Source organism: Pelophylax lessonae (genome assembly GCF_965119305.1).
Source record: "Pelophylax lessonae genome assembly, chromosome: 2".
In the NCBI taxonomy this organism is placed as follows: Eukaryota; Metazoa; Chordata; class Amphibia; order Anura; family Ranidae; genus Pelophylax; species Pelophylax lessonae.
This window is the reverse complement of record NC_138769.1, coordinates 332,660,397-332,732,485: the sequence shown is the minus strand read 5'-3', so window position 1 is coordinate 332,732,485 and position 72,089 is coordinate 332,660,397. Positions and strand designations below refer to the sequence as shown.

Genomic DNA, 72,089 nt, shown 5'->3' with positions numbered 1-72,089 from the left:
CAAAAGGAGATCAATGAGCATGAAAATTACATTCACTGATCTTCTAGCTTGCCATTCTGACATTATCTTGTAAATAAAAGAGATGGAGGCCATTCTTTCTGAATAGGAGCTGAAAGTGAGACATTGAGGGGGAGATTTTTATGTTGTTGAAATTCCCAGGCTGCTATGTAGCCACCTGAATCAATTCAGAAGGAATGCCATGGCTGAAAATTAAAATGCTGTATGCTTGTTTTAACTCCTTGGATATCTATAATGTATTTTAAATACAGTATATATCATCAAACAGGCAGAATCGCAGTGTTTATAATATACCCTTGGCAGTTAGGAATAGATTAGTAGTACATGACTAATGTTTAAAAACCAACTAAGGAATTTAAAATAAGTCTCACACAAATTGAATGTGTCTTTATTGAAATCTATAAAATATTTTACCTTTTCTAGTTTCAGATTTTTGGAGATCTGGTACAAGCCTAAGATTGTGGTGAATATGGGTAAAATAGCCTTCTTCCTGCAGTTAATGATCTTCCCCTAATGCATTAATGCACTGCAGCATAAAATAATTATTTATGGCACCTATCAGGGAAGACATAGGCATTGATTTAGTAAAGGATTACATTTAACACTTATAAGCTGATCTGTTTTTACATTTATATATCGGTTTACTATCTATCTATCTATCTATCTATCTATCTATCTATCTATCTATCTATCTATCTATCTATCTGTCTGTCTGTCTGTCTGTCTGTCTGTCTGTCTGTCTGTCTGTCTGTCTGTCTGTCTGTCTGTCTGTCTATCTATCTATCTATCTATCTATCTATCTATCTATCTATCTATCTTTCTGTCTGTCTGTCTGTCTGTCTGTCTGTCTGTCTGTCTGTCTGTCTGTCTATCTATCTATCTATCTATCTATCTATCTATCTATCTATCTATCTATCTATCTATCTATCTATCTATCTATCTATCTATCTATCTGTCTGTCTGTCTATCTATCTATCTATCTATCTATCTATCTATCTATCTATCTATCTATCTATCTATCTATCTATCTATCTATCTATCTATCTATCTATCTGTCTATCTGTCTGTCTGTCTGTCTGTCTGTCTGTCTGTCTGTCTGTCTGTCTATCTATCTATCTATCTATCTATCTATCTATCTATCTATCTATCTATCTATCTATCTATCTATCTATCTATCTGTCTATCTGTCTATCTGTCTGTCTGTCTGTCTGTCTGTCTGTCTGTCTGTCTGTCTATCTATCTATCTATCTATCTATCTATCTATCTATCTATCTATCTATCTATCTGTCTATCTGTCTGTCTGTCTGTCTGTCTGTCTGTCTGTCTGTCTGTCTGTCTGTCTGTCTATCTATCTATCTATCTATCTATCTATCTATCTGTCTGTCTGTCTGTCTGTCTGTCTGTCTGTCTGTCTGTCTGTCTGTCTGTCTGTCTGTCTGTCTGTCTGTCTGTCTGTCTGTCTATCTATCTATCTATCTATCTATCTATCTATCTATCTATCTATCTATCTGTCTGTCTGTCTATCTGTCTATCTATCTATCTGTCTGTCTGTCTGTCTGTCTGTCTATCTATCTATCTATCTATCTATCTATCTATCTATCTATCTATCTATCTATCTATCTATCTATCTATCTATCTATCTATCTATCTATCTATCTATCTATCTATCTATCTCATCAGTGATGTAGGGGATGAAACTACAGCATGTGGCAGGTGACATAGGTATCTGAAACTCCTGGAAGAGTTGAATACCAAAAAGTTTGGCAGAGGCTGCTTCGCCCACCAGAGAGGTCTCCTTCAGCACAGTGGCTTAGTGGTTAGCCCCTGTACCTTGTATAAATTTGAGTTAGACTGGCAATAGATTATGCAATTTTATTTTGTTCATCCACAGGTTGAAGGTAAGAAAATTGCTCAATCCCCCATTAACACAGTCAGTGCTGATGGGTGGCTCTCCTGCTGCTCTATTATATTCTGACAGTTTCCTTGCCTATCAGAATACAATGATCACTGCCGGCGGCTATAGCTGCCAGCAGTGATTGCACAAAAAAAAAAAAAAAAAACGACAGGCTAGTTGTACTGAAGTGGATGGATAGTCCATTTCAGTACAACCAGCCTACCTATAGATGAATCAAAATTTGGCCAGTTCAGCAGGAATTTAAATCAATCTATGGCCAGCTTTAGGGACTTTGGATTGTAAGCTCTTTGAGGGCAGGGAATGATGTGAATGTAGAATATATTGTATACTGTATATATAACTTTTGTCGGCACTATATAAGTACCTCAAATAAATATAATAAACAGTTTAATGCAAATGCATATATACAACAGTTCAATATAACATGTTTCTCCTTATGCCATAACCTTAAGCAGCCCATACACGGAGCAAATTTCTTTCCTGCAACCACTGGCTGTGCTGACAGGGGAATCCCTCATGAGCCATTGTATTCTCTCGGCGGGGGAAGCTGTCCCCACTGGGAGAAGACAGTATTATTGCTAGCAGTATACTAGCTGCTAGCAATAATTAAATGCAAAATCCGGCAGGCTGGTTGTACCCAAGTTGATTGATAGATCAACTTGGTACATTCAGCCTGCCCATACATGGTTTGAATCTTGGCCAGTTCCTGCTGAACTGGCCAAGCTTCGAACCATCTATGTCTGGCCTTACTAAAACATTTTCACAGGTTTCTTTTTGTTTAAGGATTATTATCTGTAGTTTTATATGACATTTTTTAAATCCAAATGCACAGTATGTCAATGTAGATGTCATAGACAAAGCAAGTGAGGCACTTTGTTTAGATCGTCACCAGCAGGGGATGTTTCCTCTCAAAAAAGAAGTCTCATCATTTGACACAGCTTTTAAGCATACTTCAAATTCTCCTCTGTGGTCTCCTGAATAGCCCCAGTGAAGTGCCTAACATATGCTACCAAAATTTCCTGTAGTCTGGTGAATTGCTCCTCTCTGACTTTTTATTGTGAATGCACAATGTGTTTTTAAGTTGTATTTATGTACCATGCAAAGAGTAACAAAGCCATAAAGGTGTTATCAGCATGAGGCCCTCTGAACTGACTTTATAGAGAGTAGAACTCTTCCGTCTCCCATAGAGTTCATTACACAGAGACTAGGACGTTGGTGAGAAATAAGTGAGAGGCAGTAATATGTCTGCCTATGTATTGTTTATACATCATAAATGACACTATTAAAGATTTACTACACTTTGTACACACTTCTTGCAAATAAGTATGCAAGCAGCAAAATTCTCTAAGGATGTTCGTATATAATCTATGCATAAAATGTGTAATCAATCACCAGACTAAAATATTTTAGAGCCTCAACACTTTCCAATTACAGTAGTTGTTTTAAGGTCTGTAAAATGTTGTGGTATCTGACAAAAGTCTGTCATACAGAGATGTGCCATGCTAATTAACTGAAAATATACAGTATAGGAGAACTGTCAGTAACCATAAAGGTATCTTTTGATATAAAATCTAAACCTGAGAACACAGAACACAAATGTAATATATACTGCAGTTTACCAGCCCTTAGAAGTGGTGACTAAAGCCTCGTACACACGTACCGATCGAAATATTCGGCCGACGACCGATCGGCCGATTGTAGGCTTGTTAGTATGATGCTTCCGACAGCCGACAGCGCATTTTCGGCCGAACAGAATCTGTCGTGCAGACTTTAAAATATTTGTTGGCCGTCACCAGAACGGCCGATTGTTCGCCAGTCAGTACAGATTTCGGCCGACAGACAGCAGATTAGCAACTGGGCATGCTCAGAAAAGAAAAAAGACAAGGAAAGTTAACCATCACATGACATCACTTCTGCAGTCGGCTGTTGTTGGCCGAAAAAATTCGTGTGCAGTCTTTTGCAGTTTTCAACAGACACGACAGCCCTGAACAAAAGACGGCCGATCGTTCGGCCGACGATCAGTACGTGTGTACGGGGCTTTACTCACTGTAGTGTATGAATGGAGGAGCAGAATTGTCAGTCTAGAAAAGGAAGTGTGTTATGACTACAAAACACCTCCCTCTTTCATTTCCTTCGTAGCAAAGGGGAAATGTTTTGTAGATCGCAGAGGTGAACTGGGCAGCACTGATTACACTCCATGAGAAAACAATGCGAGTGCGCAGGACACAGGACAGCACTTACGGAAGTAAGAAGTATAAGTATAGAAGTAAGTATAGAAGGATCGCAGGCGCTCTGTGATCATTTTAGAGAGAAGAACGGTCAGCTGTGTTTACAACAGCTGACCGTCCTTCTCTCAGTGGGGAGCGATCGGCATCCGCGTTGTCTAGTCCCTGATCCCCAGCACCACGCGCGCAACCGATGTAGGGCTACGTTGTTTCGTGCAGCCTAGCCAGCTTGCCGCAGTAAATATGGGGTGGGCGGTTGGCAGGTGGTTAAACAAAAAAAGAATAGTGTCCTGGAGAGTCGGCTATGAGATACTGCCACTTGACATTGCAGGAGGTTTTGGCTGCTCATTCTTAACCACTTAAGCTCCGGAAGATTTTACCCCCTTCCTGACCAGGGGGAATTTTGTTTTTCGGCACTGCGTGACTTTAACTGACAATTGCGCGGTCGTGCTGTACCCAAATGAAATTGACGTCCTTTTGTTCCCACAAACAGAGCTTTCTTTTGGTGGTATTTGATCACCTGTGCGATTTTTTGATCATGCGCTATAAACAAAAAAAGAGCGACAATTTTGCAAAAATAACAATATTTTTCACATTTTTTTATATGAAATTCCCCCCAAAAAATGTAAAAATCTAAATTTTTTAACATTTTAGGCCAATTTGTTTTCTGCTACATATGTTTGGTAAAAAAAATTGCAATAAGCGTATATTGATTGGTTTGCGCAAAAGTTATTGCGTTTACTAACTAAGGGAAAGATTTTTGTCATTTTTATTGTTTTTTTTTAACGAGTAATGGCGGTGATCTGCGATTTTTTTTGCTGGACTGCGACATTGCGGCAGACAGATCGGACCCTTGACTGAAATTTTTGACACTTTTAGGGGTACCAGTGACATTACTACAGTAATCAGTGCTATACATATGCACTGTTACTGTAAAAATGACACTGGCAGGGAAGGGGTTAACTTTATAAGAGAAGGAGGGGTTAAGTGTGTCCCTAGGGGCATGATTCTTACTGTTGTGGGATGTGGCTTTTCATGTAACAGCAGAGTTCTACGATCCTACATAGCAGGACCGTATGGTCTCTGCTGTTACACAGGGGAGAATGACAGGCGACTTTGTTTACATTAGCCGCCTGCCTTTCTCCCTCTGTAACGGACGATTGCGAGTGACCGACGGACATCGGGTCCGCCGGTCACACGCGTGGGGATCACAGTGAGCGAGCAGGTGCGGGAGCGCGCCTCCGGCGGTGTGCACTCGCCCTCTATTGGCTCGCAGGCGAGTGATGTACCCATACGTCACTTTGCCTGCACGGGGCTGACCGCCGCAGTTTATGTACTTGCGGCGGTCGGCAAGCGGCTAAAGCAGAACTTTACTCTCTTAATTAACATTGACTATTATTAATCCTTATGCTGCTAGCATAAGTAAATAGATAGGAAAGTATATTATATTTATTTGTTTAAAACTTTTTTTTTTTTTACATTTATTTTGTTATAGGCAAATTATATCATATATCCCAGGAGTATTCAGGAGGGGAGAAGGGGTTTTCTCAACTAAGCACACCCTCCTGCCTGCCTGCATGAGCTAAGAGCAGATGGATTCCTGGAAGTAAATGCTGCATGAAACTGCCCTTACTCAAGATGGCCATAGCCAGAATTGCCAGGGGAGTTTTTAAGAAAAAAAATAAAGCATGGTAACAAGAATGGATTTGCTTGAAAATATTAAAAATGAATTAAATAGCATTTTTTGGTTTGTGATGCTCAGATGTAGTGTAGTTCAGCCTTGGGGTACTTGTGCTACCTGGTTCTCTACCAATACATATTTCCAGTCTTGGCTAGAAGATGCTAGAAGAGAAGTATGAAGACGTTTAATTTTGCATATATTGGTTATCACTTATTTACAGTGGTTATCAAACCTCAGACATAAAAACTGAACAATGCATATTCTTCTATAGTGTGTACTTGCCTCAATCCAAAACACTAAGTGTAATTTCTCTCGCTGTCTCCTTTCTTTGCTATTTGTATTTGTATGAGTCACTTCTCTCCCTATGAGTAGACTCCAGACAATCTCGAGTGACAGACCTGCCCCTCTCCAGCACACAGCACGTGCTTGGCAGCCTCAGCTGTCCATGTTTCTCTGTGAGACTTTTTGTGTGTGTCTGTGGGGAGGGGGTTTATTTTTCCTCCATTCAGGTCTCAGATTATACCCAGCTCCCTGAGCATATAGCATATAGCAGAGCAGGCATCAGCCAAACTGACAGCATCTGCCTGGATGGACTAAATGCGGCCTGGCTGGTCCAAGCCAGGAAGGTGTCCATATAGAGCGAGGAGCCATAAGCTTTTCCTACTCATCTAGAACCTTTTCCTATCGCTAGTACTGTCCCTGACAGACAGGTAACCTGTCCCTACACTGTCCACACGCAAATGCGCACCAGTCTTAAATAGACTCTGCCACGCCTAACATAGCCACCAGAGTCACATGGGCAAGCAGGATCCAATTGTATCACTGCCCAGTGACTCAGGTAACCATAGAGGAACCATGTTCCTCCAGACTTCCTTTCCCTGTGCATTGCTGCTGCGGTTGAGCGCCACCTGCAGTGGAGACAACAGACTGCACCTGCCTACACCGAGGTAATACTACAGGTGATAAAAACATAAAAAAAACTGCATAATGCTAATATTAGACTACAGCATATGTGATTTTTTCCCATAGTTCCAGTTAATATGATTGTTACTTTTATGATTTCTCATTCCATTAGTGGAAAATAACTAAATTCTCTCATCCATTATGCCCAAGTCCATCCTTACTTATATTCACTGGGAACCTAGAATTCCTAGAAAATGAAAACAAAGCATTATTTCATCAGCTAGTTAGCATATAAAACATTTCCCCAGGGGAACACTATAGTTTGCTATGAATGGACCATTATTTTGCTTCAAAACTTTGTCAAAACTCTTAAGTTTCCCTTGATTCAAGATTTGCTCTTGATAAAATTTTATTGTGAAAAAAAAAAAAAAAGTTTCCGCAGGAGATAAATTTATGGACTCTGAAATACTATGAATCGGTGAATTCCTCTCCTGTGACTGACCACTTACAATGAAGAAGGGGATGCCAAAATTAGTGTCACTTTAATGCTAAGCACCTGGCATTGATGCCTGCGCCCTGTCTAGTTATAATAATGGACTCTTCCCTTAAAGAACATGTAAGCTATATTGCAAACATTTCTTATAAGGTTTAACATGCCGTTTCAAAAATCATGTTCAGTTTTTTTTCAACCAACTGCTTTATTAAATAATGCCTAGTAATTCTGCTATGCTTGACTGTAGGAAAGACACACTTGTCTTTGTACTCCTCACCTGGTTGCTGCCATACACGCTTGACACATCTGAACCAAATAAGTTGATCTTGGTCTCATCAGACTACAGGACATGGTTCCAGTAATTTATGTCCTTCATCTGCTTGTCTTCAGCAAACTTTTTGCAGGCTTTCTTGTGCATCATCTTTGGAAAAAGCTTCCTTCTGGAACGACAGCCATGCTGACCAATTTGATGCAGTATGTGGCATAGAGGCTGAGCACTGACAGGCTGACCCTCCACCCCTTCAACCTCTGCAGCAATACTGGCAGCACTCATACATCTATTTCCCAAAGACAACTTCTGGATATAATGCTGAGCACGTGCACTCAACTTCTTTGGTCAACCATGGTGAGGCCTGTTTTGAGTGGAACCTGTCCTGCTAAACCGCTGTATGGTCTTGGCCAATATGCTGCAGCTAAGTTTGAGGGTCTTGGCAATCTTCTTATAGCCTAGACCATCTTTATGTAGAGCAACGATTCTTTTTTTCAGATCCTCTGAGAGTTCTTTGCCATGGGGTGCCATGTTGAACTTCCAGTGACCAGTATGAGAGAGTAAGAGCGATAACACCAAATTTAACACACCTGCTCCCCATTCACACCTGAGACCTTGTAGCACTAACCAGTCACATGACACTGGGGAGGGAAAATGGCTAATTGGGCCCCATTTGGACATTTTCACTTAGGGGTGTACTCACTTTTGTTGCCAGTGGTTAAGACAATAATGGCTGCGTGTTAAGTTATTTTAGGGGGATAGCAAATTTACACTGTTATACAAGCTGTACAATCACTACTTTACATTGTAGCAAAGTGTCATTTCTTCAGTGTTGTCACATGAAAAGGTATAATAAAATATTTACAAAAATGTGAGGGGTGTACTCACTTTTGTGAGACATTGTACATGTAACGTGTATGGACATACACGTGTACGGGAAAACATATGTATGGGCATACATGTGTTTATATGACTAAGCATATACAGGCATACATGTGTTTATATGACTAAACATATACAGACAGGGCTGCTGATAAGGCAGTAAAACTGGTCCTCTTGTACTGGGCCCAGGCCTCATTAGCTAAACAGGGGGGGGGGGGGGGGCAGGGCAGCTTTATTGTTAATTTCTGCCTCAATTAATAAATTGATTTTACTAGATTACACCCCGTCCCTACCCTGGGCCCCATCATGTCTACAGAGGGGCCTAGGAGGTGGGAGCAGAGAAGGGACTTTTATTTTTCATTTTCAGGGAGTAGGAAGATAAAGTCAGTGCCGCTGTTCTGATGCACCTGGTGGGGGGGGGGGTAGAGGCGGTTTTGGGGGGCCAGTCAGGAACGCGTACGGGGCCCCCATTATTTCTAACAGCAGCCCTGTATATGGGCATACATGTGTTTATATGCGTAAGCATGTAAAACACACTCCCTCTGATGCAGATGTTTGGATTTTGTGTTATGGATCAAAACGCATTGGGTACGTATGCATCTGTGTGAATGGTTCCATTAAAAACAATGCAACTTTGTTCAGATCTATAATTAAAGAAACGCTTATATATGCGCTCTTTCGGCTGTGTGAATGAGACGTTAAAGCGGATGTTCACCAGGTACTTGTCCACATTGTAAAAAAAATTGTCTTGTCGATTCCACGAGAAGTTCTCCATCCCCTGCCCATAACTTCCTGGGACACAACACAGGTCCCAGTAGGGACCGTGCAGCTCATGCATGCGTAGTGGGAAGCTGGCTGTGAAGCTGCAAGCAATCACAGCAGGCTTCCTACAGTTAACATGCCAGGTCCCAGACTAAAAGACCAGTGAATAACTGGCCCTGGTGAGGACGGCGTTGGATCCTTGGACAAGTAGATGTCCTTTCATTAGAAGTCAGCAGCTACAGTATTTGTAGCTGCTGACTTTTCATTTTTTTTTTTCAAACAGACTGAAGAACCGCTTTAATTGTCTTTTGATGGTGACCCTGGTAAAATTTTTTATCATTGTGGTCAGTTGAGCATCAGAATTTCTGTTTAGTCTATGAGAAGATTTTACAGTCATAAACACTTTGGTAACAGAAAAAAAAAGAAACTTTAATTCTTATGTTTCTAATGCAAACACTTTGATAGTTGTGACTCAGTTTTGAGCAGGATATAATATTTACAGATTTTTGGTATCCCATTAAAAAAATTGATGCTTCCCATTAAAAAAAAGTATTCTGCCAAGTCAAAATCTGAAGAGGGAAAATTAATTTTATGGGTAATGTTAATTACACTAAGAAAACATTTCCTCAATATTCAGCTTGATCGTTTTTAGAATAAATCAATTCATTGTCGTGGTTGCTACGGGCAACAATTATTTTTTCCTTATACTGTTATTTGTGTATTTGTGTATGACAGCACACTGAATAAAACATCTTTTCCCCATAACTGCAGAATGTGTTGGAAACTGTTCCTAGGTTAAGGCTCAGTCATTTGGACCTGTTCTATGCATTTGAGGCCCATAAACACAGACCCTTAGGCTTGTACAATGTCCAAATGCTACTTTACATAAACAAACATGGATGAATATTCAGTGTACAGGCAGGCCTGGTTTCATACTCCTGATACTCAGCAGAGAACCTTTCTATGTGATATATATTAGTCGAATAAATCATAAAGGCTTTTCCCTAAAGAAGTATTAAACTCAAAAGCAAACTTTTCTTATAATCATTCTTACCTATTCTTAGATTTGATGGTTGCAGTAGTTTTGTTTTTTTAGGCTTTCTTTCTTCTATTTTCATCTGCTGATTCAGTCAGTAAGTCTGTTGTTTTTCAACAGAACAAGCCCTCCTGCAAATGTAGTACAAACCCAATTCCAAAAAAGTTGGGACACTGTACAAATTGTGAGTAAAAAAGGAATGGACTAATTTACAAATCTCATAAACTTATATTTTAGTCACAATATAATATAGATAACATATCAAATGTTGAAAGTGAGACATTTTGAAATGTCATGCCAAATATTGTCTCATTTTGGATTTCATGAGAGCTACACATTCCAAAAAAGTTGGGACGGGTAGCAATAAAAGGCCGGAAAAGTTAAATGTACATATACAGTATGGAAGAGCTTGAGGACCAATTTGCAACTCATTAGGTCAATTGGCAACATGATTGGGTATAAAAAGAGCCTCTCAGAGTGGCAGTGTTTCTCAGAAGTCAAGATGGGCAGAGGATCACCAATTCCCCCAATGCTATGGCGAAAAATAGTGGAGCAATATCAGAAAGGAGTTTCTGAGAGAAAAATTGCAAAGAGTTTGAAGTTCTCATCATCTACAGTGCATAATATCATCCAAAGATTCAGAGAATCTGGAACAATCTCTGTGCGGGTCAAGGCCGGAAAATCATACTGGATGCCCGTGATCTTCGGGCCCTTAGACGGCACTGCATCACATACAGGAATGCTACTGTAATGGAAATCACAACATGGGCTCAGGAATACTTCCAGAAAACATTTTCGGTGAACACAATCCACCGTGCCATTTGCCGTTGCCGGCTAAAACTCTATAGGCCAAAAAAAGAAGCCATATCTAAACATTATCCAGAAGCGCAGGCCTTTTTTCATTTCAAATGGACTTTGGCAAAGTGGAAAACTGTTCTGTGGTCAGACAAATCAAAATTTTAAGTTATTTTTGGAAAACTGGGACGCCATGTCATCCGGACTAAATAGGACAAGGGCAACCCAAGTTGTTATCAGTGCTCAGTTCAGAAGCCTGCATCTCTGATAGTATAGGGTTGCATGAGTGCATGTGGCATGGGCAGCTTACACATCTGGAAAGGCACCATCAATGCTGAAAGGTATATCCAAGTTCTAGAACAACATATGCTCCCATACAGACGTCGTCACGTCACGGATGGGAGCATATGTCGTCACGTCACAGACGTTTTCCAACATGACAATGCCAGACCACATAGTGCATCAATTACAACATCATGGCTGCGTAGAAGAAGGATTCGGGTACTGAAATGGCCAGCCTGCAGTCCAGATCTTTCACCCATAGAAAGCATTTGGCACATCATAAAGAGGAAGATGCGAGAAAGAAGACCTAAGACAGTTGAGCAACTAGAACCCTGTATTAGACAAGAATGGGACAACATTCCTATTCCTAAACTTGAGCAACTTGTCTCCTCAGTCCCAGACGTTTGCAGACTCTTATAAAAAGAAGAGGGGATGCCACACAGTGGTAAACATGGCCTTGTCCCAACCTTTTTGAGGTGTGTTGATGCCATGAAATTTAAAATCAACTTAAATAATACATTTTCTCAGTTTAAACATTTGATATGTCATCTATGTTGTATTCTGAATAAAATATTGAAACTTGAAACTTCCACATCATTACATTCTGTTTTTATTCACAATGTGTACAGTGTCCCAACTTTTTTGGAATCGGGTTTGTAGTTAGATGGCTGAGACAGACCATTTACCACTGACAGGGGTGCTTATGATTATCAGCTGTTGTTTATTCATGTAAAAACTTTATCCCCAAATGAAAAAAACTGTTAATGTAATTGCACTGCACTGTAACTGTAACTGCACTGTGAGCTGGAGTTTGGCTTTACTCTTTCAGTGTATCTTAATCTGCTAGTACATCTAACACTCCCCCCCCCCCCCCAGACTGACAATGCTGCTGTCCAAAGGTGCCCCTGTGCTCCTTCATGCAGAGTGGAGGCACTCTAATACAGGAGGTTTGTTACTGGCCAGATCACCAAGTGAAAACTGAGAGTGAAAGCCTAAAAAAAGAAAACGAATACAACCAACCCTCTTGTATTGAATTGTATTGTAACTGTACTGTCTCACTTTATATTTTAAAGCGCTACGCAATCTCTTGCTGCTATATAAATCCTGAATGATAATAATCATAATTATAATATTAAAAATAATAATATTTGTTTAAAGAATTATTACATCGCCAAATATTTGTCGATGGTTGTGATCTGGCGTAGGTAATGGACATGTGTATGGCTGCGTGATCTGACCATGTGATAGGAGAGATAGATGAAGCGGAAACTTTCGGTAGCACATACTTGTCCACCAGGAACATGTCAATACGGGTGTAGGTATTGTGCCTGGGGGAGAAGTATGAATAGACACGTTCCTCTACATGTTGGCATCGCCACACGTCATGAACATCCTCTGAGAGGATAAAGTTGTTTAATGACGGTAATCAGGATTTCTCCCTGGAGGAGGAGTCCATGGCATGGTTCGCCATCAAGTTAAAATCCCCACACACAATCAAATGGCCCAATCTCAACTTTGAAATTTTAGCAAACATTATACGTATAAACTTTAGTTGATGGGTATTTGGTGCGTACACATTAACTATAGTATACATGCAATTATTAATTGTACAGACAAGTATTATGTATCTACCCTCTCTGTCCAGAACCTCTTTGGACAGTGAGAAGGACACCAAGTCTCTTACTGTGATCAGGACTCCTCTTTTCTTGGCTTGAGCCGATGCCATTAAGATATGTGGGTAGTTCTTGTGAGCGGAGTAGGGAGTGTGGTCTTTATGGAAGTGCGTCTCCTGGACGGCTACAATATCCGCCTTTGTGGTTGAAGCTTTCTTCCAAAGAGAGATTCAGTAACAAAAAAAATTAAGAGTCATTTGCATGTAGTATGGGGTATAAGGTATGGCAGTCCTGGGTAGGTGGGAAAGGAAGTTCCATGAGCCATTGGTTTTCATCTAGGTGTGGATATACATTCTCAAACTTGTTGGCAAAGAAAGGTTGAGGTGGGTATAGAATCCGAGTGGTAAGGTCATGTCCTTGCAGGAACTGGTAATGCAACAATCGGTGGCACACAATAAGTCAGTTTGTAAATTGGAATGGGTGAGGGGTAATATCTCCTTAGACCCAAGAGTCTGGAGTAGGGCAAAGAGTATGTCTGTGGGTATTGGTGTGTTACACACAATTTGGCTGGATACTTCCATTTGTACATTATTTTGCTGTTCCGTAGGGCCTGGGTAATGGAATTGAGGTTGCATCTTAGCTGCAGGGTGTGTTGGGAAAAATCCGGGAGAACCTACATTGTGGACACTTGTTCAGGGAGCTGGTCAGTACGGTGGAAATCTTCCAGAATTTTTTCTTTAACTTGAAAGAAATGAAGAAATGGATTCTCATCAGGACATCATGGGGTATTTCTTGGGGCAGAAAGCACGATTTTGGAATGTGGTGGATTCTGTCTATGGTGAGATCCGCCGAAGAGAGGCTGGGCAGTACTGATTTAAGTAAGTTCCACACAAAGTGGGGCAATTGGTGGGTCTGAACAGATTCTGGAATTCCCTGAATTTTTAGATTTTTGCGCCGTTACCTAGCCTCAAGGTCTGCTGGTTTGTTCTTTATGCACTGCAGTTCCCCCTGTTGGGAGCTGTGTGAGTCGACCATGGTGTTATAGGATGAGGTGAATTTGCTCATGAATTGACCCAGGTGTTGACCCTGTCCCCCAGATCCTGTATCTCCCTTTGGCAGTAAGAGAGTGATGAAAGTATATCAGCCTGAATAGAAATGCGGAGTGGCAACAGCATTTCCTTTAGGGTGGTATCTGATACCGGCTGGCCTGTGGTTGGAAATGCTGTAAAGGTGTCTGGGGAAGGTGTGTGGGGTGCAGGTTTTGCATAGTTAGAGCTCACCTCACCATTAGTGGTTCTTCCTCTGTATCAGTTTGTTGCTCCCTCCTGGGCTTGGATTTGACAGGGCTCTGTGTGGATGGGGTTGAATGCCCTGAGTCAGAAGCATCATGCAGCCCTGTTAGTGATGTCTCCCCTGAACAGGCTTCAGGCAGAGAACGGCTCCTGTGGAGGGAAAGAATTCTGACAATATTTTTACCGGCATGACCTCTGTGTGCATCCTTCTCTTCTCAAGCAGGTAGTACGGGTATTCCGCCGTCAGAGCAGGGGATCGAAGGGCCATGAGCGAGGTTGTAGATCGGCGTAGATGTGAGGAAAGCCGGGCACACACAGGAGCTGCTGAACTACGCGGCCATCTCACTCTGCGGTCGCCATGCTCCCTCATAAAAATGTGTCTATAATTACAGCAGTATTAAACACAAAAATAAAAATGTAATATATTGCAGCTTACCAATCATTAGGTATGGTGGCTGCCAGAGATGTATAGTAACTAAGTAGAACTACTTCACTACTGTACTTAAGTACCGAAAGGCGGTATCTGTACTTTCCTGGAGTAGAATTTTTTTCTCCTACTTCCACTTTTACTTCACTACATTTTTTCTATGATTTCAATACTTCTACTCCGATATTTTTATTTTGTGCTGCATAGTTACTTGTAACAATTATAAAAATTACCACTGCCAGAATAGTAGATGGCAGGTTTCATGAAGTTCAAAAATATGTGTATAATGTCATGTGTAAATCATTGCATACAAAAATAAATGCTACTTTATGTATAAATAAAATGGTCTACATATCTGCTGTTAAGGGGAAAGAGAAGCTCCCCCAACCAAGGAGAGTCACAAGCGTACATAGACCTTTTTTCTGGTAAGAGGCTGATTTTGCTTTTTTCACTGGAAGTTGAGAGCACAGGTTTTGCAGTTTTGTTTCACTGAAAGAGTCTATTTGGATATTATTTTGCACTCACCTTCATCCGCTGGGTAAGGGGGAAATCCACAAGGTGGTGGGAGTCTGCACCTATTATTTGGAATAGCATCTGTTTGATTCCTGCACCTTTGAAAATATATTCATCTTGTTTTGTCACATATATATGGTATTATGGCATTATGGCATTATATATATGGACTTTTTATTGACTTTGATTTCATACACTCTTCCTTTATTTCATTATTGGAATATATTGTTGTATATCACATTGGTTTATATATGATTTTGCACACCAATAAGCTGTGGAGAAAAAAATACATGCAGGGAAGAGAAGGAGGGCTATTTGTGGAAAAAAAGGACCTACATTTTATTTGGGTACAGCGTCCTACAACCGCGCAATTGTCAGTTAAAGTAATGCAGTGCTGCATCAGAAAATGGCCTGGACAGGAAGAGGGGTAAATCTTTTCAAGGTCAAATGGTGAAGGTATCCTCCAGAAGTATATGTGACAGGGTGACAGCACATGAGAGCTACTGGAAGACAAAGACTGAGGGCTTTCACCCTATAAAAGGAAGTACTTGAACATAGACATACATGGTGGTGGAAGTGTCATGGTCTGGGGCTGCATGAGTGCTGCGGACACTGGGAAGCTACATTTCATTGAGGAAACCATGAATGCCAACATGTACTGTGATATACTGAAGCAGAGCACGATCCCCTCCATCCGGAGACTGGGCTGCAGGGCAGTATTCCAACATGATAATGACCCCAAACACCCCCCCCCCCCCAAGACGACCACTGCCTTACTAAAGAAACTGAGGGTAAAGGTAATAGACTGCCCAAGCATGTCTCCAGACCTAAACGCTATTGAGCATTTGTGGGGCATTCCCAAATGGAAGGGGGAGGAGTGCAAGGTTTCTAACATCCACCAGATCATCATGGTCATCATGGAGGAGTGGAAGAGGACTCCATTGGAAACCTGTGAAGCTCTGGTGAACTCCATGCCCATGAGGGTTAAGGCAATGATGGAAAACAATAGTGGCCACACAAAATATTGACACTTTGGGCCCAGTTTGGACATTTTGATTTAGAGGTGTACTCACTTTTGTTGCCAGCGGTTTAGACATTATTGGCTGTGCGTTGAGTTATTTTGAGGGGACAGCAAATTTACACTGTTATACAAGCTGTACACTCACTACTTTACATTGTAGCAAAATGTAATTTCTTCAGTGTTGTCACATGAAAAGATATGATAAAATATTTACAAAAATGTGACGGGTGTACTCACTTTTGTGAGATACTGTATGCCCATACACATGTTTGCTCGTACACATGTATTCCCATATTTAATTGGCATGCTTATGCACATATGTGCATAGGCATGCCAATTAAATTTAAAAGGGGAAAAATAAGATAAATTAAAAATAAAAAAAAACTATGTATGCATATGCATCTTGATGCATTTAAATGCATCAATACGCAAGTATTTTACTGATCATTATGTACCAATTTTTCTCCTAGAAAACAAATACATAACAACATCAGTAAAATTTTCATGACCCTGTGAATGAAGCTTAAGGCGTAAGTGGACACTTTTTTCATCTTCAAACACAGACCCTTCAAAGCAACAAACAAAAGCTTACAACGCAGATGGAAATCCTGTGGGCAACATGGGAACTTTTTCTTTTACTTGTTATCGGCTCCCGTTTTGCGCTCTTTGCATAGTTTATGGATTGTCATGGGCTGATTACCACGAAAAGGAAACAAAATAAATGTGAAATAGATTCGGCGAAGGGAATATTTCACAGTTATAACACTACCATAGCTGTTCGAAATAACATGATTTATGTTCATTTTATTGCTTTAATTCAATTAGCTGGTTTATATTTTGCTGTTTACAAACTAGTAATTTCCTCTATGTAATATAAAATAGAAGAAAAGTAGAGTTTGATAGCAGAGAATGAGCTTGTTACTAATCTTTGGACATATTAGCTCATAGCGCCCAAGGCAGAATCGCTTCATAATACAGCCTTGATTGTGTGTACAAGTTTATTATGTATTAGGCCTATTGTGGTATTCATATAAATACACCTCATTCATAATAACATTCCATATGGGTTGAAAAGATAATTGTGAAAAAAAAAAAACATTTCACTGAGAGAAAGGAAACAAAAAAAGTGAACGAGGGGCTACCTTCCAAATCACCTGAGGCGTTACTTCCGCCACCCTCCCTGATTTCCTATTCCCACAGCCATACATATAAAGAGAGGTTTAAGCTTGTCTCCTGCCTTGGGCCATCAGCCCTTCAGTGTTCCTTATCAATGGGATAAAATGCAGGCGTGGAGCCTGAGGCAGCATCAGCTAACACTGCTCTTTTCTGCTTGTAGTCCTCTTTTACTGAACCTGCTCCTCTCCCGATGCCTGAAGAAGGTTATCACAGCAGCTTCAGCCCCTTGCAGCTTCTGGGGTGGGAGACTACATATTCGCCCTGTGGCTATCAATATGGCTGCTAAATCTTATTGCTGCATTGCAATCAGTGCAGCACAGATTAAACACTTATTGTGCCTAGAAATTCATTTAGCAGACACTCTATTTTTTACCCAAATCCTCTCTGCCAATAAACTGGACTCTTCATTAACCCTTTATTATCATCATACGCTCTTAACAAGCGTGCTGTGGACAGTTGGAAATAAAAAAATAAAAAAAATACAAATTTTAATTATATAGGCATGTTAAAATCAGGACCGCAAAGAACAATGATGATGTGTAGTAAACCACAGCGGCAAACAATTAAAAATCATCTCTTAACCAGTGCTTTAAGTGGCCCAAAAGAGGTGCTGGTACTCTATTATAGCCTATAAATTTTTTCGCCCCCACCCCACATCAGGGTCCCCACACAGCACCCCCCCCCCCTGGCCTGGGCTGGGACTCCGGAGCAGGAGGACTCACTGGTGTTGACTGGTCTGACTCTGGAGTGGGAAATATTCTTGGGGGGGGGGGGGGGATTGAGGGCACAGATGTCCAAAATGAGCGTACTGGTACGCTAAGGCGCATGGAGAGGTGGCGGTATGCTCAAGAGCCATATTTGGAAGTGGCGGTACTGAGTACCAGTGCATACCGGCCCACTTAAAGCACTGCTCTTAACCAGTTTGACTTGGATAAAATGGAATCTAATTGGGTCGTATAGTTACTTTATTTTTTTTTTTTAAGATACTAAAATTGTTACTTTTGTATTAATTCTGCAAAAGAGAAACATTCACTTAAAAATACTTCATACTTTTACTATGCACTGTATAATTTGCATACAAAGAGCTTACTTTTAGGGCCGGTTCACACGTGCGATGCGGGAACCCGCACACTCAACTCGCAGGCAGTTCATACTGCCATAAGAGGATCGCTGGGGGTGTCAATACAAAGTTAACGACACCCCAGATCAGTTCACATATCCCAGTGCGAACTGTCAGTTCGGACGTGAATCGGATCGCATGGGTTTGACACCCATGCATAACACCCATGCAATCCGATTCTGGTGCGTACCAAAAAAAGGGTCCTGTGTGACTTTGGTCTGTATTGCTGAATTCGCAATGCACAGACATCGCATGTGATTTGCAGAGCAGTGCGCTGCGAATCACATGTGATGTCTGACATTGCATATGTGTGAACCGGGATTTAGTGTGACCCTTGTCAGTGTGGTGGTTTATCCTCTGTTACATATAAAACTAGCAAATTAATACCCGCGCTGTGATGTTAAATAAGTGAAAATAAAACTATAAATAAATTGATAATATATCCTGAAGCTGCTGCTCACTAGGTAAAATACCAGAAAAGTTAAAAATTCGTAAAAGGCAGCGCTAACAGGTAAAAAACAACAATCTGTGTATACAATAGTAAAAAAGTGCACAATGTGTTCAAGATAAATACAATTCATGAAAAATAAAGTGCATATGTGATATAAAATTTCAATGTCCATAAAACAATCAAATATATTGGTGCAAAAAATTAATAAATATATAAAGTGCAGTCCAGATAGATGGTTCCCTCAGAGGAACAAAAAGTGCTGAAAAGTGCTCAAATGATCCAAATAAGGTGCCCAAGTGCTCTCAAGAAGAAGACCCCCTATGGGGATGCACTCACCAAATGGAAAGAAAAAGGACGCATTAAGCTCACACTGTATTCCCAGGGTAATTTATTTTTTTTTTTTTTACTATTGTATACACAGATTGTTGTTTTTTACCTGTTAGCGCTGCCTTTTACGAATTTTTATCCTCTGTTACAGACAACCATATATTCTGGAATTACATTAAAATGTTCAGACACGAAATATGAACAAAGCACATCTCTCTATTAGTGTGTGCTTATCTCAATACAGAGCACTAAGTGTAATTTCTGTCTGCTGCCTCGTTACTTTGCTATAAGCAGGAGTCACTGATGAGTTTTCCTGACACCAAGAGAAAAATGGTGAAGAGGAGGGCACAGTCTGTGATTGACAGCCTCAGCTCTGTTTCTGTGTGCTGTGTAAAGGGGGGGGGGAGTGTCCCTAACCTCCAATCAGCTCTCCTTACTGATGGAAGTTCAGCTCTCCTCCCCCGCTTTAGAGAGTTTACAGATCCTGTGTAATTTCTCCACTTTGAATGAATGTAGTGGAAAATGTCTGTAGATAAACTAGTACAACTTATGCAGGAGGATTTGTTCAACCTCTGTGTATCAACTGAGGCCAGTCATTCACTGGGTTTATAACCACTTTAATGTATCCAAAATAACTTAGTTTTTAACACTTTAGGCCTCCTATTTACAATAGATGCCAAACTGTATATTGTTGACTTCATGGGACCAGGTCTGGTGCATTAGAATGTCAAAGCACTTACTGCTGCTTTTTTTCTATACATGGATATGACCTTTTTCCCTTTGGTCCACCATCTTTGACTTCTTGGATGCTTTTAGTTATTTTTGTTTTACCCTTCTACAAGTTAATTCACTTTGTTAGTGCCTACCGAGCCAAGTTGATTATTATTTGGGGTAGATGGACTGGTCTTTTACATACTGCTGACCGTTATTTTTATAGTTAATAGTAAAGATATCTATTGTTCTATTGCACAACTGTCCAGCAAAACTTGTAAGCCCTCTAAATTTCTTCTGCATAGGTGGGGGGTTTTGTCAATGATTTTTTTTCTATCCAAAAATGTAACTAAAGAATTTTAGCAAAAGTAATATGTGCACATGTGAGCCGATCATCCCTTTATAGACATGCATTAAAGCGGAACTGAAGGCATTTTACAACAGACTGAAAACAGGCAGGCTAATATCAGGCAATGTCTCTTGTGCAATAAAATACATCTACCTGCCTGCTCACAGTCTTTTGTGAGACTGACATGAAACCTGAGCATGCATGACCCTTGTGTGCCAGAATAACTGACTTCTGCGCATGCACATGAGTTCATTTGTCCAGTGCTGACCAAAGGAGATGCCTGAAGACTGGCGCCTGGGGGGTAGATGTCAGCACCAGCACTGTAAAGCAGAACTGAACCCATCAGTTTTTTAGTTGCATTTCAAGCATGCCGTAAAGGCTAACAGTCACAGTTGCTCGTGTTCTCAACATCAAATGGCTGGGCTGAATGAAATAAAATGGAAAAGCTTGCTGTACTGACTATGCAATGTTAGTACAGCAATCTCCCTGCTGTGCTATTAGGTTCTGACTATCCCCCCCCCCCCCCCCCAGAATGTACCAGTCAGCACTTGGCTGATTGGATGCCGATTGGCCGTTTTTGAGAGTGCCCATTCAGCAAGAGTCTGGTATTAAGCCGGCTTCCACCATAAATGCTGTTGTACACTTGGCCAAATGTCGGCTGGTTTCTGTTGAACTGGCCCATACCCACCAATATTGGGCTTGTGTGTACCAGATTTAAGATGGCAGCTTCTTTGGTTGTAAAGGATAGAAGGGTTTTGTCCTGCTTTAAACAAATTGTATTGAACAAAAATGCAAAACAATACAGGTGTAAACCATTTAGGGTTTGTTCACACCAGCCCTCATGGTAAACATGTGACCTTATTAGAAGATGTGGTTAAAATCCAAGCAGTCTGACTTTTCCTTTTCAATAAACAGTCTATGGAATTATCAAAAAAGTTTCCAGAAGGTATAAAGTACAGCCATGCCTTGCGGTGACTATCTGAAAAACAATATTTTTCACTTTCTGCTATATAACATTTAAAAAAATGTAAAAAACATTTAAAAAAATTAAAAAATCAAATTTTTTCATCCTTTTAGGCCAATTTGTATTCTGCTACATATTTGTTGGTAAAAGAAATCCCAATAGGCGTGCTTTGATTGGTTTGCACAAAAGTTTTCACATCTACAAACTAGGGGAAAGATTTATGTCATTTTTGCTTATTTATTTATTTTTTACTAGTAGTGGCAGCGGTCTGCAATTTTTAGCGGGACTGCGACATTGCGGCAGACAGATCGGACCCCTAACTGACATTTTTTGACACTTTTGGGGGGGACCAGTGACATTACTACAGTAATCAGTGCTAAAAATATGCACTGTTACTGTAATAATGACACTGGCTGGGTAGGGGTTAGCCCAGGGTCAATCAAAGGGTTAAGTGTGAGCCTAGGGGAGTGTTTTCTAACTGTATGGGTGAGGGACTTGTGAAATGAACACAGAGACCTGTGAACCTAAATAGGAGGATCATAGGCGCTGTGTGTTCATTTCAGAGAGAACAACGGTCTGCTGTGTTTACAACAGCAGACCATTGTTCTCTCTCAGCGGGGAGCAATCGCGGGTGCCAGCCCATGGATGGACATCCCCGCTGCCTAGTGGGGGGTGCGTGCCTCTGGCGGTGTGCTTACCCACAGGAGTGCTCTTGTAAACCGCTGTACAAGTACGGTGATTAGCGCAACCGAGCCAGCCTGCTGCAGTATATCTGCGGTGAGCGGGCGGTCGGCAAGTGGTTAAAGTAAATATCAATTTAAAGTGATTGTAAATGTTACATTTTTTAAATCAAAATAACAAACATGTTAAACTTACCTACTCTGTGCCATGGTTTTGCACATAGCAGCCCCAATCATCCTTTCTACCCCTGACTACTCCCCCTTTGGTTTGGCCCCACCCATCTATTCCCTCCTCACTGGCTGTAACTGACAGCATTAGGAGCCAATGGCTCTCGCTGATGTCTCTGAGCCCATCAGGAGGGAAACAGCCGAGGTAGTTGTTTATTATGTGCACCTCACTGGATCGAGATCAAGCTCAGGTTAGTATAAGGGGGGCTGGAGGGGAAGCTGCTTGCAGAAAGTTTTTTACTTTAATGCAGAGAATGTATTAAGGTAAAAAACCTTCGGCCTTTAGAACCACTTTAGCAGTCAAGAAAAAAGTTGCCAACTGGTATAACGTACAGCCATGCCTTTCGGTGACTATTATCTGAAAAACAAGAATATAGATCATCATTATGTATTGAAAGATTGCCTTAAAGAGTAAGTCCACTCTAAAACTAAAATCCCTGCCTCTATAGACATCCACAATCTAACACTAACCTATCTAGCCCTGTAAAGAAGAAATCAGTACACATACCTTTTTTGAAGCCGATCTGATCCGGTCTCCAGCGGTGGAAGCTCTGCAGAGGACAGGCCAAAATGACTGTGAAATGAATGGGGAGTGATATAACCCATAGACTTACTATGGGGCTTCCGTTATCAGATGTGTCCTCTGCACCCACCTTCACAGCGAAGCCACCGCTGACAGCTCAGCATGGGATCAAGTCGGATCAGCTTCAAAAAAGGTATGTATACTGATTTCTTCTTTACAGGGCTAGATCGGTTAGATCGTGGATGTCTGTAGATGCAGGGATTTTAGTGTTAAGGTGGACTAATACTTTAAAGGCTCAATGGTACCCAAAAACATTTGATGGTGGTTGTTGGGAAAGAGTTGCTACATATATACTTAAACTTAATATGCAAAGAAACCCTATGGGACTATCCCAAATGCATGTATTGGGCTGTGTATAACATGCTTAGGCTGGCCATACATGTTCAATTGCTTTGTACTATTTTCCTTTAGATTGACCAAAAACCATATAATATGAGGTCCAAACTAAACAACTTTCAATTGTATCCAATTAGGCAGGCCCTTGCTCTAAATTGTTTAAAGCGGTAGTATCCCGCTTTTTTCATTTTTAACTACAGGTAAGCCTATAATAAGGCTTACCTGTAGGTACAATTAATATATGCCGGTTTAGGAGATATTTGCAGTGCATGCACCCGCTCACGCGAGCGGCGCATGCGCTCTGAAGGTCCGGCGGACCTTCAGCTTCCCTTGACGGGAGCTTGCCGGAAAATGACTCCCGCGCGCATGCGCAGGAGTGACGTCATCGCTGCTCCGGCCAATCACAGCGCCGGAGCTGCCGAACCCGGAAGAGACGCCGTGGGATCATGTCAGCACCCGCAGCGGTGTCCGGGGGTCCGTGTCGGGGGCTTCGTTCTAAGGTAAGTAATTCATAATGAGCTAGTATGTGATGCATACTAGCTCATTATGCCTTTGTCTTGCAGGTTTTTTTTTTTTCTATTTTTTTTTTTTTATTTTAGGTTTACAACCGCTTTAAGGTAAATCCAAAGGAATATTGTAGAAGAAAATTGAACATGTATGGCCAGCCTTAGAAAAACTAGCAATTGGTTTTATAAAGTCAGTCCAGCAAATTACTTTTATTTTAACTTGGATCCTCCGATCCTTTTTTTTTTTAGTCATTTGTACTCCACAGACAGATAGATTGCTGCCCAAACACTTCTTTAAATTGGAGGTGTTAGACAACGGACGTCTAACAGCTATTGCTACCTTAAACTAAATATATACTGTTACTGTTTTTGCATAGTTTATTTTTCCTTTTTATGGTCAGGTCTTGCTGTCTCCTCCTAATGTTAGTCTTTGATTGATATTTAGGATATACCTTAACCTTTTATTTAGACGAATTGAGTCCACATAGTTGCTACCATTTTTGATCATAATTTTATTACTATCCAAGACACATGAATATACTTTAATATTTTTACTGCATTTACAAATGATGTACATAAAATCATTTACATGTTTAAATATGTTACATTTTAACAGTTGCAAAAACTAAAAGAAATACATTCCCCAGTGATATCATAGGGTAATGGAAATCTGTGATTTATATAACAACAAAGATAACACATAGACATATTATTCAGCATTTTTGGAAAAAAAGAAACAAAGAAAAAATGACCGTTCAACATTGCGCTAGACACAAACTGTAATTGTCTATGACACCTATTGCAACAATTTCCTTTACTGTATGTTCCCATGTCTCACTACAAATTAGATTTGTTTTAAAGTAGTAGCATAGTTCTTCTTCTACGCATTTCAAACTGTTATAGATATTTGTAGCTAATGAACAGAAGCTCATTTAAAATAAATTAGCAGAAAGGCAATGTCATTGCCAGGATAGTCAGGCACTTTTGCATTTCCGCCATGGAAGATTAATTAAAATATAGGTTTTGTACGCTCTTTAAAGATTATAGTTATTTGTTTTCTTCCACAGCTAAATGTGAATGCAATTGATGAAATATTTGAAGATTTTTTTACCTTACTATGAAGATGGAAGAGAGAACTCGAAGAGGCATGGATTAAATAGCTTGCACAGAGACTTCCTAACAAGCTTCAACATTTCTCTGAGTGACAATGAATAACAAGCATTCAATATCAGCCCTAGGATTATTCTTAATGGTTCCATCTTGGCTCAAATGTTATGTCAAGAGTAGGATCAGGAGCAGCATCTGGCTGTTTACAGCCATCCAGTAAAATATATATCATTTCAACTGGTTAAATACGATGGTCTACAATATGTATTTACCTTGATAAGAATGAAATGGTACTTACTAAAGTTAAAAAGAGTTTAATCTAGTGCTCTTAGCAATGAAAATAGTGCTTAAATTTGGAGCCCTAAACTTATGGCTGTATTATCAAGCGCCACAATTGATACAGTTATCAGTGGTCTATTCTAAACATGAAAAACCCGATTGGGTTCAGATGGAAAGACAAGCAATCTGACAGTTTACTATCGATTATGTGATTTGGCAAACCCTAAAGCTCGCTCAGCAGTCCTGGCCTGACCCTGTCCAATTCACTAGCCCTTTTAGATAAATTGCAGATTGATGACCATTTTATCTCTCAGTTTAACCCCCTCACTCACTTATTTTACAATCCTAACTTCCCTCCAGGTATGGATGCTAGGGCATTTAAATAGTGGCTAGACAAAGGTTTATATGAAATTGGGCACTATTTTACCCCAACTGGACCCTTTACCATTGCCCATTGTGTGTCTATGTTTGACTTGCCATGCTCTGAATATTTTTGTCTCTGCCAAATTTCCCACTTTTTGAAATCATTATGCCCATCGGGGCAGGATGCCCCTTCCCTTTCTCCCTATTAAAGTGGTATAATGGGGATAAGGGTCAGAGAGGAGGAATCTCATTGATATATGGTCTGTTGCTGCTCTCCCCGGAAAAATTATCTTAAATGGTAAACTGCGATAAAGACTTGTCGACTGATACGACTTTGGAGATATGGCACTCATGCTTTAATGCATCATTTCGTGGCATTTTAAATATCTCCCTTATTGAGGCAAACCTGAAGTTCATGTGCCTAGTTAGGATGTATGCAAGCTCCTCTCCTCTGTGCTTTTTCGGCTGCTCCCTGAGAGGCATTATGTACCATAATTGGTAGCAGTGTCCTAAGACTATGGGTTTTTACCTTGCTCTGTCTCATGTTGGGAGAAGTGGTAGGTCAACAGCCCCAATACACCCTATTAAATGAAGCTATTCTTGGTATTTCTCGTAGTGCACAGAGATTAGCTTCTTTTATTTCTCTGGCAGCCAAATGTACAATAGCAGGAGCTTGGAACAAACAATCTCTGTAATTTACCCATACTAAACATAAATTTTCCTGGATAATAAACCATGAGGATTTTGCAAGTGTGCTACTTGATAGGGTTAGACAATTTGAAAAGACACGGACACCCTTGGCCTTGTATATGCATATTTGACTGGAATGACTACCTCTTACTTTGTGGTTTCAGGGCACCCTAGGTCATATGTTTCTCTCTTTCTTTTTATCTTCTTTCTATTTTTTTCCCCTCTCTATTCCTTGGTGCATCTAGATTCTGGATATTGTGTTATTTCCTGTCTGCAATAATCTGTTCCTTTATTTTTATTTTACAATTTTTTTTCTAGTATGAGCAGAAGCAGCAGACGGCTAGTAGTTTGGCCACAATTGGCAGGTCCACCTTGAACTCTTGTATGTTAATTTTACAGATTGTAGATGTGTTATGTAGACGACTGTCTTCCTTTTTGTTGTCTGCAATCCTGAACTGTACTGTATGCAGTTCTGTACCTATCACATTGAGGATATGACCATGTATTCTATTACTAGTGTTTTATGCTGTTGTACTTAATTGTTCTTGTTTTCTGCTTTGTAATAAATACACATATTGAACGCAAAATAGTGCATACAATGAGCGAGTGGAGCACTGCTTAACCATTTAAAGAAGAAATCAAGAAAGAGCCGTTGTGTTCTGAGATATTTACATACTATATCTCATGTTGACGCTTCTGAAAAAATAAAAACCGTTAATGTATATGTAAGGCCAGTAGCTTAAAAAGATGGAAGCTCAATACCTAGAATATTACATTTATGCAGACAAGGCATTCCCTGATATTAAAACATTTTGATAAAAAAAAAAAAAAATATATATATATATATGTGTGTATTTTCTTAATGCCTCTCTGGGAACTGTGAGTGGAATGTTGGCGAGGGAGTGATGCTTCCAGTAATATCATTCACACGTCTCAGGGTTCAAATCATTCCCCTTCCTTTTAACTAAATAGGCAGCCTGAAACTAAACAGTAGGTTGACAATGCCACTACTTCAATGTAAGGCAGTGGGTGAGCTTTGTCACCTGTAAAAGGAAGTCCTAGGATTAGAAGAGTAAATGTTAAAAGTTAATTTTTGGGTTAACATATACTGAAATTGAATGTTCACCCTCTAGATCAGCTATGTCCAAACTATGGTCCTCCAGCTGTTCAGGAACTACAATTCCCATCATGCCTAGTTATGTCTCTGAATGTCAGAGATTTACAATGCCTCATGGGGATTGTAGTACCTGAACAGCTGGAGGGCCATAGTTTGGACACCCCTGCTCTAGATGTACTAGGTATCTTTGTACTCCACTCCCCCCACAATGTAAAATGGGAAGTCATTTTTTTTTCTTTTATTTTCTTTTTCTTTTTTTGCCCAACCTGTCCCCTAGCTGCCATTTTCACCAAGGTCAAGGCAAGAATGTTGTCACCAGTACTCTGAAGCCTCCTGGGATATGAAGGTAGACTTTTTTTTTTAAACAGGAGGGACAAGGCCAAAAATAAAAAAATAAAAAGTTGTTAGAGATCTGACTAAGCTCTAAAATATTTAAGTTCATGTCTTTAACAGTCATTTTCTCCTGGAGATAAAGCAAACTTTTTGGGTACTAATGCTCTTCAGTACAATAATAATAGGTAAAAAACCCATCCTAAAAGATCGAATCTGCTTCTGACTAATTCTGTTATTCCTCTTCTCTGCTAAATTTTCCTGTATTTGAACAAGATCACAGCCAAGTACTAGACCTTCTTTCCTTATTTTGCATATTATTCTGCAGCTATAAAAACAAAACAAAAAACATATAAAATAATCAAAATCATATAACATATAGAAAAATCTAAATCATATGTATTAGAACACTTGTCTGTTGGATCTTGCTAACATATTTTACTTTGTACTCAGATCAAGACTTCTCCTTCAATGAAAACAGTAGGCAGGATAAACACCAACTATGCTTAGAACACTTTTGGACAAGATGTTTCACACACTGAAAAGCTTTGTCTGGAGACAATACATGCCTTTTTGGATAATAGATCCCATGTGTGAAATCACTGCTAATTTTACTCTTTTTACATGTATTTGACAATACCAATAAACAATTTTGACATTTAGAACTCTTAACATTTTTACAGTTTTTTATGTACTGAGAATTGTAACACAAATGAATAAACTAGGATAATTAATACCTAGTGTTATTTCTGGATTTAACAGTTGTAAGCTACCGTAGAAGACATTAATATTTTGACGGGATGACAAAGATCCATCTATTATTTATTTTCCTTCATTCCCGTGGACTGTCTTCTTTCTGTTCTTTGTCTGAAGGACAAAAGAACTTTGGAATGAAAGATGTTGTGGTTTAACTGATATAGAAGAGGTATGGTTTTATCTTTTAAAACTCTCATGCTGCTTCTTTAGTAGGTGATTTATTGTAGCCATGCTGGATGTATCTCAAGATCTCTTTGCGGTTATCAAGAATAGTGTCAAAGCTTTCTTGAAGCCTGTTCTGCTGATCCTTAACCCGTTGTTGGAGGCCTCTGATCCATCTCAGGAGAGCAAGCCGTCTATACATAGTTAACTGTGCATGGTGTTTTTCCTTTTCTAACTCCTTTAGTTTCTCCTTGTCCTGAAGATCTTGGAAGGCTTCTGTGAGTGTTTGTGTAATGGATTCTGAATCTGTTGAGGACTCATCATCAGAGTTTTCAATTTCAGGAGCTTCTTGCTGTGTGAATGTTGGGATTGGTGTATTAACTTCATCCCATGCATCAATGGTAATACTGTCAGGACTATCAATGCTAAGTGAACTGCTAGCATAACCATTGTCTTCTAGTGGTGAACTGGCCCATTCATTACAGCCAATAGGTTTATCTTTAGGCGTATCCCCTCCCAGCTGCATAATTTCTGCACCTTCAGGTGGGCTTCTAACCTCTTCCTCTGATGAAGACAAACTAATCCCTTCAGACCTAGCTACTTTCAATTGCGCCATGGCAATTTTCTTTTGATGGGTCCTATTGTCTTCTACAGCTAGTTTGTCCTCTTCCTCATTAAGTTTTTCCTCTCTGTCATCTCCTTCCCTCTTATCCTTCCTCCAGTTTTCATTCTTATCGTAGGCCTCCTCCAGAATATTAAAGTTAGTATCCTGCTTCCTGTCCTTCACATTGGCGAATGGAAGGCTTCCCAAAGATTTTGGCTCATAAAATGTAGACTGATGAGCACTGGCCTCAGATTTCTGTATGGCAAACATCTCTGGCAAGTCCGTTCTTTTATCTGGGAAAACAACAAAATGATGGAAGTTAGTTGTTTCATTATACCATTGCTTGATTCCTAAATGGGATGGTCTTCAGTGTATACACCTGGGCAAAGTCATTGTTCTAATGATGAAATTAGGAAAATTAAATCCCATTAACAGAGGACATGTATTAGGGACTATCTCACCAAAACGAAACCCCTATTTTAGGGAATGCCTCAATTTTGACCAGCATTTTATTGAAGACTTGTGAGAAAAACAGCAAACCAATTACACAAGTAGAAATAACATTTCTGGGAGTATTTTTCTCAGGGTATACAGAAAACCTTCAGGTGGTGACCCCTGAATTTTGTGACAGTTTAACCACTTGCCGACTGCTCACAGTATATTTACTGCGGCAGTCAGCCCCTCACAGGCAGAGCGACGTAGTACTACGTCGCTAGCCTGTGAGGCTCTGGGGAGCGAGCGCGCGCCGCCAGAGGCGCGCTTCCGCGCGGTCATGGGCCTCCCCGCGCGTGTGAACTGGCGGAACCGATGTCCGCCGGTCACTCGGTGATCGTCGGTAGAGAGGGAGAAAGGCAGGCGGCTGATGTAAACAAGCCGCCTGTCATTCTCCCCTGTGTAGAAATAGTGATTATACGGTTCTACTATGTAGGACCATTGATCACTGTTCCTACACCTCAAGCCACAGCCAATCACAGTTAGAATCACGCCCCTAGGGACACACACCACCCCTCCCTCTCAAAAAAAGTTAACCCCTTTACTGCCAGTGTAATTTTACAGTAACAGTGCATATTTATAGCACTGATTACTGTAGAAAAAAGTGTCAAAAATGTCAGTCAAGGGTCGAATCTGTCCGCCGTAGTACCGCAAAAAAATCGCAGATCACCGCCATTACGCGTTAAAAAAAACAACAAAAATTACAAAAATCTTTCCCTTTGTTAGTAAACGCGATAACTTTTGCGCAAACCAATCAAAATACGCTTTTTGTGATTTTTTTTACCAAACATATGTAGCATAAAACAAATTGGCCGAAAATGTTAAAAAAATTTTGATTTTTACATTTTTTTAGGAAATTTCATATAAAAAAATGTGAAAAATATTGTTATTTTTGCAAAATTGTCGCTCTTTTTTTGTTTATAGCGCATGATCAAAAAATCGCACAGGTGATCAAATACCACCAAAAGAAATCTCTGTTTGTGGGGAAAAAAGGACGTCAAATTCGTTTAGGTACAGTGTCGCACGACCGCGCAATTGTCCGTTAAAGTCACGCAGTGCCGAATCGCAAAATAGGCCCTGGTCAGGAAGGGGGTAAAATCTTCCGGGGCTTAAGTGGTTAAAAAAGCAGCAGACTGAGTGGGCTGCTCATGGGGGTTGCGATGCTCAAAGTACAAGGCAATCAGCCTTATTTCCTTTTCATTTCAGTCCACATTCTTTTGCTATGTGTACAATAAAAAGATAATGGCAAAAAGGGCAAAAAAAAATCCTTTGCAGCTTGCATAAAAACACATTTCAATGTGGGGCATTGCCGATGAAGTTAAAAATGTATGCGCATGCTAAATCATATGTTATGGTATTAACAAGCCCTAGATCCCAAATCCAGTTTGTCAGGTTTTTATATCTTTATTGCTACCTGTATCCTTTTTCAGGTATTTTCCAATCACTTCTGTTTTTGATTGACAGCTGTCAAATTGATAGGTGTGGTGAGATATACCTTCACTTCCTCTTTTACTTTACCCCCACAGGAACTGAGGAAAAATCTTCCAAATGTGGACACAAACAGCAATAAAAACTGGCAACATTTCTAACCTTTACACAATATTTAAACCCGAAAAAGTTTTGGCTTAAAAGACAGGTATGGGAATTTTTTTTTTTTTCAGATTCGTACTTACCTTGCTGGATGCAGCATCGGTCCAATGCTACATCTGTCCCTCCCCCACTCTAACACTGAAAACCGAGCAATCAAACACCGGCGATCGCTTAGTTCCCACAGCCCCTTGAGCATAGAGTGGTTGACTGTCAGCCAATGGTTCTCTGCTCTGCCCCCCACGCTCATTGAAGCACTGGGCTGTGGATGAGGTGGGGGCAGGATTGGTCTGCTCAGGCTCTTAGTGGCTCACTGAAAGACTGAGCCGGGTGCTGGTCCAGGCATGTGGGCAGATCCCGACTTCTTTATTCACATGGTCACATGGTACACATACGGCAACGTTTCGGAACCAGGCAGGTCCCCTTTTGTCAGCATCTGATTCTGCCTACAGTAAGTACAGATCTATGTCATGGGGTCTGTCCTGTGAGAGCCAACCCCTTCTTCTAGAAGAGTCAGTGGACGGGTGTCAGTCAAGGGGATGCTAGAGTGTGTCCTAAAGATATTGTAGTTGCATCAAGTCTGCTGCTAGAGAAAGCAAGAGGACCAAATTCTTCAATACAAGTGGCAGTATGGGTAAAACAGTGTCTGCTTCTACAAATAACCTGGTGAGGCCAAGTGAGAGTTGTCCTTATCTACTGTGAATAGTTCAAGTCGGAGTATCTCACTATTCCCTTCTCCCATCCAAGTTCTACAATTAATACCAAAAACCAAATCCCCTGGACTGTTTACTGAGTAACAAGCAAGTCTATGCTGCGAGTAGGACCCTGTTCATTCTGTGCCTACCTGTAAGTGATTTTATTTGATAATAAAGTGGATATATTTGGTTACACTATGAGGATTCTTTTATTTATCCCCATATGATGGTATCTACTGGGAATATTGAGGAGAGTATAGTAATATGGTTACATTTATTGAAGGTTCAACATTTAGCAACTCACATGGTTAATGATTAAAACAGGCACATCTAAGTATGCAGGCATCTGGGGTAAAGCTGTCCACATAGGCAATGCTCCGCACTGCCGGCTCTCACCGCTGTCAGTCTTTAATCGTGACCGGGAAGACTACCCTGCAGTAGAGCGATCTGAAAGCGAGTCTTAAAGCGCTCGTGGAGCGCAGTGTGGAAGGGATTATGTTGACGATGGTAAGGAGGATGGTCTATGTGGACACCTTTACCCCCGGATGCCTGCATACTTAGATGTGCCTGTTTTAATCATCAACCATGTTAGTTGCTAAGTTTTGTACCTTCAATAAATGTAACCATATTACTACACTTAGAGGCGCCTCTCTTCTCTTTTATACTCAGTTGTGATGTGACGCTACTTGTATATCAAGACATCGCTTGTTTATCGAGTCAAAATTTATGAAAACATTTTTGCTTGTCTTGCAAAACGCTCTCAAACCAAGTTACTCTCAATCCAAGGTTTTACTGTTTTAATATATATGAATACATACAATGTATTGGTAGGATAGATAACAAGCTTATACTTTGCTTATTTGAACAACATTTTTTACCAGGTTTATGGTATGTATGCCAAATGTGGTGTCTACAACAAAATGATCATTTTAAACAACACAATACCCAAACATAATAAAAACGACTAAGAACAGATATAGTGGTACAGTTCACAGAAGGCAACTTGGTATATTCTAGCCCTAAAACTGATTTTGGGCTAGAATATACCAAGTTGCCTTCTGTGAACTGTTCCGCCTGACTTCCATTAGAATGTCGTTATGTTTTGTGTGTTTATTTAGGGCTATCAAACAGTTATTTTCCACAAGATACTTTTTAGCCTTTAATGTGAAAGTCACATGAATATTAAGATACAGAAATAGCGTCTTTGATGAAATTTATAAAAAAGGCCTTTGTTTCTGTCATAGCCAAAAGGATCTTTGACACTCCCCAACTAGAAAAGGTCACTAATCCTACAACAAGGGGCTTTCTGTTATCTAAAGATGTTATTCTTTCTAAAATCCTTCATTTTGTATAAGGGATAGTAAAGAATTTATCACATGCTGCTTACACATGTCAATAACATGTTTCCCAGGAAAATATGTTCTCTTTTTACTAGATATGACATTATCTGCCATTTTTGTGACATGTAAAATGCTCCTGTTATTTTTATTCTCTCACTCTTTTTTTTTCCTCACTGTTTTAACTTTTTTCCCTAACAGAAGAAATAGGGCCAATGGTATTTTGTAGCATGCATATTCATTGCCTTTAGTGTTTTGGGGTACCATATAAAAAGACCCTTAGGCTTGGTTCACCCTGCTGCGACTTGGGGTCCGACTTCTGAGACCTCAAGTCGCGTAACATGTGAAACCCTATGTTAGTCAATGAGAGCTGTCTTAATTAGACTACTGAAGTCGCTCAGAGTTTATAAAAGGTTCCTGTACTTCTTCACGGCGACTTCTATCCGACTTTTGCCCATAGACTTTAACCACTTAAGCCCCGGAAGATTTTACCCCCTTCCTGACCAGGGGGTTTTTTGCGATTTTTTACTTTGTGACTTTAACGAACAATTGCGCGGTCGTGCGAAGCTGTACCTAAACGAATTTCACGTCCTTTTTTTCCCACAAACAGAGCTTTCTTTTGGTGGTATTTGATCACCTGTGCGATTTTTTGATCATGCGCTATAAACAAAAAAAGATCGTAATTTTTGCAAAAATAACAATATTTTTCACTTTTTTTTATATGAAATTCCCCCCCAAAAAAATGTAAAAATCAAAATTTTTTAACATTTTTGGCCAAATTGTTTTATGCTACCTATGTTTGGTAAAAAAAATTGCAAAAAGCGTATTTTGATTGGTTTGCGCAAAAGTTATCGCGTTTACTAACAAAGGGAAAGATTTTTGTCATTTTTGGTGTTTTTTTTTTAACGAGTAATGGCGGCGATCTGCGTTTTTTTTGCGGTACTGCGACATTGCGGCGGACAGATCGGACCCTTGACTGACATTTTTGACACTTTTGGGGGTACCAATGACATTACTGCAGTAATCAGTGCTATATATATGCACTGTTACTGCAAAAATGACACTGGCAGGGAAGGGGTTAACTGTATTGGACAGGGAGGGGTTAAGTGTGTCCTAGGGGCGTGCTTCTAACTGTAGTGGGACATGACTATTGGTTTCAAAACAAAGATCAACGGTTCTACATAGTAGAACCGTCTGATCTTCATTTTTACACAGGGGAGAATGACAGGCGGCTTGTTTACATAAGCCGCTCTGCCTTTCTCCCGCTGTACCGACGATCGGCGAGTGACCGGCGGACATCGGGTCCGCCGGTCACACGCCCACACTCCTCCCTGAACGAGCCAAGGCGGGCCCGCGCCTCAGCGGGCGCGCGCTCGCCCGCTATTGGCTCCGATTCCAGTGACAGGCGAGTGACGTAGATCTACGTCACTCTGCCTGGCCGGGGCTGACTGCCGCAGCATGGGCGTCCGCAGAACTTTTTTCAGGGGGGGCATAATTTTAAGGTAACCCATGCTCCGCCCCTTTTCAACAATGTCATGAAGGGGAGGGGCTTTGCCATTATACTTATTTTGAGTATTTATTTTAAAGAGCAAACAGCAACATTTATTTTTAAAGCATTTGTTAACCTAAAAAAAATGTATCCTGTTCCCTTAAAGCATGGTATACAGTACAGTGCTTGTGCTGTGTAATATGGCCCCTTCTATCACCTAAAATACCTGGCTGATCCTGCCTTGCTATGTCCTCCCCTCTGTAAGCTGACCACGGTATATCATGGCTGCTGAGCCTCAACACTGTGGTCAGTTTACGTGCCTCCGTCATCCGCAGCCCTCCTGTCCTCCTCTATCCTCTCTCCCCCCTCCCTCCCTGCCTGTCTGCTCCTGTGTCAGTGTCCGCCCCCTCCCCTCCCCTCCTGCTGCTCTAGATTCATTTAAAGTTTAATATCCTGTCTACAGTCTGTTTAATAATCCTGTGTGCCCCTGGGTCTGTGCTTTATAAAAATAAGCCATAAGCAAGTTTTCAGGGCGCCATTCGCCGCTCACGTGACCAGCCGCCTCTCTCCTCCTCTCCCCTCCTCCTCCCCTCCTAACTGACATCAGTGAGGAATCCTCGGCCCTGCCTGCTGCAGGCAGCTGTCAGACAGGGAAAGGGGAGCGGACGGGTCACGTGAGCGGTGCTCGGCCCTCTGAAAACTGGTAAAGAATGGCTTATTTTTTTTAAAACAGACACACAGGCACACAGGATTATTAAACAGACCAGAAAAGATGGTATAAAGTGGCTTAACAACCACTTGAAAGGGGAAGTTGAGATTCCAGGGGGGGGCATTTGCCCCCTCTTGCCCCTACCTGCGGATGCCCATGTGCCGCAGTAAATATACTGTGCGCAGTCGGGAACCGGTTAATGGAAGTTGCCTCCAAGTCCGATCCTCATCTCATTTTTTTTAAATAATTTTTATTGAGAAAATATTTCAAATACATACATAAAACACAAATACAAAACAGAACAAGAACAGAAAATAACATTAAGCCAGTTGTCTTGGTCACCATATGACAAATATCGTAATCTCAACAACAAAACGCACTATTGTCGTATGTATTCTACATTGGACCATATTATTGGCTCAGGAGCTGAGAAAAACCCAAGTCTTTAAACAGTGCTAATAGTAAAGTGTGTAAGCATGGCTCGGAGAAACCTGTTAGTCAGAGGTGGTGACCTAGGTTATCTAACACTGCACCCATCGTTAAATCCCCACAGTAGTAATTTTTTAATCTATATTAGGAGAAAAGTAAGAACATGCAAATAGGGGGGCATATTTGACTCCTTTATAAAAGCGTCTACAAGGGCACAGTTAGAGCAGACTAAATAACAACCGATGTATTGGCTTCAAATGAGAACAGAAAAAAAAAAAACTAAAATAACAATTAACTACCAGTTAGCGGTCTCTGCAGCACAGGCCCATAGTATTTCAGATCTACAAGCATCTCAATAAATGCATTCAACTCCCTCTGTCCTCATCTCAATTGATGTGATATGGATCCGACATTACAGTACAGGAAGAATACACAGGTATTCCCTGAAATTGCTTCAAAGTCATGCCAAGTTGCGCCAAAGTCGCCTGGCAAAGTTGCACTGTAAGTCGCGCAGCTTTCAGGTCGTGGCAATGTGAACCGAGCCTTAGACATTGCAAAGAGAATGACACAAAACAGCAGAAGGAGTCCTGTTTTGGCTTTATATTGAACCCTATTGGAAATGGTTTGAGCCCGTACCCACAATGAAAGTACTGAATGATGGATTATAGTACAGCTAAGTAAAAATGTCATACTATTTTTTATGGTTGTCTTCTTTTAAAGAGGGTGCATATGATCAGCACAGGGCCAATCAGCCCTGTCCAGACAGAAAATCATGCAGCCTCATATGACAGTCAGAGGAGAATGAAAACTCCTCCTACAAGCTTTAACCAGTGCTCTGTTGGACAATGATAGAAGTCACAAGACTGCTATATACTGCTGATGAGAAAAGGTATTTAGCAGTTTATACTGTGTTTATACTGTGTACTGTGGGAGACCCGATATAAAAGTGGGTGCAGGGTCCTGGGTTTAGTAACACTTTAAGGGTAAAGTAAGTAATGGTTAGAGTCAGGGATTAGGGTGGGAAAGTTTAAAGGCTAGATTAAAATTAAGGTTCGGAAGAGAGATGGTCATAAGACTAATGCCTCGACACACACGCATCGATTATTGGCCGGGAATTTTCGGCCAACGTCCGATCGGCCGATTTTCGGCTTGTTAGTATGATGCTTTCGACAACCGACTCCGACTTTTCGGCCGAATAAAATCTGGTGTGCAGGCTATAATTTTTGTTGGCCGTCAACACAACGGCCGATTTTCGGTCAGTCAGTACAGATTTCGGCAGACAAAAATCTACTAATCGGAACACACATGATCGGAAACAAATAACGACCCGGAAGAATTTTCTCAAGAAAACTAGCCATTTTATCAAGAAAGAACTTTCGTTTCGCGGCAGTCCAAAAAATATATGAAATGCGGAGCACATGCTCATCTTGGTTAATGTGAGAAGAAGGAAGATGCTGCTCATAATTCTATACTTTACAATTAAAGAGGCATGTGTTCTGTTATGATGATGATAATGATTTGGCTATTCTATATGGTGCATGTATTTTTAAAATTAAATATTTAAAACTCTTCACCATTCTCTTTGTTTTTTGACTGCAAATATCTAACTATTCATGTGTCCCTTTATTCATTTCGTAATTAATGTCAAAAACATATATTGCTGCTTACTCCCAATATCCTACTTTTTAAAAAGTAAAGATAGGCAAGTAGTTTTTTTATCATCATATTTATTTTATAAAAGAAGAAATTCCAACATAAATATATAAATACTCTCCGTATTGAAACTATTAAAATAACAAAGGACATTTCCTCCTCATAGAAACTAAAAATAAATAAAAAGGGGTAACACAAATAACAGGTTAGAAATTAGGGGCAATTACAATTGGGAATACCGGTAATCATGGGGCCATGAGGAGATGTGGGGATCAGGAGGGCCATTTTGCCACTGACTGCCACGTGGCAGTTGTGGCTGTGGTGGAGGTGGTGGCTGGGGTTGCTGTGGTGGAGGTGGAAGGGATGGGTGAGAATTGGAGAGGTGGGTGTGTTCCTCTAGTTCCTCCAATTCCGCTCTATGCAGTACCTGCATGATCAGGAGCTCTGCCCTTTGGCGCTGTGGCACCTTTAATTTACGCAGCTTGTTTGCCGTCAGAAAGCCAAATGCTTCCTCCTCGTCCGGCTTTCTCTTCAGGGCTATAGAGGCCTGGCTGAGAAACTCAGTTGTTATCTGGTCCACATTTTTTTGCTTCAGGTGCCGTTTTGCCGGAGGTTGGGTGGATCCAGATGCCTCCACAGACTCCTGGCTGACACCTACCTCCTCCACAGTGACACTTTCCTGTTGATGAAATTAACAATTTATTAGAATGTTAAAGTGTACTGTATATAAAAAGTCATGTTTGTTGTATTTTTTTAACCAAATAGCAGACTTTACATAAAGGGTGAATTATTGTCTTGAGAATATTTTTTTCCCATCATTATGTTTTTTGCAGACAATATATTGTGAAATGCTATACCTGTGTCAAGTTTGGCTCCGGGATCTCTTCCTCCTGGCTGGGTTCACATGAGGCCTCTGCCGATGTGGAAGGGAGCGTGGACAGGGATGGCCTGGATTCCTCATGTTCCGTCAGGAACCGCAGGCTCTCGAAGTACCATAGCCTGGGTACATATATCGCCTCGGCAGTAGCTCCAGACTTCTCAGTTTCTTTTATTTTATTTAGCTCCCTTTTATATGTTGTGCGGAGGTTTGCAATTTTTTGTTTGACATAGTTGATGTCGGCATTTGGGCAAATTGTTTTGCACAGGTCCACTAATTTCAAATATGCCTCGGTTTTTTTTTGCCTATTGGAATAATCCTTGCTTTTTACCTTCCACAAGCAGGGCAGTTTTCTGTACTCATCTATAAAGTTTTGCATAAATTCGGGAGAGGTGAATTTATCCACCATGATGATGATGTACAGTATATGCCTGCAAGACACAACACAACACAAAACCTAGTAAAAGAGCATGTATTTTGTCACATAATAAAGATAGGCACAATATAACCTGTAGTAAAATTAAAATAATCAGCGCAAGCCCTAATAAAATGATACAAATAATGTGCACAAAGCTGCAAGCAATCAGTGCCAAACATAAAAACACCAAAGATAGCTGAATAAATAATATTGCTGCGCTAAGTGAATAATACAATCACTGTGTGATAAATTAATAAATTCATAAAGTGACCAAATCTTCTCCAAAAAAGGAATAATATTGAATCAAAAAGTGAACCGTGATAATATAAAGTCCCAATACACAGTGAAAATAAAGTGACACAGTAATAACTGAAATCTTCATCTGTGAGAGTGATCAAAGGTGCTGCATGCTTCACTCCAAGTGATCCTACTGTCAAGTGTAAGGTTAGCAGCTCACCTCAGAGACAGACTCCTGAGAGTCAAACACGCTTTGGGTAAATCCCAGTCGCCTGGTAAGCCCTCCTATCACCGCCTCCAGATACTCTCTCCAGACATATATGGCATCCGGTGTAAAAATAAAAAGGAGATCTAGTGCTCTCTGTCTTATAAAGGGTATTTATTAACACAAAAGATGAAATCGCACTTACATTGTTAGGCACTTAGGCAGTGCGGAGTTTCTGGGCATCACAACACTTCCTGCAACCTCCGGGAAATAGCGTGATGACGTGCAGGCTCCTCCCCCGTACGCGCTGCGTCATAGACTTCGTCTGTCTCTGAGGTGAGCTGCTAACCTTACACTTGACACTAGGATAACTTGGAGTGAAGCATGCAGAACCTTTGATCACACTCACAGATGAAGATTTCAATTATTACTGTGTCACTTTATTTTCACTGTGTATTGGGACTTTATATTATCACGGTTCACTTTTTGATTCAATATCATTCCTTTTTTGGAGAAGATTTGGTCACTTTATGAATTTATTAATTTATCACACAATATAACCTGTATAGGGCCAAAAACACCCACTTTTGAATCTAAAGTCGTACCTTTGTTTGCTCTGAAGAATTGTGGTTCGCCGATCGATCGTGCTCCTCCAAACGATTTGCCGATAACGAATCGTCGACCGAAAGATCTGGCGTCCTTTAAAGACAGCACATGCGTCAACTCCGCCTCCAGTGGCGCGCTGACGCAGGGGCGTGTACGTGGCGAATATTAGGCTGCATGCGACACACACACACGTGAGTCGGCGGAAGAATCGTTGCAGAGATGGCAGAATCTCTGAGTACTACAAGTGAACGCCGAAGTGGTTGGGCCAAAAAAAAAATCAAAAGCAACACCTATGAGCAAGGGTGAAATGGTGGAGATGGTGGCCATTCTTGACAAGAAATATTATGATGGCAGGCTGCAGAACTATGAAAGGCCCAACTCCAGAAAAGACAGGATTCTGGATAAGGTGCTGGCATCTTTAAATAAAATTTATGGTGTTGAACGATCAAAAGACCAAATACGAAAAAGATGGTCAGATTTGAAGCATGGGGAGCATGAACAGCTTGGTCACATACATCATATTCTTAAAAAAAGTATGTTTTTTAATTTTATCAAGCAATATGTTTTGGGTCGATTTGGTGTATGTTGTATAGAAATGTATAGATAATAAAGTATATGAAAACTTTCCATTTTGTTATTTTATTGGTCATGTCTTGATTTGATTGATCTATTGATGATTTATTTGTATATTACATTAAAAGACAGGAATCCACAGTAAACTATATATGCATTTGATTGCAACGAATTTTCTTTATTGCAACAAATTTTCTAAACAAAATAACATATTATTTACATATTCTTTTTGTAACCTTTAAATAGGGAAAAAACGAAAAGCAAAAGAAAAAGAATTGCAAAAGAGGAGGCGAGCTGCATCGACAGTGTCAGCTCCATCCACATTGGATGATGAACCAGAGGACATGGGCCCTGATGCCAAAAAGGTAATTGTTTCCTATGCTGAATCAAACATTAACATCCCTACTTTTTAGGAGATAACCATGTACATGTCTGAATATTTTTTATGAAAATAGCTGTCAAGCAGTGCACCATGTCCTAGCAAATGTACCGCCTGTGAATTTTATTACATGCCACATTTTTATTATTATGTAGATAAAGAACCCAGAAAACACACTGTGACCACTAGGGAGGAAATGGTCAGTAGTCCAGAGTGCAGCATGGTGGAGCCAACAAGTGTGCAGCCACCACAGCAACAGCAAGGTTGGTAGGCACAGATTTTTTGTAGTGAGATACTAAAAATATGTTTATTTGCGATGATTGTTTAACCTTCTATTGTTGCATTTCCTAAAAAATGTACATTGCAGAGGTTCCCTCATTTGATCCATGGGATGTGTCACCTCCAGCCGGATCGGATGTGGAAATTTCGGATGCAAGATCTCCTGCCAGCATTCCGACCAGACTTGCAAGCTCTTCTCCAAATGATCCCGATCAGGAAACAAGTGTTGGCGAGCCAGTTTTGTGCCCAAGTAAGTATTTTTTTAATGTGTTTTCAAGTGTATTTCTCGTTTGGTGTATTTGATGTAATGCTTCAAAGGAACTACCTGTTTGTTAAATAATGTGAACCAGGTGCGCAAAACGTATAAATTGTGTGTCAATTATATAATCATATAGTGACAAATCTTCTAAAGTTTCCTCCATTTGTGTAGATTTGTCACTATATGATTATATATTTGACACATGATTTAAAATGTTTGCGCACCTGATTCACATTTTCGACCTAACATATATTTTCTACGTTTGCAGGTTTTCTTATGCCCCATGCACACGGGGCGTTAGAAAAAACGTGCGTCAAAGCAAGTTCTGACGCCGGAAAAAGCAGCTGTAAAAACGTGCTTTCAGTAGCTTTTCCCATTTGCGTTATTGCACATTTTGCCACGTTGCTTTTAGCAGCGTTTTTTTCTGCCTCCATTCAAAATCAATGGTTTCCTATGGGAGCCTATTGATTTGAATAGAAGTCGCACCGCAAGTCGGATCAGGATGATCCGACTTGCAGGGCGACTTGCGCTGTGAGAATCTTCAGGGGGAACTCCACGCCAAAATGTGAAAAACCAGCGTGGGGGTCCCCCCCAGGTTCCAAACCAGGCCCTTCGGGTCTGGTATGGAATTTGAGGGTAGCCCCACGCCAAAAAAATGGCGTGGGGTCCCCCCCAAAATCCATACCAGACCCTTAACCGAGCATGCAGCCCGGCAGGCCAGGAAAGGGGAGGGGACAAGCGGGCGGCCCCACCCCCCTGGACCACACCAGGCCACATGCCCTCTACATGGGGGGGTGTTGGTGCTTTGGGGCAGGGGGGACTCTGCACCCCCCCACCCCAAAGCACCTTGCCCCCATGTTGATGAGGACAAGGGCCTCATCCCCACAACCCTGGCCGGTGGTTTAACAAGGGGGGCCCCCCAGATCCCCCTCCCTATGTGAATGGGTATGGGGTACATTGTACCCCTACCCGTTCACCCCATAAAAGGCAGTGTATGTGAATAACGACAGGAGGCGTTTTTGAAATTTTATTAAAAATCTTCATCCGGTCTTCTCCACTCTGCTCTTCTGATCTTCTCCTCTCCGCTCTTCTGCTGTCCAATCTTCTGCTATTATGTTGTCCGCTCTTCTGCTCTTTTGCCCTTTGGCTCTTCTTCTTCCTCCTGTCCTCCTCCGATTCTGTCCCAGATGATTATGCCGGTCTCCGATCTCTGCAGCTTATTATATATCCATTATGACGTCATCAGGCGGACACCCCCCTAATGGATATATAATAAGCTGCAGAGACTGGAGACCGGCATAATCATCGGGGACAGCATCGGAGGTGGACAGGAGGAAGAAGAAGAGCCTAGGGCAAAAGAGCAGAAGAGCGGACAACAGAAGAGCGGAGCGGAGAAGATCCGAAGAGCAGGGTAGGTATTAACTCTTCATTAGTTTAAGATGAACTTGACCCAAAATGTTTAGATATTATGACCTCATCTAGTTGCTTGGCATGTACTTAATATATGATTTTTTATTAACAGGTCATGTTATTCCTAGTTGCACTATAGCCAGGATGACAGTTGAGGCTCTACAATGCTGCTCTGAGCTTGAAAAAATGAAGGAGGCTGCTACAGCCTTACAAAAAAAAAAAATGCGTGACTTTGTTGACATGCTTGCCAAATTTTAAGCTTCTTTTTTAATATATTTTATTGGTTTTTATTGGGATGTTTTTGTTTTTCCCGATGTTCGTTTAAAATTTTATGGCCTATTTTTTGGCAAATACATGCATCATCATCTGTTAAAGGTGTCCCCAAGTTTGATACAGTTTTAGACAGGGCTCCTATGCATATAAAGCACTTTACAACACCCTAACCCTAACCCTGTGAATGTGTTTTAATAAAACATTTTTACACTCAACAATGTGTGTTTGATTCTTTCTTTGACTTTCGGTGGAGGCGCAGATCTAAAGCTGGGTAAAGTAGCACAAAATGTATGATGGCTGTCCTGTTCACATATTTGCATGTTAATTAAAGCAGTTTTGATTGTGTGTATAATTATCATCCGGCCAAAATGTTTGTGCCTTCAGGACCAGTGGACATCTAACAAGTGATATTCACTAGTACACTGAATGCACGATATCTGTGAACTGAGTTGCAATCAGTCTACAAAAATACAGGTTCTATTTAAAGTACTAGCACTCCTAGGATTCTATATGGCATTGAGATGGGCAGTAGCAATCAGTGTAGGGAGATCAGTGTAATATATAGTGTATTGCTGGTTCGTTTGTCTATTTCACTTTACATTACCTATATACAGGACTTTTTTTCAGCGGGAACGCGGGGGAACGCAGTTCCGGCACCTCCAGGACTGAATGTATGCAATGGCAAGGGGTGCTGGAGGTGTGCTGCAGGGTCTGTTGATGCTGGTTGCTGGGGATCTAATGTCACTGGAGGGAATCTATTATTGCAGGGGGGTCTGTTGCTGGGGAGATCTGTTGTTGCTGGCAGGGGATCTATTGTTGCTAAGGGTGGGTCTTATGTTGCTGAGGGATCTACTGATGAGGAAGAGGTCTATTGTTGCTGGCTGCTGGAAGATCTGTTGTTGCTTCCAGGGGTCTATTGTTGCTGAGGAAGGGGGTGGTATTTTCTTGTAGGTGGTCCATTGTTGCTGGGGGGGAATCTATTCTTCCAGAGGGTCTGCTGATGCTGGCTGCGAGGAGATCTGTTGTTGCTGCTAGGGAGGGGGGTGTTTTGTTGTGAGTGGTCGATTGTTGCTGGCTGCAGGGGATCTATTCTACTGCTTTTCTTGTTATCATTAACAAGCTCAATACAAATTAGTTAGTACCACAAATGTTACTGTATTATCTAAAAGGGGTGGTCTTGGGAGGTGGGTAATGGGTGGAACCAAGAAACGGTACTCGGAGGTGGGTAGGGGCGGAGACAAGGGGTGACTTGAAAAGGGGGAGTTCCTGCACCTATTCTCTGTGAAAAAAAGCCCTGCCTATATATAACACTTCGATCTCAACACTGAGCAAGTTTCACATAACACTGACATCTCCTTACATTGGTGGGCAGTGAGAAGGATGTCATAAATGAACACAACATAACAGGTGGAGGTAAGCTGTTAGTACACTAATGTATTACAATAAATATATAGTATGGGCACCTTCTGGCCAATGACCACCAATGTAAGGTGACATTGGATGAACCTTGGGTGTGACCTACAGTACTTCTCAATGTGAGAGGGTTTGTAGAAATTAAAAGGGGTGCAGAAGGCCCTTGTATTTAGACCACTGGTAAACAAAAAACACATGCCATAATCGCATTTGAACAGCTGGGGAGAGACAACAGTAGATAAACACACTGATGAATGTATTAACCCTTCTAAAGTCACACAAATATAACACACGATGAACACAAAAAATGTTGTTTTTGATATGTGCCCAAATTATTAGAATACACAATACAGAATCATTGCAATTTTTTTTTATTCCAGAAATATTATTAGATATATCAAATTTATCATGCGTTTGGCAGTAATTCCTGCCACGAAACAGCCCCTCTCCCAACAAAATATTCCAGATATTTTTGCCGGATATCACGGGCACTTTGGGATGCCAATCCAGAACGGCCGACTTCCATTGAGGTCATGGACTCCACTTGCTCACGTGGTTGTGCCTCTCCACTTGGCCCTGGCAAGCCAGGGTCAGTATCCAGTTGATGCAAAGTTAGATAGTTCTCAGCATTCCTGCGTAAAAAGTTGTGTAAAATGCAGCAACACAGGACCACGTGATCTATTTTGTAGAGTGCCAGATGAATGGAAGTCAGGAATATACGGAAACTGTTCGCCATGATCCCGAAGGCATTCTCCACCACTCTGCGAGCTCTGGACAACCGGTAATTGAAGATCCTTTGGCCGGGGGTGAGGTTCCTTTGAGGAAAGGGCTTCATAAGATGCTCCCCAAGTGCAAAAGCATCATCTGCCACAAACACAAAGCTCAGCCCCTCACTGGTTTGCTCCCTGGATGGCAAGTTCAGAGTGCTGTTATGAAGGCGACGAGCGAACTCCGTCTGCTCAATAACTCCCCCATCCAAATTGCGGCCATTTTTGCCAATATCCAAAAACAGAAACTCATAGTTAGCATTAACTATGGCTAGCATTACTATACTAAAAAAATCTTTATAATTATAAAAATATGAGCCAGAATTGGGAGGGGGGACAATGCGAACGTGCTTCCCATCTATAGCACCCCCGCAATTGTGAAAGATCCACTTTTCTTGGAATTGAGCAGCAATCTCCAGCCATTGCTCTGCGTTTGAAGGAAACTGTGGGAAAAAAAAAAAAGTGCTTGAGCACATCACATTATCACACACACATTTGTCTGTTAAATGCTTATGCAACTTTAAGATAAAAACAATATGAAGGAAATCTTTAGCTTTTTGGGTTATGACATCTACATACATTTATTTTGCACCTCCTAATGTGATTATATTGTAATTCACCAGCTAGAGCTTTGGTATATGCTGACTTTTACATTTAGCATGGGTGGGTGGGTGGGTAAGTAAAACTATGCTTTTATACATCAATAAGGGCTTGTGGCCACTGAACGTTTTAACAGCATTACATAAACATACACAATCATAGGTTGGAATGGATGGACTGATGTCTTTAAGATAAATCATAAACTAGGTACTAAAACATTTGCAAAGGAATAATTGGTTCAGGGAAAGTCAGAAAATGACACAGATTCAATATACTGTTAACAGGCAATGCGTTTAGGGACACATAGGAGAGAATGCTGGGGTGGTTACTGGGTAATTTTACAAATGGTTATGAAAATATAAAGCTTTACTACTATGTGCATGCGGACAGAGGGTAGTTACAAAATAATGACATCTGTAATTTGATGTACATCCAAAATAAGCAAAAATCGGATGAGATCACAAATACATGTAATGTAATCTAAAAAAAGGAAACATACCTTGATATAGTCCTTCTGCAAGACTTTGATGATAGCAGAGCAGGTCTCAGGGATGATGACTCCAAGAGCTTGGGGGGAGATGCCTGTGGTGAACTTGAGATCCTGCAGGCTTCTCCCTGTAGCAAGATTTCTCAAAGTTGCAATTAACCTTTGTTCAGGAGTAATTGCAACCCGCATACATGTATCCTGCTTCAGAATATAGGGGGACACCAGGGCAAGAAGACGGTGAAAGATGGGATCCGTCATCCTCAAATAATTCCTGAAGTCATCAGGATTATTTTCCTGGAGCTCCCTCAGCAAGGACATGTGGGAAAATTGATCACGGTTAAGCAACCAATTTTTGGTCCAGGAGGTCCGCTTCTTCTTCCTCTTGCTCATAACTCGCCTCAGAGCCATAACTCCAAGCCCAACTACAGCCAGAGTCGAATCCTCGGTCTCCATAATAAATTCTCGAACGATGTCTCTGAAAATAGCGAAATGTCGTTAACCAAACAAATGCTACCGAAATCAGCGCGAGATGCCCAGAAGGGTCAGGGCCAAACACTCACTTCCTCTTTTGTAGCGTCGGATGTGCGTCGAACGTAGTGACGTCATTTTCTGTCGGCCAACAAAAGTCCAGTGCAAGTCTAGAGCACATTCCAACCAACACAACAACACTGGACAAAAGACGGCCGATCGGTCGGCCGATAATCATTGCGTGTGTACGAGGCATAAACAAAGATTTATTTTCAGAATTATGTTAGTTGTTAGGGTGTAGGCTACAGTAAGAATTAAATCTTAGTTTAAGCTAGGTGCTAAGGGTTAAAGTGTATGTATAGCCAAACCTTTTTTTTCTTTTATTTCTTTTTTGATAAGCAATTTATAAATTGTTTATTAATAAAGAAATAATATCTGCACCTGTTACATCAACTCGTATGAAAGACTGCAATTGTTAACATCTAGCAATTTTATTCATTATTTGTCACTAGGTATATTTTTTGTACATTTTTTGTATAGTTTGATACACATGCATTTCCAATTGGGATTATTAGGATGGTGAGGTGTTTTGCATTTATTAGGAAGTTGCGTTTTAATTACACTTTATGGTGTTAGTATATGAACACATTTAGGCTACACACTGGATATATTTTTTTAGTTATCATGTTTCAACAGATTTTTCCATTGAGATTTAGTTTTTGATCACTATTTATATTATTAGATAATATTTACACATAGATTTTGAAAGCGCAGCACTTTTATTATAATTTCTTTATTGATAAGGTAGGGAAGGATTAACCACTTAAGCCCCGGAAGATTTTACCCCCTTCCTGACCAGGCCCTATTTTGCGATTTGGCACTGCGTGACTTTAACGGACAATTGCGCGGTCGTGCGACGTTATACCTAAACTAATTTGACGTCCTTTTTTCCCACAAACAGAGCTTTCTTTTGGTGGTATTTTACCAGCTGTGCGATTTTTTTGATCATGCGCTATAAACAAAAAAAGAGCGCCAATTTTGCAAAAATAACAATATTTTTCACATTTTTTTATATGAAATCCCCCCCCCCCCCAAAAAAAAATGTAAAAATCCAAATTATTTAACATTTTAGGCCAATTTGTTTTCTGCTACATACGTTTGGTAAAAAATATCGCGATAAGCGTATTTTGATTGGTTTGCGCAAAAGTTATTGTGTTTACTAACTAAGGGAAAGATTTTTGTCATTTTTATTGTTTTTTTTTAACGAGTAATGGTGGCGATCTGCGATTTTTTTTGCGGGACTGCGACATTGCGGCGGACAGATCGGACCCCTGACTGACATTTTTGACACTTTTGGGGGTACCAGTGACATTACTATAGTAATCAGTGCTATACATATGCACTGTTACTGTAAAAATGACACTTGCAGGGAAGGGGTTAACTTTATTGGAGAAGGAGGAGTTAAGTGTGTCACTAGGGGCGTGCTTCTAACTGTGCAGGGATGTGGCTGTTTGTGTAACTACAGAGATATACGATCCTACATAGCAGGACCGTATGATCTCTGCACTTACACAAGGGAGAATGACAGGCGGCTTTGTTTACATTAGCCGCCTGCCTTTCTCCCCCTGTACCGGACGAGCGCGAGTGACCGGCGGACATCGGGTCCGCCGGTCACACGCACGGACATGTTAGGGAGCAGGCAGAGGCGGGAACGAGCGGGAGCGCGCCTCCGGCGGTGCACGCTCGCCCCCAAGAGGCTCACAGGCTAGCGACGTAGTCCTACGTCACTTTGCCTGTGAGGGGCTGACTGCTGCCGTAAATAGTCGTGCGGCAGTCGGCAAGTGGTTAAGAGTCGGTTCACACTAATCCGACTTAAAGTCGCCCCGACTTCGGACGACTAATGAAGTCGCCCGTGCAGCGTGACTTCAGCGCGGCTTGCAACGACTTCTCATAATAGAAGTCAATGCAGGTCGCTTCGACTTTGCCAAAAAATAGTGCAGGAACCTTTTTCTAAGTCGGAGTGACTTGAGTCGCTCTGATTAGAACGGTTCCATTGCACAGCATTGGAAGCTACTTGTCAGGTGACCAAGTCGCCTAACAAGTCGGATTAGTGTGAACCGGCTCTAAAGCTTCTGTCAGTTTATTTTTTTTATTTCTGTGACCTGTTGGGGAACTTTCTCTTCACTTCCTGTCCCAACATGTCTCTACAATGTAAGGGGAATTTTCCTTTCTTACAACTGTCACCGGAATATGTACCCCTTTTGAAAAGCTTTACCTATTCTGATTACAACTATAAAATTTAGATTTCTCCTTCACTTTCTGTTTTCATGGTAATGGCCACCAGAATGCACACCGCTTGTGAATTTTACAGAGAGGTACACAAACAGCAATGAAAACCAGACAGGCCTTCTAATCATTTCATACTCTATCCAAAATTACAATAAAAAGTTTTAACTATGTATGCTCTTTAGTTTTCATAGGTAGGTCAAGGTCTGCATTAGTGTTGGAGGGAGTGGGTTCATGTAGTCACTTTGCTCATTCAAGATAAAGTAATAGGTCCTCATAATAACCAGACTTACGCTACCAAAGCTGGCCATACTGTAGATGGATTTAAGTTCGGCCGCTTTACCAGGGATCGCTGAATATAGATCTATCTATAACTGCTCCTGCTTGACAAAAGTTGATCTAATCTCTCGATCGGGACTGTACCCATTATCAGAATACAATAGCACAGCGGGAAGGATTGCGCCATATGCCTCTCTTGTGTGGATGGGGGAATCTGTATGCCCAGCCTAATACTTACCATCCCTACACTCCTTGCTCCTCCTTTCAGATCCCTGAGTAAAATGTCTTATGTAAATTCAGTATTAGAGATTGCACACAGTTCTGGACCTTTCCCCTACGTCACAAAACAAAACTCAGACCCAGCAATTAGCGGCTCAGGTGCCATGTAGTGTAGAGTGGGGAAAAAGGGACAAGGTCACATGCTCCCCCATCATTTTTAAATCTATATACTATTCTATATACCAAGATATATCCCGTTGGTGGCAACTTGGCACAGAGGGCTTTTCTTTTGGGAACCAATGCCCGTGGACTTCCATTCCATGCCGTGTGGTCAGTAGTGGTGTTACTTATGTGTGTGTGGGGGGACTCCAGTTATGAAAATGTATGTAATGAATGAAAATATTGTTATCTCCTATCACAGAGGTGGGGACAATTTTCCCTAAAGAAGAATAGAACTGCAAGTTCATTTGTTATTCGAAAAGGGTTGGATTTCCCTCCGCATGGGGACTCATTGGGGTTTCATTAGTGTATCAAGGGCATCTGTTTGCTCATTATTATGACCTATTTTTATGCATTGTATTACTTTTGTATGTTAATGTGGACATGTTTTGTACTTGTTGTTTTTCAATAAACTGATATTATTTTATTTTCTTGTATTAATTGCCCTTAAAATCCCAACTTAGAGGAGAAATTTCCTTTGTATACTACATACCAAGAGTGCTTTCACAATAAAGTTGCATTCAGTATACTGTATAGGCAACTATTATACTATAGGTATGTTGTATCACATCAAGCATAATACAGCAAAGGTTTTTGCTCCGCTGTTAATTCTCCAGGCACTTTATTAGGTACACCTTGCTAGTACGGGTTTGGACCCCCTTTTGCCTTCAGAACTGCCTTCATTCTTTGTGTCATAGATTCAACAAGGTGTTGGAAACATTCCTCAGAGATTTTGGTCCATATTGACATGATGGCATCATGTAGTTGCTGCAGATTTGTCGGCTGCACATCCATGATGTGAATCTTCCGTTCCACCACATCCCAAAGGTGCCTATTGGAATGAGATCTGGTGACTGTGGAGGCCATTGGAGTACAGTGACCTCATTGTCATGTTCAAGAAACCAGTGGTGAGATGATTTGAGCTTTGTGACATGGTGCATTATCCTGCTGGAAGGAGCCATCAGAAGATGGGTACGCTATAGTCATAAAGGGGTGGACATGGTCAGCAACAATACTCAGGTGGGCCGTGGAGTTTACACAATGCTCAGTTGGTACTAAGGGGCCCAAAGTGTGCCAAGAAAATATTCCCCAGTCCATTACACCACCACCAGCCTGAACCATTGATAAGGCAGGACGGTTCCATGCTTTCATATTGTTTATGCCAAATTCTGACCCCACCATCTGAAAGTTGCAGCTGAAATCCAGACTCATCAGACCAGGCAACGTTTTTCCAATCTTCTATTGTCCAATTTTGGTGAGCCTGTGCAAATTATAGCCTTTAGTTTTCTGTTCTTAGCTGACAGGAGTGGCACCCAGTATGGTCTTCTGCTGCTGTGGCCCATCTGCTTTAAGGTTTGATGTGTTGTGCATCCAGAGATGGTATTCTGTAAACCTTGGTTGTAACATGTGGTTATTTGAGTTATTGTTACCTTTCTATCATCTCGAGCCAGTCTGCCCATTCTCCTCTGACATCAACAAGGCATTTTCATCCTCGCAACTGTTGCTTAACGGATATTTTCTCTTTTTTGGACCATTCTCTGTAAACCCTAGAGATGGTTGTGCATGAAAATCACAGTCGTTTTTGAAACACTCAGACCAGCCCGTCTGGCACAGAAAACCATGCCATGTCCAAAGTCACTTAAATACACTTTCTTCCCAATTCTAATGCTCGTTTTAAACTTCAGTAAGTTGTCTTTACCACGTCTAGATGCCTAAACGCATTGAATTGCTGCCACGGGATTGGCTGATTAGCAATTTGTGTTACCAGGAACAGGTGTACCTAATAATGTGGCTGGAGAGTGTATATCCAAAATAGAATATATATACATAGGTAAAGTCGGCACCGCTTAGTCATATAGCAGCTGATGTTCATAAATACATACAAGAATTTAGTACTCAGAATACAGTGATAAAAAGAGCCAGAGCCTGCTGAAAAGAGACCAGAAGAGGAAAATCCAAATGTTTTGGGGGTGTAGAAATCCCCTTTCTGCAATTGCTGACGCAGGTGTGACGGAACCCTTACTTTGACTTGAAATGGCAAAGTGACAGGTTTAATTTACAGATTATATTTTAGGAAATAGGATAAGTGTTAAAGTCAGTGGGAAGAAAAATTGTAAGTACAAGATAATAAATAATAAGTGTTTAACCACTTCAGCTCTGGAAGATTTACCCCCCTTCATGACCAGGCCATATTTGCAATACAGCACTATGTTACTTTTACTGCCAATTGAGTGGTCGTAAGACGCTGTACCCAAATAAAATTTATGTCATTTTTTTCCCCACAAATGGAGCTTTATTTTGGTGGTATTTGATCACCTTTGCAGTTTTCTTTTTTGCGCTATAAACAAATAAAAACTGACAATTTCAACCACTTGCCGACCGCCACACGACTATTTACGGCGGCGGTCAGCCCCGTACAGGCAAAGTAACGTAGGACTACGTCGCTCACCTACGAGCCTCTAGGGGGCGAGCGCGCACTCCCGCCCCGCTCGTTCCCTGACATGTCCGCGCGATTGACCGGCGGCTCCGATGCCCGCCGGTCACTCGCGATCTCTCGGTGCAGAGGGAGAAAGGCAGGTGGCTAATGTAAACAATGTCATTCTCCCTGGTGTAACTGCAGAGATCATACGATCCTGCTATGTAGGATCGTATGTCTCTGTGGTTACATCACAAGCCACGCCCATTTACAGTTAGAATCACACCCCTAGGGACACACTTAATCCCTTCATCACTAATAAAGTTAACCCCTTCCCTGACAGTGTCATTTTTACAGTAACAGTGCATATGTATAGCACTGTAGTAATGTCACTGGTACCCCCAAAAGTGTCAAAAATGTCAGTCAATGGTCCGATCTGTCCGCCACAATGTCGCAGTCCCGCAGTCAAAATTTGGGTTTTTACATTTTTTTGGGGGGAAATTTTATATAAAAAAATGTGAAAAATATTGCAATTTTTTCAAAATTGTCGCTCTCTTTTTGTTTATAGCGCAAAAAGTAAAAATCGCACAGGTGATCAAATACCACCTAAAGAAAGCTCTGTTTGTGGGGGAAAAAAGGACATCAATTTCATTTGGGTACAGTGTCGCACAACCGCGCAATTGTCCCTTAAATTCACGCAGTGCCGAATCGCAAAATAGGGCCTGGTCTTTGAGCAGCCAAATCTTCCGGGGCTAAAGTGGTTAAAAGAAAAACAATATTTTTTACATTCTGCTATAAAACATATCCAATAAAAAAATTGGAAGAATAAAATGTCTTCATAAATTTAGGCCAATATGTATTCTGCTACATATTTTGGGTAAAGAAAATCCCAATAAGAGTATAGTGATTGGTTTGCGCAAAAGTTATAGCGTCTACAAACTATGGGATATTTTTATATATATATTTTTCTATTTTTTACTACTAATGGTGGCAATCAGTGACTTATAGCAGAACTGCTATACTGCGGCAGACATTCGGACACTAACTGGCACTTTCTACACTTTTTGGGGACCAGTGGCACTAATACAGTGATCAGTGCTTAAAAAATATGCACTGTCACTGTACTAATGACACTAGGTGGGAAGGGGTTAACATTAGAGGCAATCAAAGGGTTTTACTACTACGCCCCCTACCCAGAAGAGCCAGATCATGTATATATACATGATCCTAAGCACAGCTGCCGCCCTGTAGCAGTAAAACTGCTTTAGGGAGGTAAGCAAGTGGTTACTGCAGTATTTAGCCCAAAACCAAAAATGTTATATATTGCAGCTCATCAATCATTAGATATGGTAGCTGCTTTCAGTTTTTTTTTTTTTTAAGCTTTTTTGCCTTTTTCCCTCTGTTTTTCACCTGGTGATCCAGCCAGTAACACACCTCCTGTATTAGAGTGCCCCTGCTTTAGATAAAGGAGCACAGGGGCACCTTTGGATAACAGTTTTGTTTTTCTTTTGGGATAAAGGTTTTATAAACATTAATAAAAGCAGATCATTGTAGCCACCCCTGTCAGTGGTAAATGGTTTGTCTTATCCCTGTAACTGTTACATCTGGAAGAAAGCTTATTCCTTTGAAAAACAGACTTGTTGGTATGATCATCAGGTGAAAATAAGTGAAAGAAAGCCTAAAAAAAGAAAACAAATGCAACCATCATATACAGTATAAAAACTGGTAAGCTGCAATCTAATAAATATTTGCTTTTGGGTTTAATACCGCTATAAGAGTAACTCCACTTTTGTTGAGAAAAAACCTTCCCCTCTGAGTGATCAATGTACATTGCAGAGATTTTAACTTTGTTGCAGATTACTACCTTTTGCTACTCTGAAGAAATTGCTGTTTTGTTTTTCCACTATGCCCTTTGGATACTGGTTCTGACTGGGAGGGACTGGTTCTGAATGAAAAAAGCTGCAGGGTCTGCATCCCTTTGGAAATATTTAACCCCTACATAGTATCTCACCAAAACTGAAATTCCAATTGCAGAGAATGCCTAAAATGTGTGGTCATATTGTGGGTGTTTCTCCTGTCCTGGCACTTCAGGGCAAAATTTAGATCTGTAATTTGTATCTTTCTGCAGAGTTCTAGGAATCAATGAGCCAATCACACAAGCAGGAAAATACATTTCTGGGGCGTTCTGTACACAAGTACAGAACACCTCCAGGTTGCAAAACTGCATTGAATTTTACAGAAAATAACAGTGGCTGCAGATTGAAAAGGGAAGGTCATTTTTAAGAACACTAAGGCTCCATTCACACTTGAGTGACCTGTCAGGCGACTCTGGACACATAAATTTGCATGACAAGTCGCAGCCTATGTATTTCAGTGGAAGCTGTTCAAATCTATGCTACTTAAATTCGCAGCAAATTTAAAGAGGTTCCTGCACTACTTTGATGCAACTTCCGTGTGACTTGAGTGCCATAGACTGCAATGGACACATTTAAATATTGCATGAAAGCCGCATCTTAATTTTAGCAATGCGATAGCTGTACAACAGTCAAAGCAAAAGTCAACAGCTAAAGTTACATCCAAGTCACACCAAAGTATCCAAAGTTGCAATGTAAAGTCGCAATGGAAATTACATGATTTTGGAGTCACACAAGTGTGTATAGAGCCTAAATTACAAAATGGCATGTCTAGAAATGATATATGCTATATTGTTATTTTATCTTTTTTTCCACAAGTACTTACCCTTTAAGGGAAAATTATAGTTTATCTAAGAAGCATGGGCGGGTGATATGAGGGAAATTAACCACTTGCCGACCGCCGCATGACTATTTACTGTGGCGGTCAGCCCATCACAGGCAAAGCGATGTAGGAGTACGTCGCTAGCCTCTGAGGCTCTAGGGAGCGAGCGCGCGCCACTGGAGGCGCGCTCCCGCTCGCTCAGGGACCCCCCCCCGCGCGTGTGCCCGGCGGACCCAATGTCCGCCGGGCACTCGCGATTGTCCGCTACAGCGGGAGAAAGGCAGGCGGCTAGTGTAAACAAAGCCGCCTGTCATTCTCCCCTGTGTAAGAATGGAGATCATACGGTTCTGCTATGTAGGACCGTTGATCTCTGTTCTTACACCTCAAGCCACATCCAATCACAGTTAGAAGCATGCCCCTAGGACACACTTACCCCTCCTTCTCTAATAAAGTTAACTCCTTCCCTGCCAGTGTCATTTTTACAGTAACAGTGCATATGTATAGCACTGATTACTGTAGCAATGTCACTGGTACCCCCAAAAGTGTCAAAAATGTCAGTCAAGGCTCCGATCTGTCCCCCGCAATGTCGCAGTCCCGCAAAAAAAATCGCAGATCGCCGCCATTACTCTTTAAAAAAAAACCAACAAAAATGACAAAAATCTTTCCTTTAGTTAGTAAACGCAATAACTTTTGCGCAAACCAATCAAAATACGCTTATTGCAATTTTTTTTTACCAAACATATGTAGCAGAAAACAAATTGGCCTAAAATGTTAAAAAATTTTGATTTTTTAATTTTTTTGGGGGGGAATTTCATATAAAAAAATTTGAAAAATATTGTTATTTTTGCAAAATTTACGCTCTTTTTTTGTTTATAGCGCATGATCAAAAAATCGCACAGGTGATCAAATACCACCAAAAGAAAGCTCTGTTTGGTGGAAAAAAAGGACATCAAATTCGTTTAGGTACAGCGTTGCACGACCACGCAATTGTCCGTTAAAGTTGCAAAGTGCCGAATCGCAAAATAGGCCCTGGTAAGGAAGGGGGTAAAATCTTCTTAAGTGGTCTTAAGTGGTAAAGACTTGACAAAAATCCTATGTACAGATTTCTGGGTACCTACAAACAGCACACTGTGGAAAAACTAGATGCATTCTGAACATGAACATTCGGATGTGATCAGTAATATATGAGCGAATAATGCAAGTGCTTAATGCCTTCACAGGCCTACTGAAGAAGCCCAAACACAGGGTGCAACGTGTCTAGGAGGGAGGAGCCGAGCTTGTGATGTCATACCGCTCTCCCGCTGTGGTTAGGTGGTGAGTCAGCTGATGACAGTATTGTTTAGCACTCTATACCTAGTTTCTTGTAAGTGGATTATTTTGCGGGGGAACAATAAACATGTGAAACCGAGTACACTATGTTCGTGCCTTTATATTCAATATAAACCGTATATTGGGGATGTATGATCATATTGGAGAGCAGAGAAGGGCACCTATCCCGAGGATTGAGGAGGTGTTCTCTGAGGATTTACTGCACTGGGGAATATACAGCAAATGCAAATCTCTTATTTAATTAAATAGAGAGATGTCACCAGCACACCAAGATCTCCAAAAATGGGTCCAAAGCTTTATTCAGCGATCACATCATTACAGCAAATCGCCACTATTTAATTAGGGTTTGCAGGTTTTTCACCTGGTGATGGATATGCATGGAATTGTAAAGAAATAGTGAAGACACTTGGGTGTTTTTCTCATCATTTTTCTCATCAATTTTATTAACCACTTGGCGCTCATGCTATAGCGAAAGATGGCACAGCATAGACTTAAAATGCCAGGAGGGCATAAATGGACATCCTCCCATTCTCGCGCTGCCCGTGTACCCCGAGGGGAACTTTGGGACTTGGCTTATCACAGAGCAGGGTAAAGGGCCAATCACAGTTGGCCCTTTGCCAAGTGATCAGCTGTCAGCCAACGACAGCTGAACACGGAAGTAAACAGAAGCTGCTTACCAGCTACTTTTTTTTCACGCTGTCAGCGCAAAGAAAAGAAGAAAGGCATTAACTGTCTTCTGTTAGAGGCATATCGGTCCCCTTAGTGCCCACCAGTGCTGTTAATCAGTGCCCTTCAGTGCTGCTAATCAGTGCCGGTGCAGGCGCATTCTGGGAGGACGCAGAAGAGGATCGCGCTGGCTTCAGCTGCCCACATCCGAGATGGCAGCGCTGGAGAAGACATTTTCAAGGTAAGTATTTCTTCTAAAAGGTAAGTGCGACCCGGGACAGTACAGAGGCTATCTATTGTGGAATGTACTAGTCCTGACTGTCCCAGGGGTATTTTTAGCTAAATTTCACCCCCGTGGCCGGAACTCCGCTTTAATATGCAGGGTTTATATAGCTCTAACAGTTTGCACAGCTTGTTACATGAGGTTCAAGTATATTATTATGATACACTGTTTATATATATCGCTAACACTTTGCAAAAAGCTTTACATGACATTCAGCTACATTATTATTATAATACAGTATTTATATAGCACCAACAGTTTCTGCTATGCTTTACATAGTTTCAGATACATGATTATTATAATAAAGTCTTTATATAGCACCAACAGTTTGTGCAGCGCTTTACATGAGGTTCAGATATTACAGTGAGGGAAAAAAGTATTTGATCCCCTGCTGATTTTGTATGTTTGCCCACTGACAAAGAAATGACCAATCTATAATTTTAATGGTAGGTTTATTTTAACAGTGAGAGACAGAAAAACAACAAAAATATCCAGAAAACGCATTTCAAAAAAGTTATAAATAGATTTGCATTTTAATGAGGGAAATAAGTATTTGACCCCTTTGGAAAACATGACTTAGTACTTGGTGGCAAAACCCTTGCTGGCAAACACAGAGGTCAGACATTTCTTATAGTTGGTTACCAGGTTTGCACACGTCTCAGGAGGGATTTTGTCCCACTCTTTGCAAATCCTCTCCAAGTCAATAAGGTTTTGAGGCTGATATTTGGTAACTCGAACCTCCAGCTCCCTCCACATATTTTCTATGGGATTAAGGTCTGGAGACTGTCTAGGCCACTCCAGGACCTTAATGTGCTTCTTCTTGAGCCACTCCTTTGTTGCCTTGGCCATGTGTTTTAGGTCATTGTCATGCTGGAATACCCATCCACTCTGCATTTTCAATGCCCTGGCTGAGGGAAGGAGGTTCTCACCTAAGATTTGACAGTACATGGCCCGTTCCTCTTCCCTTTGATGTGGTGAAGTTGTCCTATCCCCTTAGCAGAAAAAAAAACCCCAAAGCATAATGTTTGCACCTCCATGTTTGATGGTGGGGATAGTGTTCTTGGGGTCATAGGCAGCATTCCTCCTCCTTCAAACATATCCAATTGAGTTGATGCCAGACAGCTTGATTTTGGTCTCATCTGACCACAACACTTTCACCCAGTTCTCCTCTGAATAATTCAGATGTTCGTTAGCAAAGTTCAGACAGGCCTGTACATGTGATTTCTTGAGCAGGGAGACTTTGCGAGTGCTGCAGGATTTCAGTCCTTCACGCCATATTGTGTTACTATATGTTTTCTTGGTGACTATGGTCCCAGCTGCCTTGAGATCATTGACAAGATTCTCCTGTGTAGTTCTGGGCTGATTCCCCACCGTTTTCATGATCATTGAAACTCCACAAGGTGAGATCTTGCATGGAGCCCCAGACAGAGGGAGATTGACAGTTATTTTGGGTTTCTTCCATCTGCAAATAATTGCACCAACTGTTGTCACCCCCTCCCTGAGCTGCTTGGCGATGGTCATGTAGCCCATTCCAGCCTTGTGTAAGTCTACAATCTTGTCCCTAACATCCTTGAACAGCTCTTTGGTCCTTTCCATGGTGGAGAGATTGGAATCTGATTGATTGATTGATTCTGTGGACAGGTGTCTTTTATTCAGGTAGCAAGCTGAGATTAGGAGCACTCCCTTTAAGAGAGTGCTCCTAATCTCAGCTCGTTACTGGGTATAGAAGACACCTGGGAGCAGAAATCTTGCTGATTGATAGGGGATCAAATACTTATTTCACTCATTAAAATGTAAAGCAATTTATAACTTTTTTGAAATGTGTTTTTCTGGATATTGTTGATGTTATTCTGTCTCTCACTGTTAAAATAAACCAACCATTAAAATTATAGACTGATCATTTCTTTGTCAGTGGGGAAAATGTACAAAATCAGAAGGGGATCAAAAACTTTTTGGCCCTCACTGTATTATACATGATTTATGTAGCACCAACAGTTTGTGCAGCGCTTTACAACATGAGGTTCAGATATATTATTCTTATGCAGGATTTATGTAGCGCCAACAGTTTGTGAAGCTCTTTACATTCGTTTCAGATACATTATTGTTATTATAATAGAGATTTTTTATTTTTTTTTGCCAACAGTTTGTGCAGGTGAAGTTCAGATATACAGTATTATTCTTATAAAGGATTTGTGTAGCACCAAGAGTTTGCGCAGTGCTTTACATGAGGTTCAGATATTATTATTATATAGGATTTATGTAGCACCAACAGTTTGTACAGCACTTTACCTTAGTTTCAGATATGTTATTATTATAATACCGTCTTTATATAGTGCCAGAAGTTTGTGCAGCGCTTTACCTTAGTTTCAGATACGTTATTATTATAATCGAGTCTTTATATAGTGCCAACAGTTTGTGCAGTGCTTTACATTAGTTTAAGATACATTACTATCATAATAGAGTGTTTATATAGAGTCAACAGTTTGTGCTACGCTTTACTTGAGGTTCAGATATTTTAGTCTTATACAGGATTTATGTAGCGCCGACAGTTTGTGTAGCCCTTTACATGAGGTTCACATTGTATTGTATGTTATGATTGCCTCCACTTGATCTTAACTACAAGTGTATCATGCCTCATTTCTTCTCCATTGAGGCAGGATGTAGGGTATGATTGGCTCCAGTACCTGCAGTAGAAAGCTCCATCCCAGCTCAGCCTGTATACAGTAGAGAAGGAAGGGGTGGCTCCTTCCTGTACTGATTGCATGGTGCTGAAGGACAGCGACCAGCAGATGTACAGCTTCCTGCATTCCTAGCTGTGTATGCAGCATATACACTGCTGTAATCACTTCATCAAAGGTATTCACATCATGGCATAGATAGAAGAATGGACACAGATGCCATGCCGCATTAGTAAATGAAAGCTGGCTAGCTATGCCTAGCTGTGTAATATACAAATAATCAGGTAGCAATGTGATGTCCTTGAACCTCCACACTGTACATGCAGAAAATGTCAGCACACAACTACATGTGCATTACACAACTCTCTACGCTGCATATGCAATATAATACATACATTGAGACACTGATAATAGCATTTCTGCACTGAATTAGTAACCTAAGAAAAAAGAAATGTATTTATATACCATGCATTGTGCAGATCACTGATTACAAATGCAGGCTGCTGGATCATTCTTTAATAGGAGAAAATATTATATGCTCTCTGTGCTGTGTGCTGTAACCTTCTTATATCATAGATAGATAGATAGATAGATAGATAGATAGATAGATAGATAGATAGATAGATAGATAGATAGATAGATAGATAGATAGATAGATAGATAGATAGATAGCTAGATAGATCATTGTATCTTACGCTGGCCATACATTGTACAATTTTCTTATTCAATTTCCTTTAGATTTACCTTCCTCTATGTAATTCAAGGGCCTGACTGCACACAAAATTAAAATGTTTAGGTTTAACCTCATATTAGATCATGGATTTGTATAATGTATGGCCAGCTCTAGATAGATAAATAGACAGCTCTAAATTGTATCTTAGATAGATATATAGATAGATGCTTGTATTATAGATAGATTGATCATTGTATATAGATATATAGATAAATCTTTGTATAGATAGATAGATAGATAGATAGATAGATAGATAGATAGATAGATAGATAGATAGATAGATAGATAGACAGATAGATAGATAGATAGATAGATAGATAGATAGATAGATAGATAGATAGATAGATAGATAGATAGATAGATAGATAGATAGATAGATAGATAGATAGATAGATAGATAGATAGATCATTGTATCTTAGATAGATGGATAGATAGATTATTGTATCTTAGATAGATGGATAGATAGATAGATCATTGTATCTTTGATAGATAGATAGATAGATAGATAGATAGATAGATAGATAGATAGATAGATAGATCATTGTATCTTAGATGGATAGATAGATCATAGACAGACAGATAGATAGATAGATAGATAGATAGATAGATAGATAGATAGATAGATAGATAGATAGATAGATAGATAGATAGATAGATAGATAGATAGATAGATAGATAGATAGATAGATAGATAGATAGATCATTGTATCTTAGATAGATGGATAGATAGATTATTGTATCTTAGATAGATGGATAGATAGATAGATCATTGTATCTTTGATAGATAGATAGATAGATAGATAGATAGATAGATAGATAGATAGATAGATAGATCATTGTATCTTAGATGGATAGATAGATCATAGACAGACAGATAGATAGATAGATAGATAGATAGATAGATAGATAGATAGATAGATAGATAGATAGATAGATAGATAGATAGATAGATAGATAGATAGATAGATAGATAGATTAGACAGACAGACAGACAGACAGACAGACAGACTATCATGACATTGATTTAATTTTACACAAATGCAGAAACAATGAATAAATATTAAAGCTGTGTCAATTCATTTTCAAAAGAGTTAATAAAATGAGCCCCGACCCATGAGTAATGAGACAGCAATGTATAAATGTGAATCCTACACATCCTGATGAGCAGGTAAACCCAGGCATGGTTACATGAGTGGCCATAACTGTGGCACATCATCCCCTGGCATGGGCAGCCTCCCTGTATGAGTAGGCTGTGTCTTGGCAGATGGCAGGTGATAATGTGGTAGGTAGGTAGAGATATTAGTAGGCTAGAAGCAGCAGATGTCATGTTGTCACCTACCGTCTAGCTGGCTGATCTCCCCTCTGTGCTCGGAATGCAGGCTGCTCCTCCTCCTCCTCCAGCTGTAGGAAGGGAAAGGTTTTCCTTAGCAGAGACAGGAAAGCGTCAATGGTTACACACTTCCTATGGAGTGGAGGGATGGAAGTACATACACTGACACTGACAGCTGCCTGACAGGCGATCGCTTTCCTACAAGAACACTCATTGTTCTGGGTTTACTCCTGGTATTAGCACAGACACTGCTTCAGCTTCTACATGATGGCATTTGGTTTATTACTGCTCAGACCAGACAACGTGCTGCTTTACAGGACCTACATGGAACTCTATAGAAATCCACTCCATTTTACTGTGTAATTACTGTACATTACTCAGCTAACCCCTACTGTCTTCTACACCTTTTCATTACCTTCACACCTCCAATAACTGTGTCTGTCTTATGCTGGCCATATAGAAAAGAGAACGGGGGGGGGGGGGGGGAGTCTAAGTGGACTTAGTGCCGGTTCACACTTGTGCGATGCGGGAAGGCTGCGAATTCGCAGCCTGTTCCCGCATCGCAAACGCATATCTGGCAGTTCACACTGCCATATGCGATACGCACGGGGTGTCAATTAAATGTTAACGACACCCCCAGTTTGATCGCATATCGCAGTGCGATCTGACAGTTCGCACAGGATCGGATCGCACAAGTGTAAACCACTGTGCGATCCGATCCTGATGCGGCTGAAAAAAAGGGTCATGTGCGACTTTTGTGCGGGTGCAGTGCGAATTTAGCCATACAAAGTGTATGGCTGAATTCGCACCGCACATCTGATCGCATGTAATGAAGGAGCAGCGCTCAGACATTACATGCGAACGCCGCACACGCTATAGTGTGAACCGGCACTTAAAGGTACCATCTTGGACAAATAGTATACTTGAATACAGTAGTTAGTAAAACAACAAAGGTTTATTGAACAAAACCACAATAATATAAAATTGTCCATAACATAGCATAGACACTATGGGCAACCATTTACACAATAGGTCAGCAATAATTATAATTGGTACATCAACTACAATAGATGGGGCTAATGTTGAAATGCCCTAAACTGACTGCCATGGCCAGACATGAGGAGTAGCTGGAGTCAGGGCCATCTTACCGAATGGGCATGCTGGGCAGTTGCCCGGGGGCCTCACTTGCCCAGGGGGCCCCACCTGCCCAGAGACCCAGCCCCAGCCAAGCATTAGTCCCAATTCCCGTGTGCATCCCGCCTGCCGAACTTAGCAAGTGGCAAGCGCCTGTCAGCCCTGCGCTGCTGTCAGACCACTTGGGCCGTGGAGGGGGAGCCCACAACTGCAGGAATTCCTGTCCGCCTCGACGGGAACAGGCACACAGAGGACAGCCGAGTCTGACTCCTGTCCGTGTGTGTGTTCACCAGACCCAGCCGCCGAACTTGGAAGCTGTCATCAGCCTGGCACTGCTGTACCAATAAATATCGCCTTATCGATAATTTGCATTTGTATTCTCGTGCGTGATTGTGTAGGCAGGGCCCCAGTGCACTGCAATGCCCCGGGCCCTTTAATGCTCTTAAGATGGTACTGGCTGGAGTGCCCATATGCCCGACATGTTTTGCACGTTGCGCTTCTTCAGGGGCGAGCAAAATAGTGTAGAGTTGATATAGCAGACAAGTAGCTACATGTAAGAGAAAGGACAAATTCGATATCACAGTTAGACAAAAAAAAACATCATGGTATCGGTTACTATAGCTCTAAAGGCATGTCTGATAACCGCATGATACATCTCCCAAGGCTGAACCAACCCACCTCATCCGAGAGCGGTCCACAAGCCCAGCAATGTGGAAGCGGCCAGGTGTAGGTCTCCCCCGGGGCGAGCATGGAGAATGTAGTATATACATGGACCACAGGGGATGCCTCAGAATAAAAGTTGTATTCAGCACTCTAAAATCAAAGATATATAATGGTAAGTGTTCCTATAATAATTTAGCTAGGAGTACGTAGAGCTCCTTCACATTGTAAAAGAATCATAGGTGTAAACGTGGAAAGGGAGGGTACATACCTATGTGCTTGAAACAATCAGTATGTGGGTGGGCGGTGGGGGGGGTGTGCAGATGAATATGCTCGAGCGGTTGAACTAGAGGAGCCAAAAAGTCACTGGTATGGTTATGGCTACATCCATGCAAGTACATGTATCCCAAAGTCTGTATGGAAAGGGAAAGTATGAACTCGGGGAAACATAGAAGGAATAAGCTCATTTTTTAAAAGGCAGACCAATATCTAATGCCGAACAGAGTTTGAAAAAATATAGATTATCAATAACCATCATGAGCGACCACAAAAGTGCAGATAGCATAGTCTTAAAGCCAAGGAAGAGAGCCTCATAGAGATAACACATAGATAACTCTCAGTGGCAAATCAGTATTCCATGCCGAGCAGAGTTGAAAAACTGTACAGTGTCATAGGCCAGCAAAAGAAACCAGGAGAGTGTGGATAGGAAAAAACAAAAGCTGGTAAAAAGACTCTCACCGAATAGTGAGCTAATAATGGGGAACATCCACAGATTAAATAGAGCAACCCCCAGTTGCCAGTGCAGGGATAGAGGTTCATAGTGCAGCTAATAGTGGGCTAGTAAAGAAAGTCTGATAATAGAGAAAATCCACAGAATAATTACAGCAACCCCCAGTAGCCAGTGGTTCCCAGTAGTTCCACTGGCTACTGGGGGTTGCTCTAATTAATCTGTGGATTTTCCATGATCACAGGTTTCTCTATTATCACACATTAACCTTTTAATTTATCGTTCATTCGGCAGAATTTTCCAAACTCTTCCTTCAATTTGTAACCATTTAAGCCCTGGAAGATTTTACCCCCTTCCTGACCAGGGCCTATTTTGCGATTTGGCACTGCGTGACTTTAATGGACAATTGCGTGGTCGTGCGACGCTGTACCCAAATGAAATCGACGTCCTTTTTTCCCACAAACAGAGCTTTCTTTTGGTGGTATTTGATCACCTGTGCGATTTTTTGATCATGCGCTATAAACAAAAAATGAGCGACAATTTTGCAAAAATAACAATATTTTTCACATTTTTTTTATATGAAATTCCCAAAAAAAAAATGTAAAAATCAAAATTTTCTAACATTTTAGGCCAATTTGTTTTATGCTACATATGTGTGGTAAAAAAAAATCGCAATAAGCGTATTTTGATTGGTTTGCGCAAAAGTTATTGAGTTTTCTAACTAAGAGAAAGGTTTTTGTCACTTTTATTGTTTTTTTTTTTTAACGAGTAATGGCGGCGATCTGCGATTTTTTTTTTTGTAGGACTGTGACTTTGCGGTGGACAGATCGGACCCTTGACTGACATTTTTGACACTTTTGGGGGTACCAGTGACATAACTACAGTAATCAGTGCTATACATATGCACTGTTACTATAAAAATGATACTGGCAGGGAAGGGGTTAACTTTATTAGAGATGCAGTGACTATGTGTGTCCCTAGGGGCGTGATTCTTACTGTGCAGAGATGTGGCTTTTCATGTAACAGCAGAGATCTATGGTCCTACATAGCAGGACCGTATGATCTCTGCTGTTACACAAGGGAGATTGACAGGCGGCTGTGTTTACATTAGCCGCCTGCCTTTTCTCCCGGTGGGTCCGTCACTCACAGGCGCGGGGGGGTCTGTGAGCGAGCGGGAGCGTCCTGGCCCTTCTCCCCTGCCGAGTGCCCCCATAGCAAGCAGCTAGCTATGGGGGAACCTAGCTGAGGTGAGCCGCTGCTCTGTGTGTCCAGTCAGGCATGGAGCTGCGGCTCGGCTCTGCCCCATTTCTCTCATTGACTCACTGACTTTGATTGACAGCAGCGGGAGCCAATGACCCCCTGCTGCTGTCTCAGCCAATCAGCAGGGGAGTCCGAGACAGCCAAGACTCTCGTGCAACATGGCTGGATCGAGATGGGGCTCAGGTAAGTAATAGGGGGGCTGAGGTGGGAAGCTGCACACAAAAGGTTTTTTATGCATTAAGATAAAAAAAAACCTTCTGACTTTAGAACCACTTTAAATATTATTCTAAATATTATATTATGTGCATTTAGGAATGCATCCAGGCCTTTTTTAAAACAATGTATACCTCCCATATATTCATCATTGTGGTCAACTATCGATTTTTCTCCTTTTCTTCATCAAAAATCATCCTCCATCTTATCATCCCTCTTCCTTTCTTTCTTCTCACTACTCATATCAGTATGACCATCATTACCATTTTTAATACCACCACCATCAGTAAACTCGCCTAACCTAAATCCCATAGAGAATCTGTGGGGTATTGTCATGAGGAAGATGAGAGACACCAGACCATACAATACAGATGACCCAAAGGCTACTATCTAAGCAACCAGGGCTTCCATAACACCTCAGCAGTGCCACAGGCTGATCGCCTCCACGTCACACCACATTGATGCAGCAATTCTTGCAAAAGGAGTCCCTGACCAAGTACTGAGTGCATACTATACTGTACATGGACATACTTTTCAGTAAGCCAACATTTCTGTATTAACCACTTGCCGACCAGCCGCCGTAGTTATACTGTGACAGGTCCGTCTATTACGCAAAACGACATACATGTAGCAGTTAGTGTGGACGAACGCACGTGCCGATTGGCTAGAGGGGGAGCCAATCAGCGATGTCCACCAGGCACCCCCGATCATTCCCCATGGAGACAGAATGGCGGTCTGCCGATGTAAACACGGCAGACCACTGTTCTGTCAGTTATAAACACAGGGATTCTGTGTTTCTCCTATTAAGGAACGCAGGTCTCTGTGTTCATCCAGTGAGCACATCCCCCACACAGTTAGAAAGCACCCCCTAGGCACACATTTAACCCTTTGATCGCCCCTGGTGTTAACCCCTTCCCTGCCAGTGTCATTAGTACAGTAACAATGCATATTTTTAGCACTGTTTGCTGTAGTAATGTCACTGCCCCCCCCCCAAAAGTGTCAGTTAGTGTCCAATCTGTCTGCTGCAATGTCACAGTCCAGCTAAAAATCACTTATGGCCACCATTACTAGTAAAAAAAAAAAGAAAAAATGGCATAAATCTTTCCCCTGACGTGATAACTTTTGCGCAAACCAATCAATATACACTTATTGGGATTTTTTTTACCAAAAATATGTAGCAGAATACATATTGGTCTAAAATGATGAAAAAAATTAGATTTGTAATTTTTTTTCTTTTTTTTTTTGGGATTATTTTATAGCAGAAAGTGAAATATATTTTTTTTGTGTTTTTTTCAGAATTGTCGCTCTTCTTTTGTTTATAGCGCATAAAAAAAAAAGGTGATCAAATACCACCAAAAGAAAGCTCTATTTGTGGGGAAAAAAAGAACATCAATTTTATTTTGGTACAGTGTCGCACGACCGCGCAATTATCCGTTAAAATAACTCAGTGTTGCATCACAAAATGGCCTGGTCATTAAGGGGGTAAAACCTTCAGGTCCTTTGGTGGTTACAATCCATTTTTTAATTGGTCTTATATAATATTCTAATTTTCTGAGATACTGAATTTTGGGTTTTCCCTAGCTGGGAGCCATAATCATCAAAATTAAAAGAAAGAAATGCTTGAAATATATCACTCTGTGTGTAATGCATCTATATAAAATATATGAGTTTCACTTTTTGAATTGAATTACTGAAATAAATTAACTTTTTGATGATATTCTAATTTTATGAGAAGCACCTGTATAGGAGGTGGACTAAAATTAGCGGAACCTGTGGCCCTATTATATTGCTGCCCAATTTAGCCAGATTAGCTCTTGGCCTGTAGTACCCCCCCTCCCCCCCCCCCCCCCCATTATAGTGTTCTTTGGGTCCTTTTTGTTCTTTGGGTCCTTTTTGATTCCTCCAATGTTATTACAGTAGCTTTGTTGTGTGTACAGTCCCTAAAAAATATTATGCCACAAGCATGCAGGGTTGCTACATTTTCTGTCAGTGGGCAAGGTTTAGCACCAACTGGAGCTTAAAGTGATTGTAAAGTCTTGTTTTTTTTTTTCAAATAACAAACATGTTGTACTTACCTCCTCTGTGCAGCTGGTCTCGGGTCCCTCTTCGCTGTTCCTGGCCCCTCCCTCCTTTTGAGTGCCCCCACAGCATACAGCTTGCTATGGGTGCACCCGAACTGAGCTACAGCTCCATGTGTCTATTCAGACAAGGAGCTGCTATTTGACCTGCCCCCTCTCTCTCCTTATTGGCTAACTGACTTTGATTGACAGCAGTGGGAACCAATGGTGCTGTTGCTATGTCTCTGCCATTTAGGAGGGAGAGTCCCGGACGGCAAAGGGACTAGTGGACATCGCTGGATAGAAGGGGCTCAGGTAAGTATTAGGGGGTGCTGGGGAGGCTGCTATACACAGAAGGCTTTTTATCTTAATGCATAGAATGAAACCTTCTGCCTTTACAACTCCTTTAATTACGTCTTAGATAAAGTAACACCTGGATTGCTTTCTTAGGAAGTTTTCATTTAGGATCAATTTCCGTCATTATATAGAAAGTGACTCTGCGCACCAGATGTAAATTAAACTAAAGCTGCAAGCCCAAAAAGTGGAAAAGCACTCCAATTTATGTGTATAGAAATATGCTGCACTAATTTGTGAACCAAAATGACAAAAAAACAAATCAAACCAAATTAACATAACTCAAAATTCTACTTTATATAGTATATATACAATATGTGTATAATATAAAGTCCAAAACCACCAAGTCCTTCATATAAATGTCCAAAAGTAAAATCCACAAATTGTGATTATATCCCCAGCTCAATCCGGTGAAAAGGATGTGTAATAGCAGCCACATCTGCAATCTCCCCAGTGGTGGGATTCAAAAATGTTAGTAACCAGTTCCGACTTTCCCAGCAGAATGACCAGCGTGCCCCCTTTAAATGCACAGAGACCAGCGTGCCCCCTTTCAATGCACAGTGACCAGCGTGCCCCCCTTTCAATGCAGAGAGACCAGCATGCCCCCTTTCAATGCACATTGCCCCCAATGATTGCAGAGTGCCAGCCACAGCATTGTCCTCAATGATTGCAGAGTGCCAGCCACAGCATTGCCCCTAATGATTGCAGAGTGCCAGCTACAGCATTGCCCCTAATGATTGCAGAGTGCCAGCCACAGCATAGCCCCTAATGATTGCAGAGTGCCAGCCACAGCATTGCCCCCAATGATTGCAGAGTGCCAGAACACAGCATTGCCCCCAATGATTGCAGAGTGCCAGCCACAGCATTGCCCCTAATGATTGCAGAGTGCCAGCCACAGCATTGCCCCCAATGATTGCAGAGTGCCAGCCACAGCATTGCCCCCAATGATTGCAGAGTGCCAGCCACAGCATTGCCCCTAATGATTGCAGAGTACCAGCCACAGCATTGCCCCCAATGATTGCAGAGTGCCAGCCACAACATTGCCCCCAATGATTGCAGAGTGCCAGCCACAGCATTGCCCCTAATGATTGCAGAGTACCAGCCACAGCATTGCCCACAATGATTGCAGAGTGCCAGCCACAACATTGCCCCCAATGATTGCAGAGTGCCAGCCACAGCATTGCCCCCAATGATTGCAGAGTGCCAGCCACAGCATTGCCCCTAATGATTGCAGAGTGCCAGCCACAGCATTGCCCACAATAATTGCAGAGTGCCAGAACACAGCATTGCCCCCAATGATTGCAGAGTGCCAGAACACAGCATTGACCCCAATGATTGCAGAGTGCCAGAACACAGCATTGCCCCAATGATTGCAGAGTGCCAGAACACAGCATTGCCCCAATGATTGCAGAGTGCCAGAACACAGCATTGCCCCCAATGATTGCAGAGTGCCAGAACACAGCATTGCCCCCAATGATTGCAGAGTGCCAGAACACAGCATTGCCCTCAATGATTGCAGAATGCCAGAACACAGCATTGCCCCCAATGATTGCAGAGTGCCAGCCACACATTGCCCCCAATGATTGCAGAGTGCCAGCCACAGTATTGCCCCCAATGATTGCAGAGTGCCAGCCACAGCATTGCCCCCAATGATTGCAGAGTGCCAGCCACAGCATTGCCCCTAATGATTGCAGAGTGCCAGCCACAGCATTGCCCACAATGATTGCAGAGTGCCAGTTACAACATTGCCCCCAATGATTGCAGAGTGCCAGAACACAGCATTGCCCTCAATGATTGCAGAATGCCAGAACACAGCATTGCCCCCAATGATTGCAGAGTGCCAGCCACACATTGCCCCCAATGATTGCAGAGTGCCAGCCACAGCATTGCCCCTAATGATTGCAGAGTGCCAGCAACAGCATTGCCCCCCAATGAATGCAGAGTGCCAGAAAACAACATTGCCCTCAATGATTGCAGAGTGCCAGAACACAGCATTGCCCTCAATGATTGCAGAATGCCAGAACACAGCATTGCCCCCAATGGTTGCAGAGTGCCAGCCACAGCATTGCCCCCAATGATTGCAGAGTGCCAGCCACACATTGCCCCCAATGATTGCAGAGTGCCCGCCACAGCATTGCCCCCAATGATTGCAAAGTGCCAGCCACACATTGCCCCCAATGATTGCAGAGTGCCAGCCACACATTGCCCCCAATGATTGCAGAGTGCCAGCCACAGCATTGCCCCCAATGATTGCAGAGTGCCAGCCACAGCATTGCCCCCAATGATTGCAGAGTGCCAGCCACGCATTGCCCCCAATTATTGCAGAGTGCCAGCCACAGCATTGCCCCTAATGATTGCAGAGTGCCAGCCACAGCATTGCCCCTAATGATTGCAGAGTGCCAGCCACAGCATTGCCCCCCAGTGATTGCAGAGTGCCAGAACACAGCATTGCCCCCAATGATTGCAGAGTGCCAGAACACAACATTGCCCTCAATGATTGCAGAGTGCCAGAACACAACATTGCCCTCAATGATTGCAGAGTGCCAGAACACAGCATTGCCCCCAATGATTGCAGAGTGCCAGCCACAGCATTGCCCCCAATGATTGCAGAGTGCCAGCCACACATTGCCCCCAATGATTGCAGAGTGCCCGCCACAGCATTGCCCCCAATGATTGCAAAGTGCCAGCCACACATTGCCCCCAATGAATGCAGAGTGCCAGCCACACATTGCCCCCAATGATTGCAGAGTGCCAGCCACAGCATTGCCCCCAATGATTGCAGAGTGCCAGCCACACATTGCCCCCAATTATTGCAGAGTGCCAGCCACAGCATTGCCCCCAATGATTGCAGAGTGCCAGCCACGCATTGCCCCCAATGATTGCAGAGTGCCAGCCACAGCATTGACCCCAATGATTGCAGAGTGCGAGCCACACATTGCCCCCAATGATTGCAGAGTGCCAGCCACACATTGCCCCCAATGATTGTAGCGTGCCAGCCACGCATTGTCCCCAATGATTGCAGAGTGCCAGCCACGCATTGCCCCCAATGATTGCAGAGTGCCAGCCACACATTGAACCCAATGATTGCAGAGTGCCAGCCACAGCATTGCCCCCAATTATTGCAGAGTGCCAGCCACAGCATTGCCCCTAATGATTGCAGAGTGCCAGCCACAGCATTGCCCCTAATGATTGCAGAGTGCCAGCCACAGCATTGCCCCCCCAATGATTGCAGAGTGCCAGAACACAGCATTGCCCCCAATGATTGCAGAGTGCCAGAACACAACATTGCCCTCAATGATTGCAGAGTGCCAGAACACAGCATTGCCCTCAATGATTGCAGAGTGCCAGAACACAGCATTGCCCCCAATGATTGCAGAGTGCCAGCCACAGCATTGCCCCCAATGATTGCAGAGTGCCAGCCACACATTGCCCCCAATGATTGCAGAGTGCCCGCCACAGCATTGCCCCCAATGATTGCAAAGTGCCAGCCACACATTGCCCCCAATGATTGCAGAGTGCCAGCCACACATTGCCCCCAATGATTGCAGAGTGCCAGCCACAGCATTGCCCCCAATGATTGCAGAGTGCCAGCCACAGCATTGCCCCCAATGATTGCAGAGTGCCAGCCACACATTGCCCCCAATTATTGCAGAGTGCCAGCCACAGCATTGCCCCCGATGATTGCAGAGTGCCAGCCACGCATTGCCCCCAATGATTGCAGAGTGCCAGCCACAGCATTGACCCCAATGATTGCAGAGTGCCAGCCACACATTGCCCTCAATGATTGCAGAGTGCCAGCCACACATTGCCCCCAATGATTGTAGCGTGCCAGCCACGCATTGTCCCCAATGATTGCAGAGTGCCAGCCACGCATTGCCCCCAATGATTGCAGAGTGCCAGCC

General features: G+C 41.6%; 1 protein-coding gene across 1 annotated transcript; it reads right to left on the bottom strand.

The window, feature by feature from the left end:
- Positions 1 to 27,970: 27,970 nt before the first annotated feature.
- LOC309547287 (UPF0500 protein C1orf216 homolog) lies at positions 27,971 to 61,921 on the bottom strand. The gene is made up of 2 exons (XM_082247118.1): positions 61,792 to 61,921; positions 27,971 to 29,258 (listed from the first exon to the last, which is right to left on the bottom strand). Exon 2 carries the CDS (start codon positions 29,233 to 29,235, stop codon positions 28,393 to 28,395), a length of 843 nt encoding a protein of 280 aa, XP_082103244.1. The 5' UTR covers positions 29,236 to 29,258; positions 61,792 to 61,921; the 3' UTR covers positions 27,971 to 28,392.
- Positions 61,922 to 72,089: the final 10,168 nt, after the last annotated feature.

Coding starts and splice junctions, on each gene's coding strand:
- LOC309547287 (XM_082247118.1), bottom strand. CDS start 29,235: ATGTTTGCCATACAGAAATCTGAGGCCAGTGCTCATCAGTCTACATTT.